The sequence below is a fragment of the Phyllostomus discolor genome, chromosome 6, assembly GCF_004126475.2.
Source record: "Phyllostomus discolor isolate MPI-MPIP mPhyDis1 chromosome 6, mPhyDis1.pri.v3, whole genome shotgun sequence".
In the NCBI taxonomy this organism is placed as follows: Eukaryota; Metazoa; Chordata; class Mammalia; order Chiroptera; family Phyllostomidae; genus Phyllostomus; species Phyllostomus discolor.
Genome location: NC_040908.2, coordinates 159,293,859 through 159,348,629, shown reverse-complemented (window position 1 = coordinate 159,348,629; position 54,771 = coordinate 159,293,859). Strand labels below are relative to the sequence as shown.

Genomic DNA, 54,771 nt, shown 5'->3' with positions numbered 1-54,771 from the left:
TTATCCCTTTGTTCTGTTCCCCTCTCCCTCCTTATAAAAACCTCTGCCTGCACTGAGATGTTGAGACGGGCTTTGGCACAACAGTCCCCAGTCTTTTCAGGTGGCCGGCACATGAATAAGTCTCTTTCTTCTTCACCAGCACCTGTCTCACAAGTTAGCTTTTACTGCACCAGGCAGCAGAACCTGCATTCAGTAACAGGAGGGCCTGACTCATTGGTTTCTTGTGAAGACTAAGCAAGTTAATATTTATGAAATGCTTAGAAAAATATTTTATGATAATAAGTGCTAAGTAAATGTTTGTTATATAAATGTGTGTATATGTAATTAAAGTTTAATTCATTAAGCACTCAAAATAATCAGTCTTGAAGTAAGTTCACACTTGGTAAGGTTTTTATTTTCTGCCTGGCACTTAACAAGGAGTCTTAGTAAATTTTTAAAAAAAATATAGAAGTGTGTGAGGTTTTACCTCTGGGCCTCAATTACTTATAAATTGACTAAGGTCACATAACTACTTATATGAAAATTCTAAATGCAAATTCAAGGCTATCTGAATTTTGTTTTCCTAACACTGTGGCTTTAATAATGTAGGGGTAGTATAATGTAGATTATCTAGACTTTAATAGTCATTATCTGATTTTTAAATATAATTTGAAGAACATGATTTGTAACAAATTGTTTTTAAATAAATAAATTCAGCCCTGGCTGGTGTAGCTCAGTGGATTGAGCATGACCTGCGACCCAGGCATCACAGGTTCAATTCCCAGTCAGGGCACATGCCTAGGTTGCAGATCATGGCCCCCAGCAACTGCACATTGATGTTTCTCTCTCTCTCTTTCTCTCTCCCTTCCCCCTCTAAAAATAAATAAATAAAATCTTAAAAAACACTTTACTTAAAAAAAATAAATAAATTCAATGTATTTGCATATTTGTTCAAAGACATGAAACTTGAATTCAATTAGTCTGTTGCCTCTTATTTATTCCATCACTTACAAGATCATGACATGAATTTTTAAAAAGTTGATAATTTGATGTGCTTTTATTTTGACATTTCATTAACAATTAATTAGGGATTTAACATTATTTTATTATTTTACTATTTTAGAAAGAAACTGATAGTTGCAGCTGTAACAAAAGCAGTTTGAGGTTTGGAACACTGGGTAATTTTTTTGTCTTCTTGCACTTAATTTGTAAAAATTCAGATATTCTACCAGCAGGTACTTTTAGAACTTTGTGAATTGAATGAATTCTCAGGTTTTTAAAGAAGTTTTGATGGAGAAACATGATGTTTCTATTCACCACAGTTTGTCTTCTGAATGTATATTCATATGAACAGGTATACATGCCTTTTCTCACATATCACACACAAGACACATGGAACATCATAGACAGTCTCTCTTTTTACAGGTAAAGAAATTCACACCTGAGGAATCTTGGTCCCTCACCCGAGAAATACACACAGCTCCTCTGGTGTTTCTCTGTGCCTTCCTGCTTCATAAAATGATCAACAACAGCAACAGACTAATTGAATTCAAGTTTCATGTCTTTACACAATTTTAATTCCTTACTATCAGCAATCACTTCTTAAGGTAAACCTGACTTTTCTCAGGAATCAAGGCATTGAAGTGTACTTGATAGACATGTTATTCAGCTTCTTACTGGGCAGGTGCATACAGTTCTGTGCCGCCTCTGGAACTGTATGCCGGCCATTGGGCAAGGCAGCAGGGCTCGTCCATGAAATTCCAGTCCCTCAGTCAAAGTATCAAAATCAATATTCTTCCCATTGTCTCCAGGTATATTAATATAAAATGTTTGCATTTTCTGCCTTCCTTCTGTGGTCTCCATATTGTTTTTGTATCTGGACATAGAATGGAGAGGCTGATTTAAAAAATAATAATAACCCATCATTGGTGGTGTCCAAGATTAGTGAAGAACATGATTGATTTCAAAAAGTTTGGCCCCAAAGTTGATGCTTGCTCCTCTGAGCTGGGTGGCACAAAAAGCCACAGTTACTTGTAAAATAAGGAAAATTCTCATCCTACCAACGGGTGTATAAACATTTAGGTGGAAATACATGTAAGGTCCAAGACACAGTCATTGAGAACTAATATAGCATTGGTAATAGCAGGTTTATCATCATTATGGTCAGTGCCATGGATCATTTTGAAGACATTGTCCTATAAATAAAATGTATTTTTTATGTACCTACAACTGATTTGTGGTCTACTTTCAATTAAAATTGAAGCAATTATTCTTGCATAGAAATACTTAAAATGTTAGACTTTCTAATATTTTCTTTGGTTTAGTTTTGCTTCCATTCTTTTCACCTTAAGTGAAGACTTAACTGTTCTAAGAAAAGCACCCTTTCTGTATAACCTGTTTTTAAATGTTTTATTTAAATCAAAGACTGTCACCCAATGCTAAAATTTCTCTACTAACATTAACAGAAAAAGATATAGCTGAGGTTTTTACTAGTAGAATAATGGAACAAATGAATGCAAAGTTTGTGACTCTAAACCCTTTTTACTACCTCAGCTACCTCGATTTTCTTCCAGTACATGCCACCTTTGAGTGATCTGCAGCAAAACCTGTCCATACTCTGCTAATACCAATCATACTTAACATTACTTAAGTATTGTTTGTTTTGTAGTATTTTTTGGCTCCTCTAGAACATTTTCCTTGTATTACATCACTTTAAAGAGGTTCTAACAAAAAAATGCAATGAGGTCTCACAAGCATGAGCAATTATGTTACAGTTAATCTTTTGGGACCCAATTTGCTTAACAGGTAAGGCGCCATCACTTGAAAGTTCAGATCTCTGTAGTGAACACAAGGACATTACTTTCCCCCTTTGACTTTGTCTATGGGCCTTTATACATGTGCCTTCATGACCTTTCTCTTTCTATTCCATATTGTCCCTCTTCCTCCACCCGTCTGGTTACTATCAGTTGCTTCTTTATTTCAGTGTCTCCATTTATACTTTGCTTGCTTCTTTGTTCTGTTGATTAGGTTCCACTGATAGGTGAGATCACATGGTATTTGTCTTTCACTGCTTGTGTTGTTTCACTTGGCATAATGCTCTCCAGATTTTAAATGGTTTTCTAGTTTGAAGTTTAATGAGAAACTGGACTTTACCATGAATACAAACACAATACCCTTTTCATATAGATTCACCAAGACAGAGTCTGAAACTATGATACAAGCAGACTTATTTTTTAGGTATGTTTTTGGAAGAGTTTGGTTTTATTTATGTGTCTGATTGCTCTTACTTTTTAAAGCAAATATATTTTGAACATTTGCTAATTTCCATAGAGTTTATAGAACCCTTCACATATATTAATTCATTCAATACTCACAAAAAAGTAAAAGATGCACATTTCCATTGATTTTTACAGTTCAGGAAATTGAGGCATAAAAAAGACTGTATTGTCCAAGGTATCATAAGTATGTTATTCAGGATTGAAGTGATAATTTCATCCTTTCACAAAATTTGAGGGTTTTTTTAAATGAACAAATGTTTGTAGCCTTTTTTTGTTCTTGTTGTTTTCAGTAGTATAGCCAGGTTTGCCTTCACAGGAATAGCAAGGTATGCTTGAAGCATGGTTCCTTCATAAATACAGATAATTAAATGATTAAAAAAACCTCATCATAATTTGTCTATCTCATCACACTTTGAGATAAACAGGAAAGAAAATACTACAGCTTTCAGATATCTCTAGAGGTTCAATTTTAGATCCCAAAGAAACTAGGAACTAATAAATCACCCACACAACTACAGAATGAGCTCATAGGGAGCAAGGATCATGGCTAAGCAGGTGAGTCATATGGAGTTTGTGTGCTGTTTGTCTACTGAGTGGATTGCCACACCTCCACTCTACCCTAGCTTCCCGTAGGAAACCTCGCTCTTTGATGAGCTGTGGTGTTAAATGGAATCAGTCTGCTCTTGGAGATAATACCTCTAATACCATAACTGCATTTTTCACTCTCATACTCTCTGCTCTATAATACTTTGTAAAGGATCTCCCTTTGTAACTTGTACTACTACTCCATCAATCTCCAACTCCCTCTCTCTTACAAGCACACACACACACACACGCACATACACACACACACCTCTTAAATGTCCTCATATTTTGTTTGTCAGATAACTTATTAGAATTACCTTCCATCCTGCAGTGGTCCCCACAACCCAGAGTTACTATGTGGCTGTGAAGGAGAAATAAAAGGGGCAGATAACATTTCCTGCCTAAAATTTTCTTTTGAGGGTGAGTTACCAAGAATGGCTTTACATTTACTCCTTCTTTTTATTATTTCACTCAACTATAACGCCTTGGTGCAATATCAGAAGGATGCAAATACTACTTTCCAATGCCTGTTGAAATAATCACCTCAGGCAAAGAACATTAATGGCTGCTAAAACCATTAGGGGGAAGGTTGATGAAGGAGAGGATATGTATGAGTAGCTCTACACTTAAGTGCCAGAAACAGTGGTTTTTAAAGTCTATCCTTGGCCTTTGCAAAACCCCAAGCATAAGATAAAAGGTTTTTCTGTTAGAAAAGGAAAAGATAGTCACTATAATTTTTGAATCTTGAAATAAAACATAAATCTGTTGATATTTGCTTTCCCTAACATTGCTTCTCAGAAAAAATGTTTGGTCTCAAACAGGGATCTAAGGTGATCAAAGTCAAATCAGTACTTCACAACCTTTTTTCAATATCATGCTGTGTCACTTGTATTTGTTGTGGGATGCACATTGGGTGCATCTGTCAGTGGAAGGCACCATGTCTGCACACATACAGTATGCTGGTGGCAGACTGTGAGCCTCTGCAGGCCACTGGTGAGCTCTGGTGTAAAGCCCAGCTTGGTGAACCCTGGGAAGCATGATGCTTGGCTTGAAGGAGCCACGTAGACCCTGATAAAGTACAGGGCAGGTCCCGAATAATGCTAGACTGTGAGTGAACCAGGAAACACCTTAACTAATTAAGTAGAGGACAGGAGAGAGGAGGTTTCCCAATGACCATTTTCTTCTTCCCTGTGACTGAGTGCTTGCATTTAGTTGTAACAGAAATAATCATACTAGTGTAAATAAAACCTGAAATGTGAAGGAATTAAACATGATGAGCTCTCAAACCTTTTCTTTGTTCATATTTTGTGGATCTTTTCTGTGGAAAATTAAGCCAGGAGCCAAAATAAAATTCACAGAGGCTAATGGGGGCTTAATGTGGCTAATCCTTTTTTTCAGGGCTGGCAGAAAAAATCAAATAATTACAATTACTATGAAGCACACATCAAGAACTTCACTTACATATTTATGTTTCCATACAATTGTGCTCACAACTGGATATTTCCTTAGGATGTGTTTACTAAAAACTGCAACCTACTAGAGTAAGTGCTTTGGATTTTTGAAGGCTTTGAAAAAGATTGACATGTTTATGGAGAAACATGTTTGTCTACATGCAATTTAAAATAATTAGCAAACTGATACACTACTTGAGTAACTCATTGGGCAACCAGTTTCAAAATGTGGATTTTGAATTGAACAGAAATCACATGTCTCTTGAACTCCTATGTAAATAGAATTGTATGTTAGCTTGCAAAAATAAATTTGTAATAAGCTAATTGTTTTCGCTGGTAGAGCATAAAGTACTTAATCTATATAATTGGAAATGAGATAGAGAAAAATGGGTAAGTCAGATTACTTTGGTACATTTTAAAGGTGTGGGAAGATGCACAAAATTGAAACACAAGGAAATCATATAGTTTCATTTATGAATTGCACATTTTATGCGACCATATTTATATATGCATAAATATAGTTTCAACAAAAACACTGAAATGTTAGTGTTAGTTGCTTCATGAGATTTTTTCAAATAGTATTCAACTTTTAAACAACATCTTTCCTTATCTTCTAAAATTGCAAAGCAAAATAGCTGTTAAGAAGACCATTTTGAGAGTAAAAGACTCCTCTCCCTGGGCCAGTCTCCCCTGTCATTAGAGAGCTGAGGTGCATTTCTGGCCACAGGAGGACATGATTTAGGGTGAGAAGACACAAGCGATCACCTTTCCCCAAAGCTGGCTGGGGCCATGACAAGTGTCCTTTTTATTCTTCAACTTGCAACAACACCTGCCACAATAAATGATGGAAGTTAACATCACTTATGTCACTGAATTTATTCTCAAGGGAATTACAGACCAGCCAGAGCTTCAGGCCCCATGCTTTGTGGTGTTTTTACTCATCTATCTGGTGACAGTGCTGGGTAACCTTGGATTGATAACCTTAATCCAAACTGATGCTCGACTCCACACACCTATGTATTATTTCCTCAGTCACTTGGCCTTTGTTGACTTTTGTTACTCTTCTGCTATCACGCCGAAGATGATGGTGAATTTTGTTGTGCAATATAACACCATTTCTTTCCATGCCTGTGCCATTCAACTGGGTTGTTTTCTCACTTTCATGATTACTGAGTGTTTCCTTCTATCTTCTATGGCCTATGATCGCTATGTGGCCATCTGTAGTCCGCTGCATTATTCAACGGTGATGTCCAGACGGGTCTGTGTTCAGCTGGTGGCAGTTCCATACATATACAGCTTTCTGGTTGCCCTGTACCATACCATTCTCACCTTCCGTCTAACTTACTGTGGCCCCAATGTCATCAATCATTTTTACTGTGATGACATCCCCCTCATGGCTCTGTCCTGCTCAGACACACACATGAAGGAGATTATGATCTTTGCCTTTGCTGGCTTTAATGTGATCTGTTCCTCTTCCATTGTCTTCATCTCCTATACCTTTATCCTCACCGCCATTGTAAGGATGCGCTCCGCCCAAGGGCGACGCAAGGCCTTTTCTACCTGTGGCTCCCATATGGTGGCTGTTACTATTTTCTATGGCACCTTGATCTTTATGTACCTGCAGCCCAAATCCAACCACTCCCTGGACACGGACAAAATGGCATCTGTATTTTACACGGTGGTGATTCCCATGTTGAACCCTCTCATCTACAGTCTCAGAAACAAAGAGGTGAAAGGTGCCTCCAAGAAAGTCTTCAGTAAAGGATGTGAAACCTTCAAAATATTAAAATTAAGAAAATAAGAATAAATGCTTTATTAAATGTCAAAAGGGAAGGACATCAGGCTTTCTTTTGCTGACATTTCATGTATTTCTTGCAGTATGAAACTGAGAATGTGATTGTTACTTTGACAGACCTTGACATTTTCTACAAAGATGTAGGCCAATCCTGGAAGCTCAGTATGATTCAGACACTTGTTTGGCCTTTAGAGACCACTGAGATGATGTTCAAACACAGGAACACTCACAGACACACATTTGTGGATGTCAAGCAAAGGCAGTGGCGTGTTTTTGTTAGACTCAGGACTCTGGGACCAAGACTGCCTGAGTTTGAATTCTATCTCCTTCCTTTATTAGCTGTGCAACCTTGGACAATTGGTCTGAACTCTTTGACTCTTTCCCCAGTTTTAGAAAATAATAGTTGTACAGTGGGGAATTGTAACCCATCCCACTTGTTGAGAAGCAGCATGTTTGTAAGAATTCTAGGAACAAACTTCAGAAGATACAGACTCCAACCTTGAGTCATCCCAACTCTGGGAGGTTTGCTGATGTTCAATTGTAAAACCAGGATGACACAACCAGACCATTGCTTGACCACTTTCGAGGTCCTTTCTGGATTGGGCTGTGCTTGTCTGCACATGGAGAACTTTTCAACCCCCTACCCTTTATCCCTTTGTCCTGTTCCCCTCTCCCTCCTTATAAAAACCTCTGCCTGCACTGGGATGTTGAGACGGGCTTTGGTACAACAGTCCCCAATCTTCTCAGGTGGCCGGCACATGAATAAGTCTCTTTCTTCTTCACCAGCACCTGTCTCACGAGTTAGCTTTTACTGCACCAGGCAGCAGAACCTGTATCCAGTAACAGGAGGGCCTGCCTCATTGGTTTCTTGTGAAGACTAAGGAAGTTAATATTTATGAAATGCTTAGAAAAATATTTTGTGATAATAAGTGCTAAGTAAATGTTTGTTATATAAATGTGTGCTATATGTAATTAAAGTTTAACTCACTAAGCACTCAAAGATACTTAGTGTTGAAGTAAGTTCACACTTGGTAAGGTTTTTATTATCTGCCTGACACTTAACCAAGGAGTCTTAGTAAATTTTTTTTAAAAAACATAGAAGTGTGTGAGGTTTCACCTCTGGGCCTCAATTATTTATAAATTGACTAAGGTCACATAACTACTTGTATGAAAATTCTAAATGCAAATTCAAGGCTATCTGAATTTTGTTTTCCTAACTCTGTGGCTGTTAATAATGTAGGGGTACTATAATGTAGATTATCTAGACTTTAATAGTCATTATCTGATTTTTAAATGTAATTTGAAGAACATGATTTGTAACAAATTTTTTTAAATAAATAAATTCAATGTATTTGCATATTCAAATAGAAATAAGCTTAGGTGCCTCTTATTTATTCAGTCAGTCTTACAGGATCATGACATGAAATTTAGAAAAAATCGATAATTTGGTATGCCTTTACTTTGACATTTCATTAAATACGAAGTAGGGATTTAATATTATTTTATTATTTTACTATTTTAGAAAGAAACTGTGATAGTTGCAGCTGTAACAAGGACAGTTTGAGGTTTGCAATACTGGGTAGTTATTTTGTCTTCTTGCACTTAATTTGTAAAAATTCAGGTGTTCTACCAGCAGGTACTTTTAGAACTTTGTGAATTGACTGAATTCTCAAGTTTTCAAAGAAGTTTTGGCAGAGAAACATGTTTCTATTCACCTCAGTTTGTCTTCTGAATGCATATTCGTATGAACAGATATACATGCCTTTTCTCACATATCACACACAAGACACATGGAAACATCATAGACAGTCTCTCTTTTTACAGGTAAAGAAATTCACACCTGAGGAATCTTGGTCCCTCACCCGAGAAATACACACAGCTCCTCTGGTGTTTCTCTGTGCCTTCCTGCTTCATAAAATGATCAACAACAGCAACAGACTAATTGAATTCAAGTTTCATGTCTTTACACAGTTTTAATTCCTTACTATCAGCAATCACTTCTTAATGGAAATCTGGTTTTTCTCAGGAATCAAGGCATTCAAGTGTACTTGATAGACATGTTATTCAGCTTCTTACTGGGCAGGTGCATATAGTTCTGTGCCGCCTCTGGAACTGTATGCCGGCCATTGGGCAAGGCAGCAGGGCTCGTCCATGAAATTCCAGTCCCTCAGTCAAAGTATCAAAATCAATATTCTTCCCATTGTCTCCAGGTATATTAATATAAAATGTTTGCATTTTCTGCCTTCCTTCTGTGGTCTCCATATTGTTTTTGTATCTGGACATAGAATGAAGAGGCTGATTTAAAGAAAATAATAACCCATCATTGGTGGTATCCAAGATTAGTGAAGAACATGATTGATTTCAAAAAGTTTGGCCCCAAAGTTGATGCTTGCTCCTCTGAGCTGGGTGGCACAAAAAGCCGCAATTACTTGTAAAATAAGGAAAAATCTCATCTTACCAATGGGTGTATAAACATTTAGGTGGAAATACATGTAAGGTCCAAGACACAGTCATTGAGAACTAATATAGCATTGGTAATAGCAGCTTTATCATCATTATGGCCAGTGCCATGGATCATTTTGAAGACATTGTCCTATAAATAAAATGTATTTTTTATGTGCCTACAACTGATTTGTGGTCTATTTTCAATGAAAATTGAAGCAATTATTCTTGCATAGTAATATTTAAAGCTTTAGACTTTCTAATATTTTCTTTGATTTAGTTTTGCTTCCATTCTTTTCACCTTAAGTGAAGACTTAATTGTTCTAAGAACAGCACCCTTTCTATATCACTTGTTTTTAATTGTTTTATTTAAATCAAAGATTGTCACCCAATACTAAAATTTCTCTACTAACATTAACAGAAAAAGATATAGCTGAGGTTTATCTGGGATTTACTTCTGCTTGACTTAATTTTGCATGTGTAGCATTTATTAACTCATTTAGTCCTCTTATCAATCCTAACAAATGTCACGTGCATCAAGTTTAATATGTTAAAATCAAGATTTACAAAGTAGATCTATATTTATACTTAATTTACAAATTAAGTAGTCTTTAACCCATTTTACGTTCAAAAAAGCATAATTGTAAAAAGCATACAATTAAAATTTCTTTAAAATATACTTTAATTTAATTAAACATATGCACCCCAATGTTCAAAACAGCATTATTTGCAGCAGCCAAGTGCTGGAAACAGCCTAAGTGCCTATCAATAAATGAGTGAATCAAAAAACTGTGGTACATTTACACAATGGAATACCACTCAGCAGAAAGAAAGAAGGAGCTCCTACCCTTTGCAACAGCATGGATAGAACTGGAGAGCATTACACTAAGTGAAATAAACCAGGTGGTGAAAGACAAATACCATATGATCTCACCTGAAAGTGGAACCTAAACAACAAAACAAACAAACAAGCAAAATATAACCAGAGACATTGAAATCGAGAACAAACTGACAGTGGCCATAGGGGAGGGAGAAGGGGAATAGCAGGGGAGAAAGGGGGAAGGGACAAGCAAAAGAATATGAATAGAGGACTCATGGGCATGAACAATGGGGGGAGGAGATTGACTCTAGGAATAGAGGGTGAGGAGGAAGGGAGAGCAATGGGGAAAAAGATGGGACAACTGTAACTGAACAACAATATATTTTAAAAAAGAAATTATTTTAGCACATTAAAAAACATTTGCTTTAGAAACAGAAAATTTAAAAATACATCTAGAATATAAGGATTCTGATAAATGTAATATATACTTTTTATGCTTGTGTATAATTTCCTCATATTCTCTCAATTTTATTTCTCATTTATGTATTAGTTCAGAGATGCCCATTTTTTCTACATAATTTTACCTCATCCAGCAAATTAGAGTGCAATCTATAAAGAATCATGAGTGAGTAATATATTTATAGGCCTCTTTTTTCCTCAGACTTTCTTGGTACTTAATTTGGTCTGTACATAATTAAATTAAACATAAAGTGTTGGCATTTTGTTATGTAAATAATCGCACATGTTAATGTCCATTTGAGATGATTTCTCCAAGTCTCAATTTACATGAGAAAATAATGCCCCAGAGCTGTTCAGGTCCTTTTCTTGGGTTCTAAAACCAAAGCAGTTATGTAAGCAAAGAGGACCCAGTGATGTCAAAGTGTCAAAGTGAAGTATGGTTAGGTTTTATAAGAACAGCTAACAATCTGGCTTTGAGGGGAGATGGGAGGCTCGAACATTTGAAATTAACATCACTGAGAGGCAACAAGATGATAAAGGCAGACGGCCCTCTGCCCCTTATATGGTGACTTTTCCCTTTACTCTCTTTGTCGGAGTATGCGAGTAATATGGGGGACCCACTTGTTGTGCCATGTTCAGGCTCATGTACCATTTTAATTATATGTTTGACATCTGGAAAATTTAATTTAAATCTAGTGTTGAGTGATAATTTGTGAGTCACTGTTCAGTTTTTTTAATGTTGCATAATTGCAGTTGGGTATTTAAGATAGTCACTAAAAATGTAAACTTTGCAATTGGAAAAAGTGAACTCTGGTTTTTCCATTTACTAGCAACATGTGTGTTAATAAACTATGGAACTGTCTTTGAATTTCTTTATTCTATAAAATACCCATCTTAGAAGGGTGTTATGAAACTTAAGTGAGATGGCCTGTTTAAAGCACCTCAAATGGCATCTGACACACAGAAAAATATTTACTAGATCATAGTTTTATTTTTACTTTGAAAAGTTTAGAAATAAAAAAAATCCATAATTTACTAATGCAGTCTTTACTACAGGTAACAAAAGTGGTTTCTTTTCTTAAGAAAATAAATGATGCTTATTTTAATAGCAGTAATGGAGGAACCTAAAAAATTCAGTTTAAAATATGTTCATACACACAAAAATAAATGTAAAAGAATTCAATTGCTTTAGAGATCACAATAAAATAATCCCTTACTTTTATATTTCCATTTTCACTTTATTTTTAACTTAATTTTTACTGTTGACATGATTACTGATGTCCCCATTTTTATCTCCTTTGTCCACCTCTACCCAGCCCCTACCCACCCCTCCTCTGGCCATCACCACACTGGTGTTTATGTCTGTGGGTTAGAACATTATGTTGCCAGTTATTAAAAAAATCTAGTACCCTATTCTGTGTATCTAAAAAAAAAAAAGGGATTGTTGGTGCAACCGTGTTAATAATTAAATATAATAGTCAACATTTATGAAGTGCTTGCTATGTGCTAGGAACTGTGCAATGCTTTTTATGTTCATAATCTTATCTAATCTTATAATCAGTCCGAGAGAAAGGAAATATTACTGTTTTTGGAAGATGAGGAAAGCAAGATACACAAATGTAACTTATCAATGGCGATAGCTATTACTTGGAAAAGCTGACATTTCAACCACACTGTGAGAATGAAGAGTCCACATTCCTATCCACAACTTACATAGAATAACCAATGAATTACAATGGTGTTGAGTGGCTGCAATGACCTAAATTGATACAGACTCAGTGTCACTAAATGCTTAATGTCAAGGTAGTTCTGCTGGTGCTATTCTTTCAGTCAAATGCAGAGAATTATCCAGAGTGTTTAAACCAAAAATTCTTACTATTAAACTTTGACACATCTTCCAGATTATCTCTGCAGCAAGCTTGAATTGAAATACAAGATACCACTGTTGATCTATTTCAATACTACTGAAATGTCCCAAAATGATACAACATTCAGATACAGCTACTATTTTCTCATTTTCTGTTTCTTTAATTATGAAGGTAAAGTGATAGTCAGACAAGATTCACATTTCTCTCTCTCTCCTTCTCTCTCTCCTTTTACAATTCAACAACTCAAAATTTACAGAATTCCTTTCATATGGCAATCACTGAAAATGACTGTAGGTGAGAAATATTTTGAGTGACTCCGAGCCCCTGAAGGGGGAATTTGACTCTACTATTTATCAGCATTGTGACTCTAGACAAGATGTAACTCAAAGTCCTCTGATCCCTCTTTGTCCAATGAATTTTCAGTTATTTAATAGCTAAACACAAATTATCTTTTATTCTTTTCAGGGAGTTTTTTACCTCCTGGTTTCTCAAGCTATAGATGAAGGGGTTTAACATGGGAATCGCTACCACATAAAACACAGAAGCAAATTTATCTGTGTTCAGAGAATGGCTTGACTTGGGCAGTAGGTACATAAAAATGACTGTCCCATAAAATATTGTGATGGAAGTCAGATGGGAAGCACAGGTAGAAAAAGCTTTCTGTCTTCCTTCAGTAGAATGGATCCTCAGGATGGCAAAGAGGATGAAGGCATAAGAAATGATCACGATCAGGAGAGAGCAAAGGGTATTGAATCCAGCAATGATTAACAGCAGCAGCTCTTTGACTTGGGTGTCAGAACAGGCCAGAGCAACCAAGGGAACGTCATCACAGTAGAAGTGGTTGATCACCTTGGAGTCACAAAAGGACAAGTGGAATGTTGCTACTGTCTGTACAAGCCCCACAGTGAATCCATAAATGTATGTGCTAGCAATGATTTGATTACAGAGTTTTCTAGGCATGAGCATGACATAGAGCAAAGGGTTGCAGATGGCAACATACCGATCATATGCCATGATTGAGAGCAGGTACTGTTCACAAACTACAAATGTGATGAAGCAGCACACCTGGATGGCACATGCATAAAATGTTATGCTTTTAACTTCACGCAGAAAATTCACCAAGGTGTTTGGGGTGACAGAAGAAGTAAAAGAAAAATCCACGAAAGCCAGGTGGCTGAGGAAAAAGTACATGGGTGTGTGAAGTTGAGGACTGACTTGGATGAGCATAATCAAACCAAGATTACCCAGGACACTAGCTAAATAGATCACTAGGAATATACCAAAAAGAATCTTCTGAAGGTCTGGATTATCTGTGAGTCCTGAGAGGATAAACTCAGACACTGCTGAATGGTTGCCTGGTGCCATGGAACAGATTTGAAAGTTTTGTTTTTACATCTCAAAACCCTCCAGAGCACACAGTCTTAGTAGTCTGGTCTTCACTGGCAATCATCAAGCAGATGTTAGGAACTGATACTGACCCACCATAATCGCACTGAAAGGAGCATCTTCATATTAGTTCTGAATGCAGAATGAAGTCACATGTTCTAGGCAGAATTTTCAAAACGCAAAACTCTGTGGGGATTTGTAAAGACAGAAAAATTTATTTTATTAACAATTTTACATAATTGAATAATCTATCCCATAACTATTTTAATAAAAAATGAAGATCAAGGGGTGTTTAAACACAGATAGCAAAAACATCCTTTAATTATTGGAATATTTAAACAAAATGTTAACCCCATATTATGGGGTTAAAACTATTTTTTTAGTATAATTTGAAGTCAAGGAGTGTAATACTTCTGGCTTTGTTATTTTTTTCTCAGGACTGCTTTGGCTATTTGAGGTCTTTTGTGGTTCCATACAAATCTGGTGATTTTTTTTTTAAGATTTTATTTATTTATTTATTTTAGGGAGGGAAGGGAGGGGGGGAGACAGAGAGAGAGAGAAAGAGAGAAACATCAATGTGCGGTTGCTGGGGGTTATGGCCTGCAGCCCAGGAATACACCCTGGCTGGGAATCGAACCTGGGACACTTTGGTTCCCAGCCCATGCTCAATCCACTGAGCTACGCCAGCCAGGGCTCAAATCTGGTGATTTTTTTGTTCTGTTTTTAAAAAAATATTTCTGGGATTTTGATGGGGATTGCATTAAATCTATATATTGTGTGGGGTAATGTGGACATTTTCATTATGTTGATTTTTCCAATCCATGAATACATAATATCTTTCCATTTCACTGTGTCTTTTTTTCAGCATAGAGGTCCTTTACATCCTTTGTTAAGTTTATTCTTAGATATTTTATTCTTTTTGTTGTAATTGCAAGGGGATTTTTTTGTTCTGAATTTTCACTGTTAGCATATAGGAATGTAGTGGATTGTTGTACATTGATTTTGTATCCTGCAACTTTACTATTGTTGTTTATTGTTTTTATTAGTTTTTTGGTGCAGTTTTAGGGTTTTGTATAATCATGTCATCTGAAAAAAGCAGCACTTTTACTTCTTCATTCCCAATTTAGATGCCTTTTGTTTCTTTCTCTTTCCTGATTGTTCTGGCTAGAACTTACAGTACTATGTTAAAATAAGAGTGGTGAGAGGGGCCATCCTTGTCTTGTTCCTGATCTTAGAGGAAAATTTTTCAGTTTTTCACCATTAAGTATGGTATTAGCTGAGGTACAGGCAGAAAAGCAGACATATAGAATGGTGTAACAGAGTTGAAAGCCAAGAAATAAACCCACATGTGTAAGGATGAATAATCTTTGACAAAGGAGCCAAAAACATATGATGGAGAAAAGAAACCTTCTTCAATAAATGGTGCTTGGAAAATAAGAAAGCCACGTGCAAAAGAATGAAACTAGACTACAGTGTGTCTTCATATACAAAAATTAAATAAAAATGAATCAAGACTCAATATATAAGACTTACATATAAGATATGAAACAATAAATGACATAGAAGAAAACATAGGTACTAAACTTATGGACCTTGGCATTCGAGAGTATTTTATGAATATGACCCCAAAGACAAGGGAAGTAAGGCAAAAATAAATGAATGGGAGGATATAAAACCAAACCACTTCTGCACAGCAAAAGAAACTGCCAACAAAACAAAAAGGCAATGAACCAAATGAGAGAAGATATTTGCAAACAACAGCTCCAACAGGGGTTAATATCCACAATTATATTTAAAAACTCATAAAACTCAAAAGCAAACAAATAAGCAGCCCAATTAAAAAATGGGCAGAGGACTTGAATAGATGCTTCTCCCAAGAAGACATACAAATGACCAACAGAAATATGAAATCATGCTCAACATCACTAGCTATTAGGGGAATACAAATCAAAACCACAATGAGATTACCACCTCATTCCTGTTAGAATGGCCATTGTTAACAAGACATATAATAACAAGTGTTGGAGAGATTGTAGAGAAAAAAGAAACCCATTGGTAAGAATGTAAACTGATACAGCCACTATGAAAAGCAGTATGGAGTCTCCTCAAACAATTAAGAATAGAGTTACCACAGGATCCAGCAACCCTCTTCTGGTTATCTACCTAAAAAAAAATGAAAACATTTATTTGCAAAGACATATGCACCCTTATGTTCACTGCTGCATTATTCATCATGCCCAAGACATGAAGACAACTGAAGTATCCTTGGATAGATGTTTGGATAAAGATGTGGTGCATACATACAATGAAATGGTACTCAGTCATTAGAAAAGATTGAATACTGTCTTTTGTGACAGTGTGGATAGATCTTGAGGATATCATGCTAAATGTTAAGAACCATCTGATTTCACTCATATGTGGAATGTAAAGCTAAAAGCAACAGATAAACAAACAAGAAAAACAAAAAATAATCATAGACACAGACAACAGTGTGGCGGGTGCCAAAGACAAGGGGGTTGTGGGGGATGTAGTAAAGGGTAAAGGTGGTAAAATATCTGGTGATGAAAGATGTTGGAGAGTGGGCACACAGTGCAATATAAAGATCATGTGTCCTACACTGGAAACCTGTATAACCTTATTAACCAACATCAGTCCAATAAATTTAATAAGAAGAAAAAAACATTTTTCATGTATCTAACTTCCACCAATAATCAAATAATTATTAAATGCTACTAATTATTTAACCTATTTTTTTAAGATCTGTCTAGTTCTAACACATTCTGTACTCTTTTATTTGTTTAGCCTTCTTTCACATTTTTCTGGTTTCTTACCCTGTAATATTTATCTTAGCTATCAGTCTCACCACCCTTTCTGTGTGTATCACACCTTGAATGTACTTTTAAACAGGTAATCTTGGCTCGTTGTTTCTCACTTACCTTAGACTAGAGGCCAAAATTCTTATCATGGTTAACCCAACCTATGATAAGCAAACCTATCTTTGCAAACCAGCCTCACCTCCTCTGACATTCTTCATGTGATTGCCATACTTCAGTCATGTTGCATGCTACCACTTTCTCAGCTGTTATCACAGATTTTGTATGAGGTCAGGCTAGAATATCCCTCCCTGTATTTCCTGCTCCCAGTTGGCAACTAAAATTCTATTTATCCCTCAGAAGTCAGGTGAAATTTTACTTTCTTCTAGAGGTTTCTCATTACCTCTCACCATGTTACATCCAACTATTTATTCACCTGTTAATTTGTCTGTGACCTACTCTAAATTTAAAAATCTTGGTAAGCAGATATAGTTCTGTTTTCTCATTTTTTTTAACAATATCTAGCAGGACTTAGTAATCTGATGCTCCAAATATACTAGTAGAATAATGGAACAAATGAATGCAAAGTTTGTTACTCTAAACCCTTTTTTTACTACCTCAGCTACCTCGATTTTCCTCCACTACATGCCGCCTTTGAGTGACCTGCAGCAAAACCTGTCCATACTCTGCTAATACCAATAATACTTAACATTACTTAAATGTTGTTTGCTTTGTAGTATTTGTTGGCTCCTCTGGAACATTTTCCTTGTATTACATCACTTTAAAGAGTTTCTAACAAAAAAATGCAATGAGGTCTCACAAGCATGAGCAATTATGTTATAGTTAATCTTTTGGGACCCAATTTGCTTAACAGGTAAGGCGCCATCACTTGAAAGTTCAGATCTCTGTAGTGAACACAACAAGGGCAATAAAGAGTTATTTGCTAAAAGCAAAAATTATTTTAACTCATGGGAAAACAAATCACAAAATATTGAACTATTTTTATTTACATTTTATGTTTTAGCATTGAGTTCATTAAGTTTTGAATTTTAGTAAGAGACCGAGGTATGCATTAGATCAAAGTGAGTCAACTTGCTATTGTACTTTGCAGACTGCAAGAAATGATTTAGATGGCACCAAAGATCTAATTCTATATTTGAAATGTAATAATTTTTTGAGCTGTAGGCAAATAACAAAGCCAGAAAGTTCTTATCAACCTGGAGGTGCATTTATTTTTTTATTTTTATTTTTTTATTGTTCAGGTATAGTTGTCTCCATTTCCACCCCTCCACCCTTCTCCACCCCACTCATCCCCATCTCCCCTTGATCCTATCCCCTTTGGCTTTGTCCATGTGTCCTTTATTCTTTTAGCTCAAACTCAGGAAACTATTGTTGGAAAGTTCTGTTCAAAGAGGAAAATAATTTAAAGTAAACTTTATTTTGTCTCCTAAAGTCTGTTGGGAAATATTTAAAAATATGCAAATCACTTTTTAAACTCTCTAACAAAATATATTTATCCCCATTCTAGACACACCTATGTATAGAATGATAAATAGAAACATAGATATAAAATGTGTATACAGTTCCTTATTTTTCCAAAAATATCAAGTGTTACTGAGTGCAGATATTTTACCTTAGAAACATTGTTTGGAGTTTTATAATGCTATTCTGCTTAACAGAATTAAAAACAACAACAATAAAAATATCTTAAACATAAATTGCAAATAAGCCACCATATTTATTTTGCATTTTCATCTTTAACTAATATATAATAGTTATGCTAAGTTTCCTTTGGAGACTTGGAAGAAATTCAAGAAAGTCTGTACACAGCTATGGGCCTCTGAGAATACATTCATCAAATATTTTAGAAAGATATTTTATTTTTTTCTTCTGTCAAAATCATAAAATCTATTTTTGGGATTGCTTCTGATAAGAAAAAATAAAAGGTAATAGCACTGAGATATTTACCTAAAGTCAAAAAAATATGTACTTTATTCTGTGATTATTGTTGTTTAACTATATGTTGTGTAAGAACCACCCCAGACTTCAGTGGCCTGAGCAACAATAATTTGTTATATCTTATGACTCTGTGGGCTAAGTAGGTCATCCTTGTCCACGTGGTAGTGGCTGGGGTGGCAGGATGGTCATATGGACCAATATCACCTCACTCGCATGGCTGGCACTTGGTGTGGCTGTCTCCTAGAGTGCTTTGCTTTTTAATCCAATGGGACATTTCTATGTGTCTACCTTGTGCTTCCAACAGCATGGAGAATGGGTCCAAATATTTAATATTCCTATGGAGAAAAAATATTCATATGGAGGAAAAACATATAGCCTTCGAAACTGTACAATGTCACATCACTTTTGAACATTCTGTTTGATAAAGCATGTCACAAGGTCAGGGTCCTTAAGGGGGATAACTACACAAGTATTTGAATGTAGGTAAAGGGATTCACAACAATTATTTAACTTGAGAATAATATACATGATAAATCAGATCAATAAAGTGTAGTTGCTTTATAATCATTACATTTAGGAGTATAAGCTGACCTATCATATTTTTTAAATCAGAAGGTTTTGTTTTGTTTTGTTCTATTTACTAATGGATAATAGCCTCACCTAAGTAAAAAAAGTCTTACAATAATTATTTCCCAAGTTTGACATCAGATATTGTATTCTCTTTGTTAATTTCCCTAACCTTAGTTTTCCTACCCGAACATAATTAAGTAAAAAAATAAGAAGAAAAATAATCTCAGACTTCCTCAGCATATGTGAACTCTTCTCTGTCAAAGTGTTGTCCATTGGCCTGGAGGACATTATGGTAAGTCAAATAAGTCAGACACATTAGGACAATACTACGTGACCTCACTTAAATGTATAATGGAATGCAGCTGAAGTCTTAGAAGCAGATAGTGGAATGGTAACTTCCAGAGACTGGGGGTGGGGACAAGGAAATAGGGAGATGTTAGTCAAGGGATACAAAGTTTCATTATGCTAATGAATACTAACTGGAGATATAATGTGCAGCAATGTGACTCTAGTCTACAATAATATTTGGTGTACTTGAAATTTTCTAAGAAGGTAGATATAAAATGTTCTTACCACAAAGGATGGAAGGAAGGAAGAAAGGAAGAGAGGAAGGAAGGAAGGAGGAAGGAGTCAGATGGATACTAGATAACTGGAGTGATCACTTCATAGGTTATATAAATATTTAATCACTATGTGGTACACATGAAACTAATATAACATTGCATGTCAACTGTAATCAAAAACTAAAAAAATATATAAAAAAAAGAAAGAAAGTGGTAATTATGTAAGGTGATGGATATATTAATTAGTCTGATTGTGGCGAGTATTTCATGATGTTTTCTTAAATAAAAACATCAAGTAACATACATTAAATATACACAGTTTTTATTTGCAATTATACCTCAATGAAGATGAAATTTGTGTGAATGTGGACTTTAGTCATCTTGATTTTTTTTTAGCTTCCTGTCTAATTTTTATTCTGAAATGTCTAAAGCACAGTTGACATATAGTATTATATTAGTTTCAGGTATAGAACATAGTGGGATTTCACAAGCATATAGTTTATAAAGTGATCACCACAAAAAGTCCACTATCTACCTGTCACCACACAATGTTACTGTGATATTATTGCTATTATTAATATTCTCTATGCTGTAATTTATATCCCCATGACTTATTTATAAGTTTGTAGCTCTTAATCCCCTTAACCTTTTTGCCCATACCTCTCCTGCCCAACCCACTGGCAATTATCAGTTTTTCTGTATGGGTCAGTTGTTTGTTCATTTTTTCAGTTTTTTAGATTCCACACCTAAGTGAAATGATACAACATTTGCCTTTCTTTGACTTAATTTCCTTAGCATAATACCCTCTAAGTCTATACATGTTGTTGCATATGGCAAGATCTATTTCTTTTTCATGGCTGTGTAATATTCCACTTTTTCTTTACCCATTCTTCTAGTGATGCATACTTAGGTGCCTTCAATAACTTGGCAACTGTAGATAATGCTTTAGTAAACATAGAAGTGCATATATCTTTTTGAATTGTTCCACTTTTGGGGGCTTATCTGAAGAAAAGAATCACTGGGTCCTTCTTTGTCTCTTTTTATAAAGCCTTTGTTTTAAAGTCTTTTTGTCTGATATAAGTATTGCTATCCCAGTTCTCTCCTTTTTTTCTCATTTCCATTTTCATGAAATATCTTTTCCATCCCTTTATTTTCAGTCTCTGTGTGTCTTTCAGTCTGGAGTTTCATGTAGGCACTATATGTAGGGGTCTTGTTTTTTTTCTATCCATTCAGTCATCCTATATTTTTTCAGTGGAGTACATAGTCAACTTCTATTTGAAGTAATTATCTGTAGGTGTGTGCTTATTGCCATTTTAATTGTTTTCATACTACATTTATAAGTGGTTGGCCTATTATCTTTACTATATGTTTGCTTTTACTGGTGAGAGATATTTTTTCATCTATTTTCTTATTTCTCATGTTGGCTCTTTTCTTTTCCACTTAAAGAATTCCCTTTAACATTTCTTGTAATGATGGTTTAGTGGTAATGAACTCATTTAACTGTTGCTTGTCTGAGAAAATCTTGATCTCTCCTTCAATTCTGAATGATAAGCTTGCTGGGTACAGTATTCTTGTTTGTAGGTTTTCTTTTTTCATCATGTTGAATGTATCATGCCACTCCCTTCTGGCCTGCAAAGCCTCTGTTGAAAAGTCAGCTGATAGTCTTATGGGAATACCCTTGTATGTAACTAGCTGTTTTTTTCTTGCTGATTTTAAGATTCTCATCACATTGATATTTTATAAAACATGTAGGTTCACTACACTTCTAGAATGTTGCTAAGTGTCCCTGATGACTTGTTAATGGCAAAATCCCTTGATGCCTTGGTAACATATAGGAGTCAGAAGTTAGGAGAGAGATATCCCCACAAAGATTCAGGGTCCTGTGATTTCCTCTGTACATTTGCTTTAAGTTAAATAAATAGTACTCTTTGCACATCTTCAAAATAAAGAACATATTTTGCGCCACAAATTTACCATAACCCAGAAATATGTATGGTACTTTTTGGAATAATTTGGGCTTACCAGGTAACATATACTATGCTTGGGTCTATAGCTCTGAGCCTTTATTGAATATTTCGGCAGAATACCTGATATAATTCAGTTCTAGAGAAATAGGAAGCTCTGCAAGTGATCCAGTGACACTGGAGATATCTGTATTGAAAAAGAATAATGTCTGAGCCTTTAGAATGTCCAAATCTACATTACCACACAGACCTTGGAACAAAGCCAGACTTTCTGATGAAATAAAAAAGCTTTCCATATTCTACCATGCCTTAGCAGAAAAAAGAAACCAAATGAAAATTTAACATCAGTTTTCCAACATGTGTTAGATGTTAAAAATCTTCCAGCTCATAATTTCAGGTTGGCAGAATAGCAATCCATTGGAAATGAAAGTGATTTACTTACAATCTGGTTGAAACGGCATTAACAAATTACATGGACAAGTAGCCCAGATTCTTATATCATTTATCTCTGTTTCTCAGATTCCTTTCTGTCAATAGGTGTTGTGGTTTCATAGGCTACTATGAAAAAATTCCCAGCAAGATTTGGGTCTAGTGCAAAGAAGGACTACCACATTGTGCACAAAATAGTCAGAATGGGATTTTTGTTTCATTGTGGCCCCACTAAGAGGTGGCCATGAAGGATAGTGGTAAAGCTAATTGTTCCAGTGGGTAGAACATTTGAATTTCTACTTCAGATGGAGAAATTGTGGCGTGAAGGTATAAAATCTGTGAGTACTTCATACCAGTGGATCAGTAGGCAAGGAGTGGGTTACTGTGCTGGCTAAAGTAATCAACTCCGATTATTGTAAGAAGTTAAGGGTGCCAATGCACAATGGTTCCAAGGAAAATATATCTGGAACACAGAAATTCACATGGCATTTTAAGAGCTTCCATCAGTATAGCTAAAGTGCTGGTTGCATGTGAGGAAAGTCTAGAAGGGGTAGTGCCTGAATGATCATGTTAAAATGTTCAGCCAAGACAGTTTGACACTTCCTTACAGAAATAAACATAGTCTTACCATACAATATAGCAATTGTGTTCTAAATGAGTTGAAAATATATCCACACAAAAATCTGTCCATGGGCAATCATAGGAGCTTTATACGTAATTGTCAAAACTTGGAAGCAACAAAGATATTCTTCAGTAGGTGAAGAGGTAAATAACTGTAGTACATCCAGACAATGGAATATTATTCAGTGCAAAAAAAAAAGAGCTATTAAGCTATGAAAAGATATGGAGGGAGTTTAAATGAACACTACTTAGCAAAAGCAAAGCTACTTATTGTGTAAATCCAACTCTATGATATTCTAGAAAAGGCAAAACCATGGACACAATGAAAGGATCAGTGGTTGCTGGGGCTGAGGGTGGTAGGGGAGAGATGAATAGACAGAACACAGAGGATTTTTAGGGCAGTAAAAAGTGCTCTGAATAGTATTACAATAATGGACTTGTCAATATACATTTTTTTCAGACTCATACAATGTACAACATGAGTGAACCCTTAGGTAAACTTGGGTGATTAAGACGTGTCACTATGGGTTTATCAATTGCAAAAAATATACCATATTCTGGTAAATAATGTTGATAATGGGGAGACTGTGCATGTGTGTTAGTAGAGGGTATACGACAAATCCTTGCTTCCCTGTCAGTTTTGTTGTAAACCCAAACAGTTCTAAGTGAAGTCTTTTAAGAAATGTTCAACCACATTAATAGGGATGTTGTAAAGTGAAAAGTAAGGTCACTTTCCTTGTTTTAAAGTCAAAACTCATCAACCAAGCACCTTGTTATTTTTTCCTTCCTATTCAACTATGGAAGAAAATCTTACCCAATATTTGCATTATTATTTATGTAGTTCAAGAAAACCTAAAATTCTCAAAATCACAGTGAAATAAGATGAAGTTATAATTTTAAGGGTTTTTTTAATTTCCATTGTGGAAACATCTCATGGTTAAAAGAGCTGATAATTTTATCTCTTTTCCAATTCAAAAATTAAGCCAATAATGATAAAATATCTACTATGTATAAGCAAAAGCGATAAAATACCTATTTTCAAGGAAAAATAGATCAGGAAACTAAAGTCCCTGGGGATGAAGATTCCTGTACCTAATGGCCCTATATCACTGTACAAGCCTTGATTTAAAGTTTCCTAACTTCATATTCAGAATTTCTTTAGTTACAACATAACTCATTATTAATTACTAGAACATACTTTTTCAATAATTTTTTTCACAGCATTTTTAACCTCCTGATTCCTCAAGCTGTAGATCAATGGGTTTAGCATGGGAATCACCACTGCATAGAACACTGAGGTCACTTTGTCTTTATCTAGTGAGTGGCTTGACTTGGGCTGAAGGTACATAAAACTGAGGGTCCCATAATATATAGTAATAGAAAACAGGTGAGAAGCACAGGTAGAAAAGGCTTTCTGTCTTCCTACAGCAGAACGGATCCTTAAGATGGCAAAGAGAATGAAGACATAGGATATAAGAACAACAGTAAGAGAACAGAAAATATTGAACCCAGCAATAATTAACAACATCAGCTCTTTGACCTGGGTATCAGAACAGGCCAGAGCAATCAAGGGAACGTCATCACAGTAAAACTGGTTGACCACATTAGAGTCACAGAAAGACATGTGGAAGGTAACCACTGCTTGTATGAGTCCCACAGTGAATCCATAAATATAAGAGCTAGCGACCATTTGAATGCAGAGTTTCCTAGGCATGAGAACTATATAAAGTAAAGGGTTGCAGATGGCCACATACCGATCATATGCCATAACAGAGAGCATGAACAATTCCCAAACTGAAAATGTGATAAAGCAACATACTTGAGTGGCACATGCATAAAATGACATACTTTTAATTTCATGTAAAGGGCTCACAAGGGTGTTTGGTGTGATGGTGGAGGTACCATAGAAATCAACAAAAGCTAGATGACAGAGGAAAAAATACATAGGTGTGTGAAGCTGAGGACTGACCTGAATTAGCACAATCAAACCCAGATTACCCAAGGCAGTAACTATGTAAATCAGTAAGAATACACAAAAAAGAATGGCTTGAAGCTCTGGATTATCTGTTAGGCCCAAGAGGATAAACTCAGTGACTACTGAATGATTGCCTTTTGCCATTAAAAAACAAACAAACAAACAATTCTTCAATAAATGCCTCTGGAACACAAGCTCCAAATAATCTTGACTCTATTAAGATATAATCAATTAAATGCGAGACAGTGCTCTGTTATGTTAAATTCACTCAAAACAGGCTCCTAATAGGCACTCTGAACTATGTGTGGATGTTACTCATGATTTCAGTGGGAAAGGATTTGGTCCGGGCAGAAATTCCAAGATAGGAAATTCACTGTAAAAAAAAGAAAAAGGGATCAATTAAAATTTTACAGTCAATACAACAGCCTATGTTGTACTTTTCTTTAAATATAAAGGAAAAAAGAACAGTAAAAATGTAAGTAGTTTGGACAGCACATATAAAAATTATTTCTTAAACCATAAGTTTATCTCATAAAATTATAATTTCATCATTTCTTAAGAACATTAAAAATTACAAAAATTAGGTGTGGAAGATAGAAAATAAAAGTCACAGTAAACAGCTTTAACAAGGAGTTAATATCCAAAATATATAAAGAACTCATACAATTCAACACCAAACAAGCAAACAAACAATCCAATTAAAAGAAATGGGCAGAGGACCTGAACAAGCACCTTTCCCATGAAGACATATTAATGGCTAACTGATATATGAAAAGATGCTCAACTTCTCTAGCTATAGGGAGATACAAATCAAAACTACAATGCGATACCACTTCACACCTGTTAGAATGCCTATTATCAAGAAGATAAGTAATATACGTTGGAGAGCTTGTGGGCCTAATGGGGCCCTCATTCACTGCTGGCAAGAATGCAAACTCGTACAGCCAGGGGTGCCTCAAAAAATTAAGAATAGAGTTATCATATAACCCAGTAACCCCTCTTCCAAAAATTTTGAAAACATTTATTCACAGAGATATATACACCCCAATGTTCACTGCAGCATTATTCATAGTGGCTAAGACATGGGAACAACTGAAGTATCCTTCATTAGATGATTGGATAAAGTGGATATGGTGCATATACACAATACACAAGATGAAACAATGACATTTGTGACAACATGGATGGATCTTGAGAATATCATGCTAAATGAAACCAGTTAGACAGAAAAAGTAAAAAAAAAACAACAAATGATTTCACTCACATGTGGGATATAAACTGAAAGTAACAAATAAACAAACAAGAAAAATAAATAAAAACTCATAGACTCAGACAACAGTGTGGTGGTTGCCAGGGGGAGGGAATTTGGGGGGTAGTTAATGGTAATGGGTGTCAAATACAATATATGTTGACAGAAAAAGATTTTACTTGGGTGGTGGGAACACAATACCATATACAGATAAAGTATCATAAAATTGTACACTTGAAACCAATATACTCTTATTAACCAAAATCACTAATAAATTTAATAAAAATATTAACACTACTTTAGGCATACTATTTGTTATAATCAATTTATTTTCTACTTTTTCATCTCCATTTTTTATTATTTTAAATTCACATATAATATTGACATTGAGGAAAAATAAGATTGTAGATTTTCTAGCTAGGTCTTTTGGCAAAATACGCACCAGTGAATAATTTGTTTTAGATTGTAAAACAACTGTAAATGATGAAGAGACATCATTTTGTTACATAACAACAAGTGGCGTCTTGCTGCCCACCACCACCCTCTGGGCAAAATTCCAGAGGCAAAGGTTTGGTGATAAAGCAAAAGAGTCTTTATTCAAAAGCTACACAATTTTGGAATAACAACTTTCCACATGAATCAGTCACCTAAGCCTACCAATTATAGCTAAACTCTTTAACTCTTTAGTTATAACTATTACAGATGTCTCCCATTTCCTCTGCTCCTCTGCCCCCTCCTACCCAGCCCTCACTCCCCTCTCCCCTGGACTTCGCCACGCTATTGTTTGTGCCCATGGGCTCTCCATATAGTTTTCTAAATGTTCAACATTTCAAAACTAGCATAAATATAAAAATTGTCATTTTAAAATACCTTTTGCTCTTAAACATTTTATCCATTTTCTGTTTTAATCCTATAACAATAAATTTAGCAGCTGATATTCTTTTTTTATCTTCATATTGCTACAGAAACCAAGGCATGCCTCAATGGAATACACTGTCTGAGATGTGATGTAGCAAATGTTAGACCCAGGGTTCACATTAAAGTTAAACTCCAAGGAATTCACACTCTTTAGTACAACAGCTGTGACACAGTGCATGCACCAGTCTGCTGAGAGGTTATGAATTTCCTTGATTTAATTATAGTTTTTGGTATATGGAATACTGACTCAAAATTTGCTTCTGGAGCTTTGTGATAAAATAGGAGCAACTGAAATCTTCAAATGGGAGGTAAATGTGTTTAAATAAAAAAATGAGGAAAGAAACATTGAGACCTGTGGATCAGACTAGCCCTGTGTCTCTACAATCCATCAAAATATATAGGAAAATCAAAGTGGACCATGATTTAAGAATTTCTTAAAGAAATATTTTTATTTGAATGTAATATCTATCTAGGCATAGCATATTTCTAGTCTTTTGTCATTAAGCATACATATGACCCTTAGATTTAAAAAAATCATTAAATGGTATGAATGAATCATAAACTCAAAACCATTTTCTATGTGATTAAAAATTGTAAAGTTATCATTGCATTTATTTGAAAAATGTGTTCAAATATCCATAGCTATAACTCTATCACAGTTATTAGTTGTGTGTTGTAATTCTCATTTATCAATTGCTCCTTCAAGTTCATTAGTAGAGTTGGGATGAGAACTCAGGTCTTTAAGCTCATGGAAAGAAAAAAGATAACATGCAAATGTTTATACTTTACTATTACCTTTTCCCCTGTTGTTTATCTTTAAAAGGACTTCCAACTCAGGAACATTTTATTTATTCGATAAATTCATGAAAACCCACATATATTCCAAAGCCATTCTGTGACAAGAAGCATGTGTTTATTTCACTAAGCTGAGGTGTCTGCTGGGCTTATTGTGTTATAAGCTGTAAGTGAATCGACAATCACCAACTTACCCAAGGTTTGCCCAGTATAACTGCATATGATCCTTGTCACTGGAAAAATGGTCTAATGTTTCAATTATTTTGATTATATTTGTTTAGAATGAATGATGTCCTCCTGGGATTCTATGCTTGAATTAGATTATTGTTATTTTTTGAAGATAACTGAAAAAAACATAATGAAGTCTCATAGGTATTAAAAGAAGTAGTTCTCTCAAAGAGTCTTTTGAGACCATACCAGACTTTCAGGTAAGTAGAAAAACATGTTAAATTAATGATATAAATAAAGTTATGATATAGCACTATTCTCTTTAATGAAGACAATTTATTACTTGTATAAATAAGAAAAAGTTTTAATTTTTTTTCAAGAAACTAACAAATCAGAAAAAATTCAGACTATGCATTTTTGCATAGTCTGGGATATTGTTGATGCAACCAGAGGATTTGAATTTAGGGTTTTGGAGGAGTGAACAGTCTGAACATTGGTCCCTGTTCTGTCCGTAACTAATTATATATTCAGGTAATGGCTTTTTATGCATTCTTTCATTTGAGAAATTAGGAAATTGGCATACATTTTTATGAACTTAAGACTTTGTTTTTTTCATACATTTTACATTTGAAAAATGAGATTATGGTGGTAAATTCTTATGGTTACTGTCACTTTTAGAAATTTTATTCTTTACAGAATATTAAGATTAGACAAGGACATGAAAACAACAAAAATGTTTTTGAAAGATGATTGGATACAAGAGATATGATATATATATATATATATATATATATATATGTAATGTCAGTCCAGAGGCTATCCAGCCATATAATATGAAAAGTAGAGACATTTATTGAAGAAGATCCATGATACAATAAACATTATACATAGGATAATGACACCTCAGTCCCCTTCAAAGAATGCACCTTGGGACCTCACACAGTTCTTCCTATCACCATTAGATGCCCCATTATATTTTCCTGAGTCTCATCAATGGTCTGAAATTTCTTCCCTTTCAAAGGTGATTTCAGTTTTGGGAAAAGCCAGATATCACATGGCATCAAATCTGGGCTGTAGGGGGGTTGTGTCAACTGAGTGATTTGATATTTTGCCACAAAACTGTAGGAGATGTGATACATGAGTGGACGCATTGTCATGAAGAAGCTGCCAATCACCAGGTGCCCATAGCTGTGGACTTCAAAATTATGCAGTTTCCACAGAGGAACGTTCAAGCTTAACACAAAATTTTATGCAGATTCATTGCTGTACTTGCTCAGTAATTTTGAATGTGATGGCCACCCAGTACACATGCTCACTCAATGACACCTACCACCCCCACTGACCAGTACAGTGAAGTCATCAGTGTTCACACATGTGCATTCTAGTCCACTATCCTTGGTTGCCAGGTTACATCGATGTTGCACAAACCATTCTCATTTTATTAAAAATGGCTGGACCTTTTTAGCACTGATCTTATATACTGCCATTTGCAACAACATGGATGGACCTTGAGAATATCATGTTAAGTTAAGTAAGTCAGACAGAAAAAGTTAAGAACCATCTGATTTTACTTATATGTGGGATATAAAAATGCAACAAATGAACAAACAAGAAAAATAAACAAAAACTCATAGACACAGACAACAATATGGTGCTTACCAGAGGGAAGGGTGGTGAGAGCGGTAGTAAAGGGTAGAGGGGGTCAAATCTATGGTGATGGAAGAAGATTTGACTTTGGGTGGTGGATACACAAGGCAATATGAAGATAATATATTAAAGAAATATACACTTGAAACATATATAACCTTATTAACCAATGTAATCCCCCCCAATTTTTTAAAAAGACAAGACATTCTGATATTTTCTGGTAGTAAAAACATTAGACCATAAACAGAAAACCTTTTTATTTGCTTAAGTCACTTTCTTAATTTCATGAACAGAAAAGCCTTGTTTCTACTGATGACGACTTTCTTCAGGGCGTCTTTCACTTCCTTGTTCCGAAGGCTGTAGATCAAGGGGTTCAGCATAGGAATGATCACTGTGTAGAAGACAGAGGCCATCTTATCTGTGTCAAGGGAGTGGTGAGAGCTTGGCTGTAAGTACATGAAGATCAGGGTCCCATAGAATATGGTGACCGCCAGCATGTGGGAGCCACATGTGGAGAAAGCCTTGCGCCTGCCCTCAGCTGAGCGGATCCTCAGAATGGCAGAAATAATATACACGTAAGAGACAAAAACAACCAGCAGAGAAGAAATGAACATGATACCAGCACAGACAAAGATCCATAGCTGTTTGGAATGAGTGTCTGAGCAAGTTAGCCTGAGGAGGGGCATGTCATCACAGTAGAAATGATTGATGACATTAGAATGGCAATAGGAGAGACGAAAGGTGAGGATAGCATGAAACAATGCAACCAGGAAGCTGTAACTATAAGGGACAGCCACAAGCTGGATGCAGATCCCTGGGGACATTACAACCATGTAGAGGAGGGGGTTACAAATGGCCACATATCGGTCATAGGCCATGGAAGCGAGTAGCAAGCATTCAGCTGTCATAAATGCCAGGAAACAGCCTAACTGAGCAGCACAGGCATTGAAGGAGATGACATTTTGTTTGTACAAGAAGTTCCCAAGCATTTTGGGTGTAATGACTGATGTATAACAAAAATCAACAAAAGCCAGGTTGCTAAGGAAGAAATACATTGGTGTGTTGAGTCTTGCATCTGTTCTAATGACTAGGATCAAACCCAGGTTGCCCACTACTGTGAAGAGGTAGATAGTTAAGAAAACCACAAAGAGAGGCATCTTCAAGTCCTGACGATCTGTGAGGCCCATGAGAATAAACTCCTTAACCTGAGTGCAATTGATCTGGGCCATGGATTTCATTGTGTCTGGATGGAGAGAGGAGAATCCATGTTAATTAAATTAACCTTTCAACCTTAATAATTTATTTAAACCTCAGCATACTGAAAATCAATTGTATTATTAATGTAAAAATACTAATATTAAAATGATTAGTAGTATACTTAGAACTGTGGGATGAGACAAGGGCAAAAATACATATTTTAGAGGAAAGACTTATTTCTTTCACTACCCACATCAACTGCATTTATAAAGTTGAGCTATATGGTAAGATTTAGTCCAGGCTGGCTCTCTTTTCCAAGCTCTTGAGAATTACGTTATTTAAAATTTAATATCAATTTATCAAAACTTGGAAACTATTATTGGCATTTTAAAAGTCTTAACATTAATAACTCAAAGGAAAAATGAATCTTCTGTAGTGATAGTGCTCTGACAAACCCGTCACTGTGCCCATTTTATAAACCCCACATTGCAGCCGAGCTGACAGATGCAGAACGCTGTCTGTCTGTTCTGCGCTCGTTCCTTACTGTGGAGAGCTCACCGTTTTTGGTTGCCACAGAATCCTCTTAATTGTGTGCATAATGCACATACTCAAAAAGGATAACTTTGTGAAAAACACAGTAACATGTTTTATAGGTGTTTATTTATTTCCTGGCTTACTATGTCCATTTTACAGATGAGGGAGAGCTAGCTGTCTCTGAGAGGGGAAGTCCTGGAGTGAGCTCAGACAGGGAGTCTGTAGCACAGCTGGAGTTCAACCTTGTGTGTGTCTGATGCAGGAGCCCACCAGCCACTATATTCTCAGCATGCCCAGTTTATTCTGTCTCTTTATGCCTAAATTTCTCCAAATGCTTCTTATTATAATATTTCACAGATATCTCTATATGTAAAGCAGCAACTTACCTGATGAAAAGCAATGAAGATCAGCACATTTTAAAAACATTTGATTAATTGAAATAAAAGTGATAAATGCTTTCTAATAGATTTATATTGAGATATATATACGACTCTTACCAATTTGCCATTTATTTAAAAACATATAGTCTTGGATTATGTTTTATGTTAATTTTTATTTCTAGACTATATTATTTTAAATGAAATCTCTTCATACGTTTTCATGTCTTTTGAACTACTGTTCATAAATATGATATGACCATTAATGTAAGCTTTAGTTTAGGACAGGATAATAATATATAAGAATAAAGATTCTGTTACTAAATTTATAATGTCATTGTCACCTGTCTTTCCATGTGAAACATTAAATACAATTTTGCAGAAACTAATAATAACTTGCTTTGTACACAATGGACATGACTTGGTATATAGGACAGATAAAATAATTAATATTCCCCATCTTTATATGCAGCATCTCTTGCTCAGGTAATTTCAAAAAGTTCTCATGCAATCTGTCATATGAGAGAGAATATTTTTAAATCATTTATATGATAAGGATTTGATATCCACCAAAATATATAAAGAACTTGTACAACTCAATAGGAAAAGAAAAAGCACCTAAATAATTCAATTAACAAATGGGAAGAAGATCTAAATACTAGACATGTTTTCAAAGAAAACATACAGATGGCTAATAGGCACATGAAAAGATGGTCACTGGTCATCACTAGTCATCAGGGAAATCAAAATCAAAGCCACAATGAGATACCTCCTCACACCTGTTGGAAGAGCTATTATCAAAACGACAAGAAATAACAGGGGTTGGCAAGACTATAGAGAAAAGATAACATGCACACTATTGATGGAATGTAAATTGCTACAAAGAGTAAAGAAAACAGTATGGAGTTTCCTCACACAAATGGAGAACTTAACTACCATGTGATCTGGCAATTCCACTCTGGGCATTTATCTGAAGACAATGAATACACTAACACTGATCATTGCTGCCAATGACCATCATGTGATAGGTAGGACATTAAAGATTTTAAAAGCCCAAATTGTGATCCCTCAAATACTTAAAATTCATTTTGAAACAAACAAGCAACTACTTGACTGGAAGTTTGGTTTTCAAGTCCCAAGACACCGGGAGAAGCCTCCCTGCTCAGCAGCTCTAAGACCTTCAGCAACTCATCTCCCCTGACCTTGAGGCACACATGTGCAAATAACTTGAAAGCTCATTGTGCACGTCCTTTTACCATCTAACCCAAATATTTATTTTTTAAAATTATAACATATTGAATATAATTTTTGTATTTAAATTATACTCACATCTCTTCTCTTCTGCCACCACTAACACTCAGTAATCTAATCAGAACAATTGTTTTGCAGCCTTTGACTGCTACATGCCCTTATACATTTCCCTCCTTTCATATATGCTTGTTTCTATTCTCATCTCTACCATAACAGGTTGTGCGGAGAATGAAGAGTTGAAGGGAAAACTAATTATCCTTCAAGGCCTACTGAAATCCCACCTCTCCTATAAAAACCTCCCTCATTTCTAATTCCCAGGCTCTGATATCTAACAGTTTTCTTCCTTGTGTTCAAGAAATGTTTTACACATAACTCATTTCCATAACATTTCACACTGACAGCAGCCATCTGTTTCCACATTTCTTCTCTTGATAGAATGTAAACTTCATGGGCATAAGTCATGACTTTTCATACATTTCCTAATATAGCCCCCTTGTAGATGCTTGGTAATGGAGAGTTAAAGATTAATTTTTGTAATAGTCTTTTAATATTCATTCCCCTTGCTCATAATTAATGTCCTTTACTTACATTCAATTTGTCAAGGGGCATGTCACTTCTCTAAGTACAATTATTAGCTTTTGCAAAAATGAGAAGAGTTTTTGGTATAGATTATAGTCTAGTAAATTTGGTGCTTAACTTATCCAAACAGTATAATAGATTCTATCTTGGAGAGCTCAAGTCTCATTTTCATTTCAAACTAATAAGAGCTATATATTATATAATATCATATATATATATATATATATATATAGAGAGAGAGAGAGAGAGAGAGAGAGAGAGAGAAATAACATTAGAAAAAAAACACTCCTTACTCTATTTTCAGAAAATACAACTTAAAATGTTTTATTAAAAAATTCATTCTCTTCTAATTATTTTTTTATAAAAATGTCTAACTTGATCCCAACTTCAAAATACAGCCTATGAATCTACCTGAGTAGCTGGCATTCCTACTTCTTCTCCAAATGAGTTTTGGCAGCAACAAACTGCTAGGTTTTGTCAGAGACTCTATCTCCAGGGATCACACTTAAGAGCTGGATGCAAGTAAGATCACCAGAACCTACAGGGACCCTCAGGCAGGCTGGGGATCAATTAACATTGTCTCTGGTTCTGAGGAACAGTACAGTTACAACTTCCCCTTTAGAATGAGATTATTGCCTCAATAATTGTTTAGGAAACAATTGTTTAGGGCAGGCTTTCTCAACCTTGACACTGCTACCATTTTGGACTGGGTAAGCTTCTATGTGAGAGGCCCTCCTGTGCCTGGTAGGTTAAACAGCAACACCCTGGCCTCAACCCTCTAGATAGCAAAGGTTGTCCTTTACACGCCTTGTCATGATGAAAATCAATACTGTTTTGCAGCATTGCCCAGTGTCCCCTGGACGAAGAATCACTCCTGGTGACACCATTAGTTTACAGTGGCCTCTTGGCATTTAATCAGAAATATGTTATTAAAGCATTCATAAATATATTATTTAAATACTCTTATAAGCCTAAACTTGGTGTTCCAAGAGCCTTCACTTTGTCTCTTCTTGGCCCGCAACTAGTTATGTAACTAACAGATGAGATCATGGAATTTTAATATGTAATTTTTTTCACTTGAGAAATAACACAGTGTAAATTCTTATGATACTTGCTAAACACAAATTATTATTTTAAGCCAAACTTGCTTACAAAGAATTTGGAGAATGATTTCATTTTGCAGAGGATAAATCTTTATTGAGAACCAACTGAGAATAAGATATCTGCTAGTTTGATTACTAGAGGAGAAAACAGATCATGAAGGATAAGACACTTCTGTAGAGTCAAACCATTTTTTAAACCTCAGGACCACAGAAGCCTGCTTTCTTTCTGCTGACGGTGGCTTTCTTCAGGGCGTTTTTTACCTCCTTGTTCCGGAGGCTGTAGATCAAGGGGTTCAGCATAGGAATGATCACTGTGTAGAAGACAGAGGCCATCTTATCTGTGTCAAGGGAGTGGTGAGAGCTTGGCTGTAAGTACATGAAGATCAGGGTCCCATAGAATATGGTGACCGCCAGCATGTGGGAGCCACATGTGGAGAAAGCCTTGCGCCTGCCCTCAGCTGAGCGGATCCTCAGAATGGCAGAAATAATATACACGTAAGAGACAAAGACAATCAGAACAGAGGAAATGAATGTAATACCAGCACAGGCAAAGATCCATAGCTGTTTGGAATGAGTGTCTGAGCAAGTTAGCCTGAGGAGGGGCATGTCATCACAGTAGAAATGATTGATGACATTAGAGTGGCAATAGGAGAGACGAAAGGTGAGGATGGTATGAAAAAGTGCCATTAGGAAGCTATAGCTATAGGGGACAGCCACCAGCTGGATGCAGATCCCTGGCGACATTACAACCTTATAGAGGAGGGGGTTACAAATGGCCACATATCGGTCATAGGCCATGGAAGCAAGTAGCAAACACTCAGATACCATGAAAGTGAGAAAACAACCTAGCTGAGTAGCACATTCATAGAATGAAATAATATTTTGTTTGTACAAGAAGTTCCCAAGCATTTTGGGTGTAATGACTGATGTATAACAAAAATCAACAAAAGCCAGGTTGCTAAGGAAGAAATACATTGGTGTGTTGAGTCTTGCATCTGTTCTAATGACTAAAATTAAACCTAGATTGCCTACTACTGTGAAGAGGTAGATAGTTAAGAAAACCACAAAGAGAGGCATCTTCAACTCCTTTTGATTTGTGAGGCCCGTGAGAATAAACTCCTTTACTTGGGTGCAGTTGATCTGGGCCATATCTCTTCAAGGTATCTGCACGAGGAAGTAGAGAAAAGAGGGAAATTCAAGTTGCATTATCATACATGGTGCTTTTATACTTGAGTACTCTGTAGGGATTTTGTTGCTAATAGAGAGTGGTATCAGATTGGTATTCTGGGAGCAGGATGGAGAGGGGGCAGAGGTATGTGTGGGGCAGGCACACATCTCTCCCAAATCCATTGTGTATACAAAGGTGGCTGCTGTAGAACAGTCCGCATTGCCTTGGCTTCTATTCAAAGGTCTTATTCAGTGAGGCGTTTAAAACTACAAGCTGCCTTGTTAAAATGTGTAAGCTATCGTTTTGCTGAAAAATGTTAACATAGCACAAAGGAAGACAAATCTATAGTGGCATCATTTTGACAGATGTCATTGTACCTGTGCAGACACAATTCCACATTGTCTTAATGCTGTCAGGAACCCTTGTATGCTCTTGTGTGCTCTTTTGTGCTCTACTACGTTCTGTTCTGTTTAATTTATATCAAATAATACTGATCTAGATTCTAAAAAGTGAACTCATAATCTACTAGTAGTTACACAGTTTCAAAAGCTATACTTTATCCATAGAACACCATCACCATTTCCCTAATACAAGTAGATAAGGAATTTACTTATAAATAGCTCCAAGAGTCATGTCCCACTTGATTTGCATGTTCTATTCTTAACATTTTTTCTTGTTTATGCCTAATTGCTGCTTCCTTAGGAGTCTATTTCAAATTACTCATTTCCTTATTCAATAACATGTATTGGAGCTATTATTAATTTCCAGACACCAGAGTCTGAAGATAGAGCCCTGAAAAAGCAGACAATAGACTAAACTGGAAAGAAAGAAAGCTTTATCCAAATTTTCTATAGTTTTCTCATCTGTTTTTTCTCTCATTTGTTTTTTCTACTTCCAAAACAAAAATATCTTGACATCTGTACACACTAACCATTTTGATTTGTAAAAAATAAAAGATGAATTACATTTGAAATCATGTGTGACTTTTCACAATCTTGTCCCTGAACAATTTTATAACCCCAGCTCCATTCAACTCTCCTAACATTAGTGGACTTCCATTGGTGCAATTAATATAACTGGTCTCCACCCATTGATAACAACATCCCTTCTCTGATTCTCTAACTTTGTCCTCACCATTCCTAGTCCCTTTCCCTATCAAAAAAATGGTTGAAGGAAAAATTCTATTTATCCTTTAAGGCCTATTGAAATATCACTTCCTCTTTGAAGAACTACTTTCCATGTTGAGTTACCACAGCTTATATCTGTGTTCTAGAATCACTGTAGACACACGTCACTTATATTTCTTCTCACATTTGTAGAAGTCATCTGTTTCCATACTGCTTCCCTTGATAGATGTAAAATACTTTATGATCGAGGGTCATCCTGCTTTATTTATTCATTTACTTACTTACTTACTATTGTAGTCTCTTCTAAATGTTAGGTAGTATAGGATAAAAGACTAATTTAAGATTAAGATTGATATCATGATAATTATACTTAAATATTTTTTTCTCCTCATTCTTAAGTCATATTCTTTGCTTTGGAAAATATCCATAGGAACATAGTGGTGACCTTTGTCTAACACAGTTGGCACTAATCCTGAGTAAAAACTCTACCTACTATCAATCTAGAAAGCATGGTTTGACATGGTTTATAATTTGGTCAATCATATGCCTGCTTTTTCCAAACTTCCTTATAGATTCTAAACTGGAATTTTTATTTTCTATAATCTAAGTATATGTGTATATATTTAGATTTATATACATTTATAGATGATATGTATGAGCAATATAAGTCGATACCTAATTTGCAATTTTGTATGCATTAAATGGAAAATGGGGACAGACTCATAGGTGGAGAGCAGAATGACAGCTAGTGGGGGCTTAGGGGCTGAAAGGACTAAACAAAAAGGAAGAAAGACTCATGCACATGGACAACAGTGTGATGATTGCTGGGCAGAGGGAGTATAAGGGAACTAAATGGTAATGGAAAGAACACAATAAAAATAAAATATTTAAAAAATAATCTTGATTGACTGTTTCTTATGTATTAAATATCTTTCTGGGTTTTGAGGTGACAACAAATAATGGTCAGAGTTCAGCCATCAAGAAGCTTACAGTGCAAGGAGAGAAAGATAGCAATCAAACAAGTTGAGAATAGTGAGCTCTAATAATCTGATGGAGCTAAGTGCTGGATACAAAGGGAATGTATGAGAGGAGGCCCTATAACTTGAAGACTTTAAGGAGACTTGGTAGAGATAATGTTTCCCTGGGAAAACATGATTGAAAACAATAGGGAAATGATTAAGGCAAAGAAGGTTTCAAATAGAGAACATGCAAAAAATGGAATTAAGTACATGTATAATTTCTATAAATCCTAAATATATGAATACAATAATGCTTATTCAACCTTAACTTCTAGACCTGGTTCTGACTTTAATTAACTGCATGAGCTTGGGAAAATCACTAGGATGTACTGAAACTCAAGTTAGTTACATATGTAAAAACGTGATTTGAGTAGGTTATCTCTTCACTTTCTTCCAGACCTTCAGTTTTAAACCTAGATGGTACTTCCATCAAGATAAATATAAAATCAGAGAAAACGCTGTTTATCTTTAACCTATGACATGTACTTCAAATTTGTTTATCTAGCCCATTGTATTTCATCTTTAATTTTTAAATTTTCATCTTCAGCTACTATAGCAATGTTATTTCACATCAGTGAGTGAAAGCCACCATTTAAAAATATCCTCCCTAACCTACCTGCATAGAGGGTGCTCCTGTGTCTCCTCATAATGGTCCTGGTTAGCAGATGACTCCATGGCTTTGTCAATGTCTCTGTCCCAAAGGATCTTACCTCAAAACATGATGCAAGATGCAAGCAAAATCATCAGGAAAAGTACAGTCCCAGCTCCCCCGGGATGCTGAGGAAGGCTGAAGATTTATTCATCGAATTCCCTATTTTTGAAAAACTTTGTATCTACAGCTCTGCCTGGAGCATAACATTATTGCTTTAAGATTCCCCTAATTCTTAAAATATTATGATTATTTTTAAAAATTATTTTTGTTGTAGATTATCAGTGTCAGCCATCAGATTTCACTTTTAAAATCAGACAAGAATTACCTTTTAAAAAATGTGACAGATACCTTTCTGTGAAATGTGTAGCCAGTTTCTCCAAGGGCTGCCCCTCCATACTGTGTGCACAGGACATTAGGTAAAAGTTTTGTGCTTTAGCTGGCAGCCTAGTCACTCCAAACTAGATGGTGAATAAGAAATATACTGTCAAATTAGTGTGTTGGGAAAATGGGTGGATTTGTATTTTTATATACTAATTACAAATTTAAAATTTGCCGTTATTTTTATTTAAATAAATCTTTCATTATAAAACTGGATTACAATCTAAGGGAGAGAAGGATAGAATCTTACATTCTTTTTTATGGTATATGAACAGGACACTTTGATTAAAAGAGAAAATATAGAAAATGCTTAGAAATCACAGCCTAGATCAATTGTATAAGTTATGATCAAGATAAGAATTATATATGTTTAAACTCTATGTTCCAGATAATAACTCTTTAATAAACATACCCTCTTCTATTGCCCCTCTCCTAGTCTTTGCACCTAGGAAACATATCTGGTACAATTGGCTAAATGTCTGTTCTGCTTGTGCCTTGTAATAAAATGCTATGATTTGGTATTGGATGCTTGATCATTGTATATAGTACAATATTTAAAACAAAAACAGAAAACAATAAAAAAGGCTTAGAAATGTTAGTTATGTCTCTGGACAAGCTCTTTGAGCCTACATGTAATTAAGGGAAAACTCTTATCTTACTGATAAATTAGAGATTTTTTATGCTTAGAAAATGATTATGACAACAATAGAAAAGTGCGATCCTGGGAAGCCCAAATTTGTCTGTGAACTCTATTTCAATACAGATGAAATCAAATTTCATACAACGCATCCCTTTTAGAATTCATTTTTTATAGAAGCATTATTAAAGATCTGTTTGCCATCTTTTTAGTTCTGCCTTTTGCATGTCATATAAATATTATAGTCTTTTCAGGCTGGTTTCTTTTGTTTACCAATGTGCACTTAAATTTTTTAAAATTTAATCTTTGTTATTTTTTTTCCATTACCATTTAGTCCCCTTATAATCTCTTTCCCCAGTAATCACCACACTGTTGTCCATGTCCATAAGCCCTTTTTCCTTTTTACTCAATCCCTCCATCCCTAGCCACCCTCCCCTCTAGCTGTCATCTGCTCTCCATCTGTGAGTCTGTCTGTTTTGCTTGTTAGTTCAGTTTGTTCATTAGATTCCACATATGAGTGAAACCATTTTAATTATTTAAGTTAAGTCTGTTCACATAAATTAATTTATAGATCAGAAATGAATTCTTTGTATCAAAACTGGTCATAATAGGTGATGTAAAACTTTTGATTCTTAGCTTTGTTATCTTCCTGTTTTAGGAAATGTGATGACATTTGATGCCGGTTTAGAAATTGTTTCAGCTTTGCTTTTTTGTGGGCCATAATCTTTCTTTTTTTATTGAATTTACTGAGGTGACATTGGTTGATAAAATTACATAGGTTTCTGGTGCACAATTCTATAAAATGTAATCTGTATATTGTATTGTATGTTCATCACCCAAGGTCAAGTCTTTTTCTATCACCATGTATCCCCCCATATTCTCTTCTACCTTCCCACACCTCCCTTGATGGTCATAATCTTGCTCCTGTTGTATACTTGAGGTCTTGTAGTTTGTCTCTGTCATCATAAGTAGGTAACAATAAATTATGTCAGTCCCTATTGAACATGAGAAGCAACTAAGCTTTTAGGGCAGTTTTATGAGTCTGATATGTTGGTTTCTGTTTTTTTATTTTTGCCTCCTTCTGTAGTTAAGTTTCTCAAGTCATAATTCAGAAATACTACACAGTCTTCTTGTGTCATATTGCTTGTCATTGTAATATGATACTCCGGTGTTGTATTTCTAATAATCTGTGGCCCTTAAGAGATGTTTAGGCTGTGCATACATATAACATATGTTATGAAGGCTATGCAGACATAAAGCACAGGGCACAAGGGTACCAAAATGTCTTCATGCTTTCCACCTGTTCTCCACCCCATTCTCTTATTGACATTTGACCTTTCCATCCTTGATGCCACTTTTTGCCTCTCACATCATGTTGTTTGGCATAAAACAATATTACTTTTGATTGCCAGTATAAGAAGATTTTCTTTCATTTCTTTTTAAAAATAGTAATCTTTAAGCAAGATCTCCTTTTTCTATGTAAAATATAATACTAGGGTCTGTACAATTATAGGTTAGTAAATTCATTGTTCATCATATATTTACTCTAGACATCATCTTTTTAAAAAATGTGACAAGTAATTACTGAAACCCAAGTACTCTGATCCGCAGGACAGAGGAGGTATAAAACAAATAAGATTGGTGAGTACTCACTTAATGGTTTTATGAAGAAACTTTGGAAGAGTAGGAAAGATATTTAGAATATCCTTATAAATAAAGTACTAGTCATAGCATTGTTAGTTTGTGCATGCTATTTTAATGGACATAATACACTTTATCATTAAGCACTGAGCATTTATCATTCTCTCTATACTCAAGGGTCCAAATGAAATACAATATTTTCTAGGATAGTCTTAATGCATCAGGTACATGGTTTATCTAGAGCTCTACATATTTTTGGTTAATTAATTTGAAGAAGGATTATTGTTCTTTATTGGAAATGCTCAGCATAGTTAAGTGCACTATATAAATAATAATACTCCATTAATTTATTATCACATTGGGTGACCCAATTCTGATATGGTAAGTCACAATGCAGTACATTTCATACTTAAAAAGAAAAGTTTTTTAGAATTTATATACAAAGTTTATCAAATAGTACACAGAATGAGGCATATTAAATGATGCTATTATGTGTCTTTCATTAAAAAGTTGTATAAATTATATGAATTGGAATAAAAATCATTTCAACCATGTATTGGTTAGCATTTAGGATACGAACTCACTAGTACTGTATATTTTTCATTCGAATGATATTAAGAAAGATTTAGAGAGTTTTATTTTAAATACACTATCACTTTAATTTTGCTGACTTAGCTGTAAGAAGGTTTTTAGCCATCTGCAATTACAATTCTGCAAGATAAAATGATCCATTGTACCCAAACATATCCAGGAATAAAAAAAAAGTAAAAAATTAAAAAAGATTGACTTACTTCTCTCTTCTATATATTATTGCGTAGTTTTAACTTAATTGTTGTTAACTTAGATTCTCCTGACTCCTAGAAATACTTCTTTCAATCTAGCTACCTGCATACTCCTTAACAAAGTTACTTAGTTTCTGTGTATTTCTAAGTGTACATTTCTGTATATTTCTAAGTGTATATTTCTGTATATTTCTAAACTACAAGACATTTAGTTTATTTTTTTAATTCCCAAATCCTAGCCCCTTTTAATTTACAGCATTACTTGAAAACCTGTAAGTCACCCCCTGACCTTTGTTTTCTCTGACACAATGGCAGCCTATCTTACCCATCTTTCCCTTTACTTACAGGTTCTGAAATTACATTGATTTAATAGAACAGCACACATTGGTCAGAAATCTCTTTAAGGCAGCCTTCACGTCCTTATTCCTCAGGCTATAGATCATGGGATTCAGCATGGGGATCACAAGTGTGTAAAACACAGAAGCCATTTTATCCGTGTCCAATGAATGGCTACTTCGAGGCTGCAAATACATGAATAATAGTGTCCCATAAAACACTATGACTGCTGTCATATGTGAAGCGCATGTGGAAAAGGCTTTTTTCCTTCCTTCTGATGAACGTATCCTTAAAATGGACAGAACAATATTGAAGTAAGATACTAGAACTATAGTCATGGAACAAACCAAGTTTGTACCTGCAGATACAAAAATGATCATTTCTGGAAAGGAAACATCAGAGCAAGACAATGCTAACAGAGGGACACTGTCACAGTAGAAATGATTGATTACATTGGAAGAGCAGTAAGACACAGAGAACACAGACGATGACATCACAATAGCTGTGGAAAAGCTGTAGAGGTAAGTGAGGGACACGAGCAGAAGGCAGACCTGGCGGGATAAAACCACCATGTAGAGCAGGGGGTTACAAATGGCCACGTACCGGTCATAGGCCATCACAGCTAGCATGGAAACCTCAGCTACAATGAAAACCAAAAACCCTCCCAGTTGGGTGGCACATTCATAGTATGAGATGGTTTTCTTCGTTGCTAAGAAATTGATCAGCATTTTAGGGGCAATGACAGTAGAGTTGCCAAGATTGACCATAGCCAAGTGCCGGAGGAAAAAGTACATGGGGGTCTGAAGTCGAGAGTCGACAGTGGTGAGGGTGATGATGCCCAGGTTCTCTGCCATGGTCAGCCCATAGATGACCAGGAAAACAAAGAAGAGTGGGATCTGGAGCTCTGGGCGGTCTGAGACACCTGTGAGAATAAACTCAGTGACCCAGGTGAAATTTTCAGGAGCCATGAAAAAGTGTGGAATTCATCTGTTTGGAGAAGAAAAGGAGAAGTGGTTAGAAAGTTTAAGGACCCATTTCTTGGCACTGCCTTTAAGTGGCAGGGGCAATTCCTTGGGAGACATTTCCTGATTCATGTATTATTCTAACTCAGTTATTAAACTCAAGGTTCTAGGTGAAATATATAAGCTTTCCAATCATTTCAGAGAGAAAAAAAGCAAGTATGTCAATTTAAACACATGATCCAGCATCATGAACTTTGAAGATTTACTTCTTTACCATCACATTAAATTATATTATTAGCGAGCAAACAAACACTTTATCTTATGTCCCTTGCACTGAGTGTGAAAACAGCTTGAGGAATTGTATATCCCAAAATAATTCAACATCTTCTTATAATTTCTTCATCAGAGACTTCTTGCTTTCTTTTCAGAGTAGGTGTGAGTTACTATTCTGTCCTATTTCTTTATCATCCGTAACTTCTATTAGCATGGTGAACTTGCATATTCTACCACCCACATTTGTTTACTGTTTTTACTCATTTTCTGTGTAATTAACTCAAACAGAATTACATAGAGGTGTGTCTACAGGTTTATTTGACAGGTTATGATTATCCTTACAGCTTAAAAAATTATCTCTGAAAATTTCATCATTTCTGTGCTTTACTGGATACAGCTTCCTTTTTCTTCTCTCTCATAACTCTTTTCCTTCTTGCCCCACAAGTTTATACAAATCCTCATATGCTTTCCACTGTTCTTATTTTAACCAGTGTTTTTATTTATATAATTGCATAATATTATTTTAAAATTCTATAAAATATATCCAGCCTTAATTTTAGTTAATCTTTTTCTTAACACTTTTAACATTTTTACTATTTTTCATTATTATAATAGAAAATATTTATTTTAAAGATCTTCTGTGATAATTATATTACATGTATTTGCCAAAAAATCCACATGCTATAATTGTAATGTGACTGACTATTTTTTGAGAGAATTTTGTATTAAGGATGTTAACCTGCTCCTAACTAAGCCAACTAGGGTTTTTTTCACCATCACAATTTGACAAATGGTAAGCACTTGGTCCAAAGAAGCCCTATAATACTCTTTTGTCTGAAGATTTGAAGTTCAGTTCCAGAGAGCCAAGGTTATATCATTATTTATCACAAAATCTAATGTTTAGCTAAATTTTATATATACTTACAGAAGTATATATAATTATAAAATGACAAGAATAGAATAAAATAAAGAAGACAAGAGACAAGTTTTGGGTGTGATGGATATTTATTGTAGTGATGGTTTCTGTAATGCAGACTTATCTTTAAATTCATCAAATCGTATATTGTACATTAAATATGTACAGCTTTTTATATCCAATCATACCTAAATAGTTTAAAAAAATACTATATATCAAAAATGGCTGAACTATAAAAGCTTGGAGTTGTTGACATTCTCTCTCTCTATAAAAAATAAAATAATAGAAGACTATTCTATAGTGAAGCATAAAAATAATTAGAGAAGTAAAACAAAAATAACATCTAATGTATTTTTACTTGATTTTTTGATATCTGTTTGCTTCTGACACCAAATATAATTCCCCCATTGATTTTATTTATTTATTTATTTGTTTATTTATTTACTTATTTATTTCTTGTTTTGCACCAAGTATTTGCTGATGTCCTTTGTGTACCAGGTAATGTTCAAGCTTCAGATAAATTACTTGTTTCTTACATCATGGACTTTCTATTTCAATAACAAGGAAGAGACAGAAGGTTGATAAAGAAACATGTAAACACAATCATTGCAGATTACAGTAAGTGTCATAAGTAATTAAACAAGAAGATACACCAGAGCAACCTGGGAGAATTATTTCATGGGGGATGTTATGGGAAAGACACTCTGAGAGGGTGACATGTGAGTGAAACATAATGCACTCGATGAAACCCACTATTTAAAAAATCACAGGAAGACTATTCCAGGATTCCAGGCAGGAATCCTGCTCTGGGAGAGATAATAACTTAGGGTTTTGTTATTTGTTTTTGAGGGGAAACCTAGTGGAAGCCAGAAAGACTGGATAATAATGAGTAGATAGGATCAGTCAAATCAAATAATGTAGGTTACAATATCTGGATTTTATTCTAAGTGAATTGTAAGCCATTGAGAAATTTTAAAGTAGACGAATAATGACTTTTGCTGTAATAATGACAATAAATTATAGAATTAGAAAGGGGTAGGAATTATTGGTGGAAATTTTTTTTAAAAATTAGTTAAGCAGTTGTGTGATTATTGGTGAAAGTTAATGCTGATTGGGACAAAGTGGAGAATCTGGACATAGATGTAAATTTAACAGATGGGAGCAGAAACAAGATGTAATCTCCAACCTAATGTATAGTATGAATTGTATAAGATAGGTAGTAGGGAACGACAGCTTGGGGGGATTGGCCAAGAAAGAAGTTTGTGATGTTTCTTTTTTGCAGTTGGTCAGTAGCCATCACATTTTCTTTTTCCTTTTCTGTCCTTATCTCTTCTTTGTTTTTGTTCCTTTTGCATTTTAGAGCACATGGTTTAAGATGAAGTGATCAAAGTGATAAGTTGAACATGGTAAGCTTTAGGTGCTGATGAGTCATTTAAACAATTATTTGGGCAAGCTAATATTGAAGTGTAGAGCATGTTGTGTGGTTAGGCTTGTAGATACTTAGGAAACATCAACCTAGATAATGATTCCATATTTTTCTACTTATGTCAAGATTCTTGTTGCAAAATGTGTAACAAAAATTCCTAGTACATCCCTCAATCAATCTTTGTGGAGATAACACTGTTTTGAGAGTCTAGCTTTCCTTTTATCCCCAAACACTCCACTGCAGAACATTGTGTCTGTGTCCCCTCCCTTGCTTCTTTTTCCTTTTTCAATTACAGTTTACTTTCATGTACTTTTCCTCAGTGGTGTTTCCCCACTGTTTCCAGTACCTAATCTATCTTGCATTCTGTGTGTTTACATTTGTTAGTATTTTCTCTGTAGGTTTCATTCTCTTCATTGTCTGGTTTAGCAAACATATCAACTATCAGCCAACACGGATGCTTCTGAATTATGTCAATTCCTCTATTTCTGCTAACATCTAGTGTTTTCTTGATTATATATTTCATTTTATTTCTTAAAAGATTTTATTTACTTATTTTTAGAGAGAAAGGAATGGAGAGAGAAAGAGAGGGAGAGAAACATTGATATAAGAGAGAAGCATTGACCAGCTGCCTCTCTTGTGCACCCTGATGAGGGGGCAAACTGGCAACCCAGGCATTTCCTGACCGGGAATTGAACTGGTGACCTTTCACTTTGTGGGATGATGCTCTACCAACTGAGACACACAGATTAGGGCTATACTGGGTTTTAAATTGCAATAATTATTTTTTAATCTTTACTGTATTTTTTCCATTACCACTTAGTCCCTTTATACCCCCTTCCCCCAGCAACCACCGCACTGTTGCCCTTCCATGAGTCCCTTTTCCTTAATCCCTTCAGTAATAAATTTTAATTAGAAACCATGTTACATAACAAACAATATATCCATACCCATTTTTTTTTGTTTCAAGCCCCATGCTGCATTATTTGCCCACTTCTAGAAATGCTTCCCCATCCTAAGCATTCTGCTCTTCTACTCCTTGGGTCAGGCTTTCACTCACACTCTCATTGGCTACTGCACCCTTCTTAGTCTTCATATCATGATTCTCTGAGATTCTCAGAGGTGGGCAAACGGCAATCATTAAAGCTTTTTGAGTAATTAAGATAAATGGTTTGAATAATTAAGATAATGTTTTAGCCTCATTTTCAATGTATTTCACAATCATATCCATATGAAATTTATAGCCACATTAACCTGCTAGGAATGCACTGAAGATAAGTTTTGGCCCTTCGTTCCTGACTCATATTGACTCTTCTGAGATTACTCCATTTTTTTCTAGAGGTGGCAAGTTATCTGAACGAAGCCTGCCCACCGTCTGTGGCAGTGGCTCCCTGCAGTCAGGGACTGAAAAGGAATGTGGTAATGAGGCTTACAGAGTTAAATCTCACAGTGTTTAAGAATGGCATTTTAAGCCCTGGCTGGTGTAGCTCAGTGGATTGAGCTTGGGCTGGGAACCAAAGTGTCCCAGGTTCGATTCCCAGCCAGGTTACATTCCTGGATTGCAAGCCATAACCCCCAGCAACCGCACATTGATGTTTCATTCTCTCTCCCTCTCTCTCTCTCTCTCTCTCTCTCTCCCCCTCCCTTCCCTCTCTAAAAATAAATGAATGAATTCTTAGAAAAAAAAAAGAATGGCATTCTTATCATACTCTAGGCATTTTCAATCTTTTAAGGAATACTAAGGAGTAATTGGGAGGGTAAAAAGTAGGTGAGTTGTCTTTATTACCACCAGTGCTTTGTGGTGAATGAGTAATGTTAGTCTTTTTAAAATGTGTGTGAAATAGTTCCTAAGTACCTTGAGTATTTTTATATAAAATGATAAGGCTAAGTATAAAGAAAGTAAATTTATTCTGGAACATCCTCTTTTAGGACACTGAATTTAAGGGCAACCACCTTAATGAACATTCTCTTCCTGGGTTTTATTTTCTCACTGAGGAAGGAATAAAAGCTCTGTCCAGGAACCCAGCGATCCACAGTTCTTAACGTCTTACTACTGCTTATGCAGAGCCTCTAGTCAAACAGGAGTTCTTTTTTATGAGGTCTTCTCCACTAAAATGTTTGCAGATTTATTTTACTATCAGATAGATGGTTTATCTAAATAGGTGTCATTGCACTGATTATATATTAGGCTTCTACTTCTGTATTAGCCTGTGTGCTGTTAAATTTCATGGAAATTTTTCTTCAGAAAATTCGTGATGGCTAATTACATTCTCAAAGAGGAGTTATCATTTGCAGCTTGGGTACTGTGTACCCAGTTTTCTTTCACAGGTTCCACCATGAAACATACAGTTTTCATTTTAGCTAGTACTGCTGAGATAAAACTATGAAATAAATAATCTCAGTGAGCAAATATCCATTGCTTCAGGAGTAGCATAATTTATTTCAGTATCTAAGATGTAATGTTTTCAGTTCTGATTTAGAAACACATTTAACACTTTGTATTCTGGAAACAAGTTATAAATCTTGGAAACAAGTTATGTATCTTGAAAACAAACCTTACTTTAAATATTATATTTTTGATTATACATGATGTCCAGTTCTTTCCAAAATAAGAGCTGGGTGGCTCCATTTGATGGATGATTGAGGTCTTTTGAAGGCCATTATACAAAAATAAGGTAAATATTTTCTACCCACCTCTAATGGAGAGTCTGCTTCAGCTTCTTAGTGAGAATCTCTACGTGGCTGTGGCAGTAAGAGTTTATAGGCCCTTATGAACCTTTGAGAGCTTAAAACTCAGAAGCACAGATGATTCTGGAATTCCCATGTTGCCTGTTACATCCTTGGGGAAGATGCCACCCAGGATTGCCATCACCAGACCTTCCTCTAGGAGTTCAGTCAGACACCCCTTGAATCTCCTTTGTGGCAGTCCAGACCCATATTATTGAAGTTTCTCATCTACTATTGCCCTTTTGAAATTTTATCATCATGCAATGAAAATGATCAATAAATATTACTATCTGTTCTTAAAAATAAAAAAAAATTACATGAAAAAAGTCACAATGCACAGCCTTATTTCTTATTGTTTTATTTTTTCCAAGTTACTGTGCATATATGTAAAACATTATTAGGATGTGAAAGAACCCTTGTCATTTATAATAGAAATAAAAACAAACAATACTATATCATCAGCACAAGAGTACTTATTACAGTGTGTATTTTTACATAGTGGCAAAAAATAAAAACGTACAAATGAAGTTTCCACCAACCAAAGGCTGGGCCAGATACAAAGTGATTGATCTGCACTTCACAATTGTATGCTGACATTAAAAATTAAAACAGTTAAATAATGTTTTTTGGCTAAGAAAGATGTCGATGATGAATTCTCAAGTAAGAAAGTTACAGGGAACATAACGTGTAACTTTCCTTTTTTTCTAAGTAACAGAATTTTATTTGCTTGCCAACTATTACCAAATTTTTCTAAGCCTGGCCCCTTCATATCCAGAGAGAGCATGAATGCAGAACTTGAGCTCCAATGTTACCATGGATGCTTATCTAAATACATGCATATCTAAATCTTGGATCAGTCAGTCATGTAATATTTGGTACGTAATAATTCTAATGTCATTCAATTTTGTGAATTTTGCCAAAAGTGAGAAATCCTGAAATATCTCATTTTCGACTAGGTTTAAATGCAAATTATTTTCAAGCATGTTTATAGCTCTGCTATTTTCCTGCAACCCGTATATCCCCCAAGCATATTTGCAGTTCATTTTTTTCATTCTTTTTCAGGTGGAAATCCTGTTTCCCCAGCATCCATGCTGAAAATACTGTCCTTTCCCCTACTGTCTTGGCACCTTTATTGAAATTATTGGACCATATATATTAGGGTTTATTTCTGGGTCCTGTATTCTATCTCATTGGTCTCTAAGTCTTTCTTTATGCTAGTTATCATACCATTTTCATCACTATACTTTTTGTAAGTTTTGAAATCAGGAATTGAGGCCTCCAACTTTATTCTTCTTTTTCATATTTGTCTTTGCAATTTAGGGCTTTTTGAAATTCATATGATCTTTAAAATGGATTTTTCTACTTCTGAAAAAATATCATTGAGATATTGATGGAGATTACATCTAATCCATAGATTGCTTTGGGTAGTGCGCACATTATAAGAGTAAATCTTCCAATTAATAAACATTTATTTGTTTTTTTAATTTCCTTCAGCAGTATTTTGTAGCTTTCAATCTATAAGTCTTCCACCTCCTTGGTTAAGTGTATTCCCAAGTATTTTATTCTTTTTGATGCTATTATAAATGAAATTGTTTTTGTAGTTCTCAGATTGTTCATTGTTAGTATATAAAAATGCAACTGATTTGTATTGTTTTTCTATCCTGCAACTTTACTGAATTTTTTATTAGTTCTAACAGATTTTTCATACAACGCAGTTAACTTTTTAAAAAAATACATTTTGATTACCCTTTTAAAATTACACAATAGAAACATTATCATGATACAAATGCAAGTAAACTAGAAGAATGTAGACTAAAAAGTAAAAGTGCTCCCTCACCTCCACTATTCCTGTCTCCCAACCAATCCCACTCTGCTCCCCAGAGGTAACTGCCATTAACAGTTTGATTTTTATCCTTTTAGGTTTAGATTGTGTGTGTGTTATATTATTTTTAAAAGTCCTTTTTATATGGGTGCTACCAGAGAATGCTATTAATATTATTTAACTTGTCAACTGTGAAAAGTAATGGAAATAATAGAGTTTGGGAAAGGGATACATGACCAAGATTATACAGTATAGTATAAAATGTTACTCTAAAAAATAAAATTCATTCATAACAATAAACATGCTCAGGAACAAAATCTGAAGATAACATGGTAAACAAAACTGATACGATTGAAGAACACATTTTTGTACTTCTTTTAGTTTGTTCAGTTTATTTTATTTTATTTCATTTTTGTTTTTAAAAATTAAAAAATCAAACGTTATTGATGTTACAACTGAGCAATAAAATTATATATATTTCAAGTGTACATCATAATATTTTGATATATGTATATATTAGGAAATGATTACAATAATCAAGCTAATTACCACATCCATTACCTCATATTGTTCATCTTTGTGTGTGTGTGTCAGACAAGGACACTTAAGGTCAACTATTAAAATAAAACTATAAAATAAACTTTAGTATATTAACATGGGGGAAATAAAATGCATGGATCAGAGATTTAAAAAAACCTGCTAATGTACTGGTTTAATTCTTCACATTCTTTACTTGGTATATGAGGGTAGATTGAAACAAAAATGATTGGGGTAGTGTATGTATTTAAAATTTTTTTTAAATGCTTATTTAAACAACAAGGAGAATACTAAGACATAAGGAATCATACATTTGCTGAGTGTGTACACTTGAACGAAACATTATGTTAGCACAAAATCCACCCAAAATGTTGTCTCTTTGCATACAAGCTTGTAAAAGAGACAAAATAGACAGGAACGAAAATGCAATTAACCCTGGGTTGTATCTTATCTTCAATCATTGTTGTCTATAGATTTTTTAAAATATTGATGTGGTTTCAGCAGATGACCACTTAACTCATTGGTCTTGAGTTTGCCAATGCAAAGTCAGCTTGTTTATCAGGCTATCATAAACCAGAGTTAGCCATATTATGAGGACCTGTCGCATGGGGCCCCAAGTCAGCCAGCATTATGTTTATGGTTCCTCATGTAAAAATCTCATTTGCCAAAAGTGAAAAATATTAACTCAGTCTGATTCGAAAATTTCACTCCAAGGTAGCATGCTTTGTTTTCTATTTAGCGTAGAGTCTTTATTTTTAATTAAATTCATTGGGGTGACAATGATTAATAAGCCTACATTCTTGAAACAGTTTGTTCTTGCTGTATTATAAGCAATCACACATTTATTTACTTTCTTGACTTCTGTCTTGCCTACACATTCATCACCATTCAATCTCATTTATCTTAATACAACATGGCTACTATAAAATACATATTACTAATTTTCTGGTTAATTTTAAGACTTTTTATTTACCTCTGCAAGTTTATGTTCTACCAAAAATTTGGTGTGATGTACTTTGTTTCTATATCTTGAAAAATATTTTAGAACTTAAGTTATCTGGCTACTATATTTGTTTATCTGATTAAAGTGAAGAAAAGTACATGGAGATGTAAGGGGAAATGTGTTTTATCCAGAGGAAGAAAATTCGCCTGATAAGATATTTCTACCTTTTTTAAAAAATTTTATTTTAATCATTGAACATTCCTACCTTTTGATGCTACAATTGGACTGATAGAATATTAAAAAAAAAACCCACCTTTGCAACTTAATCTTAAGATATTAAGTGGAGATTTTGCACCAATTAGTTAAAGTTCTCTTCAGTGCCTCTTTCACATCTCTGTTCCTTAGGCTATAGATCAATGGATTCAGCATAGGGATCACAAGGGTGTAAAACACAGAGGCCATTTTATCAATATCAAAAGTATGGCTGGACTTGGGTTGCAGGTAAATAAACAGTAATGTCCCATAGAACACGACCACCACTGTCAGATGGGAGCTGCAGGTGGAGAAGGCTTTGTACCTCCCCTCAGTTGACTTCATTCTCAGAATGGCCACAAGAATTAATGTGTAAGATACAAGAACAACCAAGAGGGAAGAGAGCAAATTACAGCCTGAAAAGATCAAAATGATCAGTTCTAGTTCATGTGTGTCCGAACAGAGAATGGATATCAGAGGGAGGCAGTCACAATAAAAATAACTGATGATGTTAGAGCCACAGAAGGACAGCCTGAATAACTTAACTGTGAGAAGCAAAGACACAAATGTGCTGTAGAGATAGGGAGTGAGTACCAGCACCCAACGCACTTTCTCTGCCATGATGACCAGGTAGAGGAGAGGTTTGCAGATGGCCACATAGCGATCATAAGCCATTGCTGACAGAATGAACAGTTCAGTGATGATGAAAATCTCAAACAAGGCTAGCTGAATGGCACACCAATTGTAGGAAATTGTATTTTTGGGCACCACAAAATTTGCCATCATTTTAGGGCCAATGACAGTGGAGTAACCGAGATCAGTAATGGACAAATGTCTAAGGAAAAAGTACATGGGATTATGTAGTTTGGAGTCCAAATGGGTCAAGATGACCATGCCTAGATTGCCCATTACTGTGACCAAGTATATGACCAAGAAGATCCCAAAGAGAGGTGCCTGCAGTGCAGGGTTGTCAGTGATACCCATGAGAATAAATTCCGTCACCTGGGTCACTGCAGTATGATTGCGTTTCTCCATATTTCTTAGGAACCTGTGTAAAGTATAAAATTAATACTTAGATTTGAGATGCTATCTTCTAAGAGAATTTAATACATAATATGTAAGATACAAAGACATTTCTTTTGTCTTAAATTATAAATAGGGACAACTCTTCTCATCAAGGCAAAACTATAATACCTATGCTCACATTGTAGTGTAAGTGCCTGACAATTAGTTTTCTCGATTGTATTGTTCCAACAGTAGGTTTTTGATTTCTGAGACATTCATTTCAATGGCATCCGTCTCGAATAAATGTATTGCAACTACACAATTAGAAAAAGAGCTAAGCTGCCTCACCTGTAAAGGTCAGTTTTACAAAGCCCTGGGTAACCTAGTAACTGACTGCTTGAATAACCCCAATCGTGCCTTCCTGCACTTTGCTGCAACACTGGCTCTGGTAGGGAAGTGTCTGGGAGGCTTGCCACAGTAGTAAGGGCCAGGTGGGTGTTCTCAAGCATTCCTAGCTTATAGCATTGCTGTTGGTAGTTAAGACTGATACGACACACACAGTCATTGAGCCTTTGGTAAAGTATGCTTTAAAGGGTCAAGATATTTTGAAGTGGTTGCTTTGATACATCTATTGTGACCTCCTTTTCTGATCTAAAGTCATTTTAAGTATGTTGAAAGACAGATCTATTTTAAGCTTTTTCAATATTTCAAGTAATTTGTAAACAAACAGAGGCATCTAAACTGTATACCTTACCTTATTGACAATGACCATATCTGTTTAAAGTAGCAAGACAAAAGACTTTCTAAACTATTGGTGGAATGATGAATCAGGCAGTGATGGGGGGAAATCTGACCATTATATACACATATATTTCAGCACTCCTCACTATAAATTCAGCTTGTTTATCCCATACAAAATCTAAGCCTGATATGTTAATTTTAGGATTTTGTTATTAATAGCTTATCCCTTATTTGGCACGTCTGTTGTTTCTGCCTATTGAATCACTCCTAATTATTTTCCAATCATACATTCCTCTTTAGCGCACAAAGAACTTAGCCATTCTGAGCATTCAGGAACTCTTAATGGAGATGCGTGGAAAGAAGAATACAAGTGACTAAGGAGCACTGGTACAGGACTCACTGTGTGCCGGGCACTTTCTTGAGCACTTTACATATATTAACTCATGTGGTCCACATAGTCAATAGGAAGTAGATAGTGAAACCGTATCCATTTGAGAGTCAAGGAACCCAAAGCACAGAGTGAAATAAATTAACGGTGGTCACTCAGATAACAGAGGGTGGAATCAGGATCCAAATAAAGCCATTATGTCTTCAGAATACATTTTTATAAACACAGTGTTTTCTTTTTATTAATATCACCTCAAATAGATAGAAA

The 54,771-nt window shown here is 35.1% G+C and overlaps 7 protein-coding genes across 7 annotated transcripts; 1 reads left to right on the top strand and 6 right to left on the bottom strand.

The window, feature by feature from the left end:
* The first annotated feature begins 5,974 nt into the window (after nt 1–5,974).
* On the top strand, nt 5,975–7,363 carry LOC114499796 (olfactory receptor 1038-like). The gene has a single exon (XM_028516265.2). It carries the CDS (start codon nt 6,135–6,137, stop codon nt 7,092–7,094), a length of 960 nt encoding a protein of 319 aa, XP_028372066.1. The 5' UTR covers nt 5,975–6,134; the 3' UTR covers nt 7,095–7,363.
* A 5,737-nt stretch (nt 7,364–13,100) lies between these two features.
* On the bottom strand, nt 13,101–14,090 carry LOC114499797 (olfactory receptor 5AL1). Its single transcript, XM_028516266.1, has one exon. The coding sequence runs from the start codon at nt 14,040–14,042 to the stop codon at nt 13,101–13,103; it is 942 nt and encodes a 313-aa protein (XP_028372067.1). The 5' UTR covers nt 14,043–14,090.
* A 9,984-nt stretch (nt 14,091–24,074) lies between these two features.
* On the bottom strand, nt 24,075–25,101 carry LOC114499079 (olfactory receptor 5AL1-like). The gene has a single exon (XM_028515034.2). The coding sequence runs from the start codon at nt 25,099–25,101 to the stop codon at nt 24,163–24,165; it is 939 nt and encodes a 312-aa protein (XP_028370835.1). The 3' UTR covers nt 24,075–24,162.
* Nucleotides 25,102–29,978: 4,877 nt separating this feature from the next.
* On the bottom strand, nt 29,979–30,968 carry LOC114500030 (olfactory receptor 1044). The gene has a single exon (XM_028516610.2). The coding sequence runs from the start codon at nt 30,961–30,963 to the stop codon at nt 30,004–30,006; it is 960 nt and encodes a 319-aa protein (XP_028372411.1). The 5' UTR covers nt 30,964–30,968; the 3' UTR covers nt 29,979–30,003.
* Nucleotides 30,969–34,859: 3,891 nt separating this feature from the next.
* On the bottom strand, nt 34,860–35,933 carry LOC114499962 (olfactory receptor 8U1-like). The gene has a single exon (XM_028516510.2). It carries the CDS (start codon nt 35,922–35,924, stop codon nt 34,968–34,970), a length of 957 nt encoding a protein of 318 aa, XP_028372311.1. The 5' UTR covers nt 35,925–35,933; the 3' UTR covers nt 34,860–34,967.
* A 5,856-nt stretch (nt 35,934–41,789) lies between these two features.
* Nucleotides 41,790–43,507, bottom strand: LOC114499976 (olfactory receptor 8J1-like). Its single transcript, XM_028516527.2, has one exon. The coding sequence runs from the start codon at nt 43,481–43,483 to the stop codon at nt 42,536–42,538; it is 948 nt and encodes a 315-aa protein (XP_028372328.1). The 5' UTR covers nt 43,484–43,507; the 3' UTR covers nt 41,790–42,535.
* Nucleotides 43,508–51,138: 7,631 nt separating this feature from the next.
* LOC114499756 (olfactory receptor 8K1) lies at nt 51,139–53,425 on the bottom strand. Its single transcript, XM_028516200.2, has 2 exons — nt 52,384–53,425; nt 51,139–52,342 (listed from the first exon to the last, which is right to left on the bottom strand). Exon 1 carries the CDS (start codon nt 53,403–53,405, stop codon nt 52,455–52,457), a length of 951 nt encoding a protein of 316 aa, XP_028372001.1. The 5' UTR covers nt 53,406–53,425; the 3' UTR covers nt 51,139–52,342; nt 52,384–52,454.
* Between the last annotated feature and the right edge of the window lie 1,346 nt (nt 53,426–54,771).

Coding starts and splice junctions, on each gene's coding strand:
- LOC114499079 (XM_028515034.2), bottom strand. CDS start 25,101: ATGGCAAAAGGCAATCATTCAGTAGTCACTGAGTTTATCCTCTTGGGC.
- LOC114499756 (XM_028516200.2), bottom strand. CDS start 53,405: ATGGAGAAACGCAATCATACTGCAGTGACCCAGGTGACGGAATTTATT.
- LOC114499962 (XM_028516510.2), bottom strand. CDS start 35,924: ATGGCCCAGATCAACTGCACCCAAGTAAAGGAGTTTATTCTCACGGGC.
- LOC114500030 (XM_028516610.2), bottom strand. CDS start 30,963: ATGGCCCAGATCAATTGCACTCAGGTTAAGGAGTTTATTCTCATGGGC.
- LOC114499796 (XM_028516265.2), top strand. CDS start 6,135: ATGATGGAAGTTAACATCACTTATGTCACTGAATTTATTCTCAAGGGA.
- LOC114499797 (XM_028516266.1), bottom strand. CDS start 14,042: ATGGCACCAGGCAACCATTCAGCAGTGTCTGAGTTTATCCTCTCAGGA.
- LOC114499976 (XM_028516527.2), bottom strand. CDS start 43,483: ATGGCTCCTGAAAATTTCACCTGGGTCACTGAGTTTATTCTCACAGGT.